Genomic DNA, 71,435 nt, shown 5'->3' with positions numbered 1-71,435 from the left:
TAAAGGGGCCACTGGGAAGAGCCATTGTCATGGTTACGGAGGTTAACAGAGCCTGTCAAAACTGCCTAGTTGCTCACAGTACTGCCTCTAGCTCACAGCCATTTCTGGTTCCCCTCCCTTCACCCATTTCCCATTCAAAGCTTCAAGTGAATGGGTCATCAGCATCCCCAGACCATTAACACGCTCTGGGGTTGCTAATGAGTGGATGAGTCCGCACAACGGTAAAGGCAGAGAGGTGCTAAGGACAGCTTCCGCAACACACCATTACAAAATGCTTCACAGCATCCCATCTGAACCTCCAATGACTGCCCCAAAGGTAGGCAGGAGCTATGATTTCTATTTTACCCGTGAGACAGAAAACTCAGCAAAGTAGAGTGACTTGCTTGGTGTATTCATCAAGACTCATTTTGCAAACAACAGAAACCCAAATAATTTTTGCTTAAGAAAAAAAAATGGAGATTTACTATTTCACAGAAACTGGGGGATCCAGGGCTCGATTAGGTGATTTCAGGATTAATCAGAATAAAGGGCTCAAATCACATCAGGGATCACTGTTTCATCATCTCTCAGCCATGGTTTTTCTCACTCTCTCCTGCTGTATGGCTTCTTCAGAGTGGCTGAGAAAGATGGTCACCAGCACCTCCATGATTACTAACCCCAGCAAGGGGGAAGAAATGTTTCTCTCTCCCAATGTCTGTGTATCATGGAAGGACTCTGATTCGTGCATGTGTCCATCAATCACTGTCACCAAGAGGATAGTACTCTACGATTACCCAGCCCACGAGTCCACCCTTGTGCCCAGGATCGTGGAGCCTCTAGCTGACAGTACTGACATGATCAAAGAATGTGGGAAGAGTCCACCAAAGGGTGTGTAGAACAACAAAAAACAAGAGAAGTTTACTACCGTTAGATGGCCAGGTTGTCCTACAATAAAGCTTCCCCAGGAGCTTGCTTTGCCAGCTCTCATCCTCCTTCTACATGCAAGAACTGTTAGTAAATACTGCAGCCCTAATAGCACTCCCTGAAACTGAGAGTAGCTCAGATATTTATTGTGTGACTGCTACGTGACAGACATTGAACTAAGCAGTGGGGACACAGCCGTGAATAAGACAGATGTTGTCCTGAACCTCGTGCAGCTTCGGTTTTGGACTCTGGTTGATCACAAAGATTAGTGATCAAGTCTGTCCCTTATAAGGTTAATAAAGGCCAACTCTCAGCTATACCTAATCTGTCTCTCTCTCTCTCTACCCACCCTCCCACCCCCACCCCGGCCCCAGGCTCTCTCCGTGACACCTGAACCACCTAAGAAGGAGTGGAACTGCCAGCAGACCATGGATTCTGTATTGGATGAGATTAAGGAGGGGAAATTTCACAACCCCATGTCCATTGCCCAAATCCTCCCTTCCCTAAAAGGCAAGACATACCTAGATGTGCCCCACGTGTCTTGCAGCCCTGGTAAGAACTCTTTAACATCTGTCTCTCCCTATAAAGTGGCAACTTATGCCAGGAATGATACGTGGACCAATTTTAAGTGGCATAAGGTCTTGTTATATACATGACTGCCACGTAGGCAGGGCCAGTTCCCAAGAGTTGTGTGTTAGCACACAGCCATGCTGTCCTGTCCTCAGAATTCTGCTCCCACATCCACTCCATTCAACACACATTTACTGAGCACCTACTATAGGTAAATCATTTTGTTGGATGCTTGTGGAGAGAGAAGATCCATGGTCCTAACAGTCAGGTAACATATGACGTCATTCATTCATTTGACAAATGCACCAAACACCAGGCAATATCTTATCATATGTGCTCTTTACAGAGTCAGGAGATGGTATGTAGACAAAAACTACAATATTTGGAAGAATGAACTAAGTATTAAACAGAAATAGAAGCCATATACAGTGCAAAAGCAAAGAAAGTATATGACCAATCATTGAGTTTGGGAACCTTAGGAGAAGAACAGAGTTGACGTTTCAGCCAAGACTTGGAGATATAAAAATGTGCTCACAGCACACCAAAGGGATGGGGTGGAAATCTGGCACGTTACCTTCTTATTTGAAATATCTTTATTTTATCCATTTACAAATATAATACAGAGATACTTAAAATTCAAACATGGCAGAAATATACATCTAGAAAGTAGAGTCCTGCAAAAAAATTTATCACCCCAGTGTCTTTGGTATAGATTCCTCCAACTCTTCTTTCTAATCAAATACTAACATAAAGTATGATTCATCTTATGTTGCGTGGACTTCCTGAGATAAGCAGAGATTAGTAAGCTCCTTGTCTATCTCAGTACAGAACCTATAGAGACCACAATTAAGCAACCTGACCACAATCATACCAAACATAGCCACATTCACTAACTCCTTAGGCTGTTTCCCAAAGATTTCCCAACTTGAACAAGGTGGCCATGGAGTCCTTCCTAGGATTCTGCACTAGGTGCCCAGGTATTTTGTTAAATGGTCTGAAACTTACTACCTTTGCTTCTAGATTCTTCGGGTTAACAAAAAACCCCAAGAGAACAGTGAGCACCATGTAAAATACATGACTTAGGGCTCACAACCCTCCCTTCAGTTGACAAATCCTTTTAACAAAATAAACGTTCGTTATTAAGCTAGCTGTCAGTTCTTCAGCTACGATCAGTTCTCTAGGATGGAAATGAGAGCTTCATAGGTCATACCAGTTCTTCAGAACAATCCACAAAGGACACAAAACCACTGTCATCTCTTGAAATGTGTTCTGGGATAAGCTGCCAATAACAGAGATTTTGTACCTATACTACAAACCCCATAATCTTTAACAAATTTGGCCTCTTTGCTCTTCCCAGGTCATGAGGTGCAACCAACTCTACCCAGCCATCCTAGCCGTGTTCCCACCTCAGCATCCAATATCACCGTCAAATACACCATAAATAACCAGCTGAGGGGTGTGGAGCTTCTCTTCAATGAGACCATCAATGTTAGTGTAAAAGGAGGATCAGTGCTACTTGTTGTCCTAGAGGAAGCACAGCGCAAAAACCCCACATTCAAGTGAGTGTTACAAGTGACATTCACCATTCCTCCCAAGCCCAACCTGAATTCCCATTCTCTCTCTTCTTCCTTCATTTTCTTGCTTTTTTCCCTTCTGATCATGTAACAGATCTTTATTTAACAGCCCCCTGAGGAGCCTGCGATCTAGTAACTAGGCAAGGCTCTCATAAAAATTAAATCTTTCAAGTCAATAGAAGATGAAGTTTTTAAAACAGGAATTCAAAGGAGAGAGAGCACAGTGTGGATTAGAAGAGTCAAGGAAGGCTGGTGGCTTTGGACCACATTCAAAGAATAGGTACCATACAGGAAGATATGGAAGGATGGTATTCTAGGAAGAGGGGGATGGTGAGGACAAAGCATTCGAGACAGGACTGAGCAAGGAATTTAGGGTCAATGAGTAGACCAGCTTGACTAGACAAGAGAAAACAGGACTGAATTAAATGAATGATGTCTGGAAGGATACACTGGGTGATATTGTAGAAAGCCTGAAATACCAGGCTAAGGAATTCGGACTTCATGTTGCAGAGAAGCATTGAAAGTTTTTGAGTAAGAAAAGTCATGTTGTAAAATGTTCATTGGTTTGGGGAATGAGTGACAAGGAGGAAAGCTAGGGCGTGACTACAGAAATGAAGCTGTAAACCGATGAGGACTTCATCTAGGAGAAATGTACTCGTACCAAGGAAGATGCCCCAGGGCTCATGAGTGACTGCATGTGGGGGTCAAGAGCAAGACGCTTCAAAACTATTGGTAGGAGTGTCAGGAAGAAAGAATGTCCTTCAGAGAAAAACCTAATTCCTTTAGATGATTAATTGTTGGCATTCAAAACAGAAACATTAGGAAGCTTTTGGAGGTATAAAGGAAGTCCTAGAAAAAGAGGAGGTCAGGACAAGAAAAAGAGATTGGGTAGTCATCTGATAGAGCTGATGGCTGAAGTTAGGGACAGTGTAGTAGGTGGCAGATACAATGCTTCCAATAAACCATGAGACAGATATAATTATTCCCATTTTACAGACAGAACCACGTAGGCCCAAAATGGTTAAGTAATATTCTGAAGATCACATAACATGCAAACTATAGGAATTGAGATCTGAACCCAGATTTGACTGACTCTTATGTTCTTTCTACTACCCAGTTGGGAAAGGGAAAAATATAGAAATAAATCACAAAGGAGAACATTAAACTTTGGGGAATGTTTATGGTTTGCAAAACGAGGGAACAGTAGAGAAATATGGAGAAGCCTAAGCTATGGGAGGAGGAGGGGGAAGATGCCAGGTCATGGAAAGGAAAAGAGGAGATACTTTCAAAGGAAAGATGGCCCAATCCAAATTCTGCAGAGAGCTGTCCAGGAGAAAGACTGACAAAGGCCAAGGAATAGACGAGTGACGTGGGATCTATTCTCCAGGGTTAGGATAAGTACACGTGTCTGCTGCCCACAGACCAGCTCCATCACTTCCCTAACTTCTGTAGAACAGGTCAAGATAAAGATCGCATTTCGAGAATACTTAATTTTCCAACAACCTGCTGAATGTACTTTACTTCTTCTCTAAGCTTAGCTTTAATTTTACCTGATTTAACTTTTCCTAACTATAAATGTAATAAATACACATAGGAGAAATTTTGAGGGGGGGAAGCATAAAGAAGAAAACAAAACATGTATGTCTATCTATCATATAATCACTGTTGATATTTTTTATAATTTTATAGGTATTTTCTCCATGCATATTACAAATAGTTGTGATCCATAATTAACGAGATAGATATTTCTGATACGATGTGTATCCCACATTTTCACTTAATATTATTGCATAAGCATTTTCCCATTTCACTGAAAAATACTGAAAAATATGATTTTCATAACTGCAAAAGAGTCAATCTTGGATATTCATTCCATCTCTCACCTAATTTTTTTGCCCATTGTTGGACATTTACATTTTAAAAATCTGCTTATTGATAGGTTTTTTAAAAATCTGTTCATTTTATTTTTATTTATTTCCAAGTGAAGTAATTTTATGTTCATTAGTCATTTGCATTTTCTCTTTGAAACATGATGTTTTTCTGATCTTTAAAGCATTTAGAAGGTCTCTGTCCCTTCATCTTAACTTCTTATTGCCTGACTTAAAGTGAGGTATTAATCGTATATGATTTTATTCTTCCAGATTTGAAACCATAATGACATCCTGGGGACTCATGGTCTCTTCTATTAACAATATCGCTGAAAATGCTAATCACAAGACGTATTGGCAGTTCCTGAGCGGCAAAACACCTTTAAATGAAGGTGAGAGAAGAAAAGGAACGTGGGCATTTTCTCCATCGTTTGAAGGCTAATTCTTTCATTTCCATATTTAATTTAATCGATAAATAATTGTGAGATTCTATGTATATACAATAATTGTACATATAGCTGTTACCTACGTATGTACATACGCAGATATATTACGAATATATATACAGTGTTGATAGATAGATAGATGGATAGTTAGAACAGATGGGTAGCTCTCTAAAATAGCTTTTGAAAATATCAAGAATCCTAACTCCACCCCGAGCCAGTGGGAAAATATCCAGTGAACAAGAAAAGTGGATTGACCAAATGTAGTAAGAGCTAAAGAAGGAAAAAGCAGATGTGAGAAAGATTTTTTTTTTTTTAAGTGTGTGATCTAAGAAGATGGCCAATTTGGGGTTAAAAAATTAAACACGTATATGTAAAGCAAAAGAACAGTGAATTCACAGCCAGTGGGAAATAAATGAGAGGGATAAGATAACATCTGTTAATGTAGTAATGCTATCTTATTTCATACATCAACTCTGTAGGCATTAGTGACTCTTTTTACAACAACAAAAAAACTAAGTCTCACAAACAAAAAAGGGACTTGCCCAAGGCATACATGTAGCATGTGATAGAGCAGATAATCAAGACCACAGCTTCACTCAAAATCCATTCTTCGCCTTCTTTTGTTGTAGTGTTGTTAAAAATCGCCAGAAAGAAGAATGTTTGTGTGGGGAAAGTGGGAAGAATAAAACTCAGACTTCAGCAAAACCTTAACAATCTTTAAAATGTTTGCACAAATACTAAAACATCCTGCAACTTAAAAAGAGTACTGGTCTATGGTTTTGTCGAAGGATGATGTTACCTAGTTAATCTGATGTTCATTGTCACCCTTCTTTGTCAAGATGCTTCATTATCCAAGATTACAATGAGAGAGACGTTTTTTCTAGAGCCTACCATGGATTTGACAAAAAAATCTGGCCAGGCAGAATTTGTGGAATTGCAGCGCAGCATTTAAGAAAGATCTTAGAGTCACATAAACCTTGGTTAGAATCCCTTTCTCTCTTTCTAGGTCTCTCTCTTTCCCCCCCCCCCCCCCCCACACCATCCAGCTTGCAGGATCTTAGTTCCCTGACCAGGGATCAAACCTGGGCCCAGCAGTAAAAGCTCTGAGTCCTAACCACTGCACCACCAGGGAATTCCTGAAGCCCCTTATTTTCTAGCTACACCAGGCAAATAATGAATCTTCTCTGAGGCACAGTGCCCACAGCTATAATATGGAAAGAGCAGTAACCATTTCTTAGGTTATTGTGAGGATTAGAAATAATGTGTTTGAAATGAGTAAATTCAGTGCCTTTTGCATGGTATTTGTTCAAACATGCTAATCACTATCGTTATTAATTCTCTTACCACCTTCATCTCAAGAATTGCCCTGGGAACTTAGATCAGTCTAATTCTCATGTCTGCCAGTTACTTTTCTTCTCTGGGGAAAAGCAAGTCCTCTGAGATCCAAAAAGATCTGGGCCTGGAATTGTCATGCTTTCTGATGCCTCGCTACTTCAGAGTGAATCATCGATTATGTCATCATCTGTGCTTCCTGCCCAGAAAGACGAGAATTCTCAACCCACCGCCCTTCCTCACTTCTTACAAAATCTTCTAAAAGGAACATGAGTTCCCGCCTTGAATGCTCTAAATTTGGCTTACATAAGCCCTTTTAATAGTAATTACTTTCTTGCATACTTATTATGTGTCAGATACTGTATGAGGCATTTGGCAATCATTATTTCTAATCCTGAAAATAATTCTTCAGCATAAATACTAGTAGTACAATAGTGTATATGAGGGAAGGAGGCTGGCACAATCTAAGGGGCTTGGCCAAAGACGTGCTCCACATGGCAACTGAGACCCTGGAAACAAGGACCCCTGAATCTCAGTTCCATGCTCCCTTCACACTAACCAACTCTATGGCCATTTTGTCTCTCTAACCAATTTAATGGGCTGGTCCTGTGGGAGGGTGGCGTGGTTATGGGCACCGTGGGCACCTCGTGTTGTTCTCTGCTTGTTTCCAGGAGTTGCTGACTACATACCCTTCAACTGCGAGCACATCACAGCCAACTTCACACAGTACTAAGGAGGAGAAGGACTGAGCTTCTATCAAACGTCCCCAGAGGACGGCTGGAATTTTTTTTTCACCTCATTTCAAATCTGTGCCAAAAAGTCGGTATTTACAATGCTACCATATTCCTGGTTAAAACATGGAAACCACAATGTAAAATAAATGATGCAAACTTCACTGGAGTTTCAACATCTGTGACCCATGAAAGCAAAAGTCCGGCTTCTCAAGACAATGACCCCCAGTCATCATTTAAACCTAGGGTGAGGGGGAAACGGGGGCGTCTGGCTGATATTCTGGAAGGTCATTCTGACCTTTTTGATTAATTAACCAACACACTCTTTTATTCTATAAAGGAAATGATGTATCTTTAAAATTTCTATTTTTATTTCTTATACCAAGTACTCCTTTTCAAATCACCTAGTGTAAACATATATCTGTACACACACATTCATCCATACATAAAGTGACCAAAATTATTTCATATGAAGCTTCCCAGATGGTTCAGAACTAGGTAAATCATGTTATCGATATATCACAGACTTCCATTTCCAATATTTGTTCTGCGTAAATCACATTTCAAATATATTTTATATAATTTATCTATGTATTTAATATATTAATATGAACATAATGTGTTTGATATTAATATAAAATTAACATATGTCTTATATATTAAATGTAGATATATAACTGTGTCCCATAAATAATACATATAATATTTTAGATATAATATATAGATCTATAATCTCACCTTGTCCTACATAGGTATATAAATACTGAAGGTACAGATCTTTGGGAGAAAAATTTAAGACAACCAACTGGTAAATTCTGCTTGTTGGAGTCAACACTGGAACAAACTTTCTAGAGAAGAATATGAACATTTGTGACAAAAGGCGTAAGATGTACACTTTGATCCCCAAAAGTCCTAATTCTGAAATTTATAGAAAGGGGGAAATCATAAGAGGACACAGATATATATAAGAATCTAAATGTCAGCTGGGACGATTAGAGAAAAAAACTTAGATATGCAGCCTCAATACAGTTCCTAAAACTGAAGCCCAGAAGTGGACAGACTTCACGGCCCCATCACAGGCCTCCCCTCCTGGCACCCCAGAGCAAGAACCTGCTCTCTGGTAACGATCTGGCTCCCAGGAGAAAGAGGCATGAACCACACAGGCCCAGATCCTCACACCCATCACGGCTATTAGGTAAGTCACTGTATGCCCGAAAAAGACCAGGACTGTTACAATGGTAGAAACCCTCAGGGAGTGGTGAATAAGTGCTCTCTCATAACATATCACAATGTTTGTAATATGGAAAACACGGAAACAATGTGTATGTCCCAAAACAGAGCAATGCATAGGTAAACCCTGGTGGGTCTGTACGATGGGATTCTTCTAAGTCACTAAAATTCATGTTGAAGATAAATACTTGATGACATGAAAAGACGTTCATGCATAGCCAAGTGAAGAAATCAGACTACACAACATCACAATATCATCCGCCCCAGGGTGTGACAGTGGTTATCTCCGCATGACAGAATGATTAGTGATTGATGTCTTTTTGTTTCTCTGGTTCCTAAGTTTTCTCCATTCAACACATAATAATTGAGCAATGGAAATGGGGGGAAATTATTTTAAACAAAGATGACTTTTCCTCCTTTAACAAAAAATTGGGCAACCAAAGGAAGGTGTGTGTGTGTGTGTGTGTGTGTATTCTGCACCCAGCGTTTGCTATAATGATAGAAATTGAAGGAAAAAGAGGGGCATGAAAGACTAGGGGGAATCTCAGGCTGGTTTCACGTATGGAAACCTCGTTTTAACTACCTACCTACTTATTAACTGTGTTCATCTGTATTGGCAGGGGTCGGGGACAGGGGAGTGAGGTTGACAATGGGTCTGCTATGAGAAGTTGCAATTCCGCTTTGAGGAAGCACCTTAATTAAATGTAGTCTGTGTGGGTTCCTTTTTGCGTAATCTGTAATGCCCCAGACTGCATTCCGTTGTTTCAGTGACTAAAATAAGTGCTTTTGTGACCTCTAGTGGTCATGGATGGTAAAGGCTAAGCCTCCTTTAGGGAGTGGTCAGTTATGCATAACCCCTTTTGTGAAGATGCAGGAGAAAGAGGAAGGAAGATTGCTACCAAATACTTTTCCCCTCTTTAAAAATAGTACGGAATTAACAAAGTGGATATAGAGGGAACATACCTCTACACGATAAAGGCAAGCCTACGGCCAACATCTTACTCAAGCATGAAAAGCTGAAAGCATTTCCTCCAAGATCAGGAACAAGACAAGGATGCTTATTCTTGCCACTTTTATTCAACATAGTATTGGAAGTTCTAGTCACAGCAGTCAGACAAAGAAAAAAGAAATAAAAGGAATCCAAATTGGAAAGGAATAAATAAAACTATCACTGTTTGCAGATGACATGATACTACACATAGAAAATTCGAGACATTACCAAATAACTAGAGCTAATAAATGAATTCAATAAAGTTGCAGGATACAAATTAATATAAAGAAATGTCATGTTTCTATCTACTAACAACAAACTATCAGAACAATTAAGAAAACAATTCCACTTATAATTGCATCAAAAAGGATAAAATAAGAATAAATCTAACCAAAGAGGGAAAATACTTGTACTCGGAAAAGTACAAGACACTGATCACAGAACTAGAACAAATTCTAAAATTTGTATGGAAACACAAAAGACCCTGAAGAGCCAAAGCAATTTGAGAAAGAAGAATAAAGTTGGAGGTATCACACTCCCTGATTTCAAACTACACTTCAAAGCTACAGTAATCTAAACAGTATGGTACTGGCACAAAAAATAGATCAAAGGAACAGAATAGTGGATCCAGAAATAAACCACACTTATATGGTCAATTAAGCTACAATGAAGGAGACAATAATATATGATGAGGAAAAGACAGTCCCTTTAATAAATGGTTTTGGGAAAACTGAACAGCTATGTGCAAAAGAATTAAACGAGACTACTTCCTCACACCATATACAAAAACTCAAAATGGATTAAAGTTGTAAATGTAAGACCTGAAACCATAAAACTCCTAGAAGGAAACAGAGGCAGTAAGCTCTTTGACATCAACCTTAGCAGTATTTTTCTGGATATGTCTCCTTAGGCAAGAGAAACAAAAGCAAAAATTTTTTAAATGGGACTACATCAAACTAGAAAGCTTTTGTACAGCAAAGGAAACTATCAATCAAGTGAAAAGGCAGCCTACCAAGTGTAAGAAGATATTTGCAAATGATGTATCTGATAAGAGATTAATATCCAAAATACACAAAGAACTCATACAACTCATCATGGGAAAAAAAAAAAAAAAACACCTGATTTTAAAGTGGGCAGAGGACCTGAATAGACTTTTTTTTTTCAAAGAAAACATACAGAAACCAACAGGTACATGAAAAGATGCTCAATATTGTTAATCAGCAAATCAAAACCACGATGAGATACCACCTCACACCTGTCAGAATGGCTATCATCAAAAAGACAACAAATAACAAGTGTTGGCAAGGATGTGGAGAAATTAGAACCCTCGTGTACTGTTGGTAGGATTGTAAATTGATGCAGCCACTATGAAAAACCGTATGGAGCCTCCTTTAAAAATTTAAATAGAACTGCCATACGATCCAGCAATTTCACTTCTGAGTATTGACCTGATGAAGATATAAGAAAATATAATTCAAAAAGATATAAACACTGCAATGTTTATTGTAGCACTATTTACAATAGCCAAGGTATGGAAGCAACCTAAGTGTCTATCAATAGAAATCTTACCATTTGTGACAATCTAGATGGATCTAGAGGGTATTGTGCTCAGTGAAATGAGTCAGACAAAGAAAGACAAGTATCGCATGATCTCACTTATATGTGGAATCTAAAATCAAACAAACAAACAAAACAAAAGAGAAAACAGATTCACAGATACAGAGAACAAACAGGTGATTGCCAGAAGGGGAGCAGTGAAATAGGTGAAGGGGGTTAAGAGGTACAAACCTCAGTTATATAATAAATAAGTTAAGGGAATATATAGCATAAGGAATGTGGTCAATAATATCGTAATAACATTTTATGGGTCCAGATGGTTACAAGACTTATCTCGTGGGGAACATTTCATAATGTATGCAAATGTCAAGTCATTATGTAGTACACCTGAAGCTAATATTGTATGTCAACTACATTTCAATTAAAACAAGTTTTAAAAGGTACAAATGAACTTATCTACAGAACAGAAACCGAGTCACAGATGTAGAAAACAAACTTACGGTTACCAGGGAGTAAGGGTGGGGAGGGATAAATGGGAAGACTGGGATTGACATATACACACTACTATATATAAAATAGATAACTAATATGGACTTGCTGTACAGCACAGGGAACTCTACTCAATACTCTGTAATGGCCTATATGGGAAAAGAATCTAAAAAAGAGTGGATACATGTATATGTATAACTGGTTAACTTTACCGTACACCTGAAACTAACACAACATTGCAAATCACCTATACTCCAATAAAAATTTTTTTAAAAACCAAAAATGTTCCAAAACAACTGACTACAATTAAATTTCACAAGTAAATGATTCTTGTTCCTTTGGGTCTGGGTTTGCCAATCAGCTTTCATACACTTGCCTGCTTCTGGAACCAAGTCCTTGACTTTGTTTGCAGGTACACTCTTTAGAGTTGTCTCAGCAATGCTGGCTTTAAGCTCTGAAACCTACGCTAATAAATCAATTTCCTGAAATACCATTAAATACATAACTAAATAAATAAATTTTTAATAAAAAATAAAATAAAAACAATATGCAACTGTACTTGCCTTTAACCAGCTATCTGAATGACTTGTAGCAAGTTCATGATTGAGGATAACATGCTGATGAGGAGGTAGAACTAAATACTTGACTCCTCTAGCCCCTCCCAGCTGAGAGCCTGTAGTTCTTTGAAATAGCAAAAGCCTTGAGTCTTGCTCAGAAGTGCAAATGATTCTGAGATTGAAATGAACACACACACACAAAAATATGAAGAACAAGAATTCTGGCCAAGGAAATAAAAATGGAAAGGGAGAGAAAATGGAACTTAACAAAAAGTTTTAAATTTTATCTTGAAGACCACACATGCAAAACGTGCCAAAATGTTTTTTGCAAAGTAAAGTGCAAAAATGGAGACCTTGACAAGACATATATAAAAATGTGTAATAAAGTAACAATGATTGAAACAGTGTGTCACTGGTTTCAGAACAGAGAGAACATGAGAAGGGAATAAAATGTCAAACAGAATCAAAAAAATTATGTGGGAATTTAGTACATTATAAACTCACATATTAAATGAGGATTTTCAACTTGGAAAGGAATTATGTCAGATCCCTACCTCTGGCCCTTATAAGCATATGATCAGAGTCAAAAACTCTTAAGAAAATTACTGTCAGATTTTACTGCTTAAAAAAAACATAATGGGGAATCCCCTGGCGGTCCAGTGGTCAGACTCCTCGCTTTCACTGCCAAGGGCCCAAGTTCAATCCCTGGTCAGGGAACTAAGATCCCGCAAGCTGCGCGGCACGGCCAAAAAAAAAAAAAAAAAAAAAAACATAATGGTCATGCCTCAAAAAAAAAAATTAAAGGACATACTGAAAAACGAAAACACAAATCAAAACATATACAACTGAAGAGGAGTTAATGTACTTATACATAACAAGCAGTTCTGAATCGAAAAAAAAATGAACAGTATGATTGAAAAGTACACAAGCAAGCAAATCACACATACAGTAAAACAAACAGACAAAAACATATGAAACCAAAGAGATGAGAAAAAGTTCAGCATTGCTAGTTATTCTTTAAAATTTTTACTGTTAGTTATTGCAAACTAAGGAACTTCCCTGGTGGTCCAGTGGTTAAGACTCCGTGCTTCCAATGCAGGGACTGCGGGTTCGATCCCTGGTCTGGGAGTTAAGATCCCACATGTTGTTTGGCCAAAAAGATAAAAAATAAAAACAAAAAAGCAAACTAAGTATAACCAGATGTAAGTTAGATCACTAAGTAGAACTCAGAGAAGGCTATCAGAAATCAACTTTAGTTTACCATTCTACTATTTATCCAAACCAACTCTGTAAGGCTGGGGTTTTTTTGCATTTTCTCATTACTCTCTGATATTAAAAAAAAATAGTTGTGTTGTCACTTCTAGCCACAGAAAACATACTGATTTCAGTAACTAAAATGTCCAAAACTGTGTAAAAATCAAAACTCTGAATTGCATTTGGAGGTAAAGCTGCTCCCCACTCCCAGCTCAGCCCAACTCCAGATAGAAAGTGGTGAAAACAAAAATGGAGGCAAGGGAAGAGGTCTCTATTTCCTCACTTCTGCACATTTACCAAGCACTTAAGATCTTTTATGCCCCTGACCCCTCACCTCTGACCCCTTTGGGATGGCTTACCATCATGGCACCTGTTATGAGTTGACTTGTATCCTCCTCTCCCCTGAAAAAAACATAAGTTGGAGTCCTAACCCCCAGCGCCTCAAAATGTGGCCTTATTTGGAGAAAGGATCTTTACTGAGGAAATCAAGTTACAGTGAGATAATTAAGGTGGGCCCTAATCCAATAAGACTAGCGTTCTTATAAAAAGGGGGAATTTGGACACATGACAGACAAACACAGAGGGAAAATGATATGAAGAGACACAGGGAGAAGACGGCCATCTACCAGCCAAGCAGAGATCCTTCCCCACATCCCTCAGAAGAAACCAACCCTGCTGACACCTTGATTTCACACTTCAAGACTCCAGAACTGAGGCAATAAAATTCTATTGTTTAAGCCACCCAGTCTGGGGTACTTTGTTACAGCACCCAACAGTACTGACTCGGGTCCGGGTATAGTTTAAAGTATACTCTTCCTCTTATGGTGCTTTATGGAGTCTTCAGAGGACACACACACACACACACACACACACACACACACACACACACACCCTAACCCTAACTGCTGAGGACATCTCAGTTCCCTTGATGCAGGCAAATTCATCTCTGCTACACGGTTGGCTGTTTGCATAGAATTCTTCTCACAGGCCCTGGACATCCATCATTACACCTCTTCCACCTTCTTTCTCCTTGTCTCTCCATGGGGTCCCGCTGGACAGGATATAAGAAAACCGTAAACCCACACACTGCACTGGGGTCCGCATCTGGTCAACAGTATATTCACACCTTTGACCTGCCATCAATAGTAATGTGGCTACTTCTCTCTACTCTGATGTCACAGGCTGCTTTGATCAGCCTCCAAACATAGACTTTCCCAAGCCTGTGTCAACACCAACCCCCTTCAAACTGCAGAGGCCTCATACCAAGCTCTCGGCGTGACCTTGAAGTGTCTCTCACTAGGCTTGATGGATCACCTCATCCCTAACCATCGGAGAGGGGAAGTGAAACTCACAGTATGTCAGCTCTGTCCAAAGAAATCTTTATTGTCATTGCCAGTTTCCACTTCCTTTCTTGATTTTTCCAGTGCTTTCTACAGGCTGAAGGAGAGTGGGTAGCTAAGAAGAGCAAAGCCACTTCCAACCAGCTCCTTTATAAGTCTAGCCTAGGAGGCCCAGCTCCTCACTTTGGAATACAGGGATTACCACATACCTTGGGCCCTCAGGCAAAACTAAGTCAGAAGCAATTCTGCTTTAAAACCCTGTTATAAACATAACACTGGATGTGGTTTTTCACCTTTCCTATTGGCAAAGCTCTAAAAGAACTTTCACATCCTTCCTCAGAAAGGGTGTATATAAACAGTCACGCTGATACATTGTTGGTGAAGGCCAGTTTCACGCAATTTGATGAGGTAAAATGATTTTAAATGAACATCCCTTTGATCCAGTGATTTTTCTTTGGAATTTGCTCAAAAGAAATACCAAAACAGTACCAAAATGGTATGTATAAGGATGTTTATTACAGCATGGTCTATAATAACAGACTTGTAAATAACTTGACGAAGCCACAATAGGGAATCATTTATTATGGTGAAAAAATGCATAGAATACCATGGATCTAGTCCGTAAACGCCAAGACAAAAGCATGAACAGTAGTTGGCATTGTTCCCTCTTCTTGGCCAAACGATTAGGACTAGATCCATTCTTCGTGCCTGTTGACTTACTCCCTGAGAAATGCTGGAAATAGCTCTCCTGTAAAACTCTATTAACTCCCCAAGTTGGGACTGACTCTAATTTAGCTGGAAAGCTCTGGAATATGTGTAGACACATTCATTTTTCTCATGGCAGTAAGGTGTGTATGTGTATGTGTGTGTGTGTGTGCCATTTAAGTCAACAACCGGACCTGGGACTGGGCTACAAGTTTCTGTTATCTCTGGATGTTTAAATAAGAAGGTTAAAAACTGAGGTGTTAGATAATTTTTATACAGGTGGGAAAAATATACATCCCAGTGAGTGCTGGCCTCTATAGTCCAGAAACAATGCCTTGTACCTATACTCTACTTTTTAAATTTTCAAAGTGCTCATAGAGCACTGATTCCCAAACTTGACTGGGCATTAGAATCACCCATGGGGCTAGTTCACAATAGGACTTCCTGAACCCCACCTTTAGAGATTCTTAGTAAGTGGGGACCAGATATTTACATTTTTAACAGAGGCCTCAGGAAAGTCCAAAGACCAACTTTTGGGAGATGTTAGCAAATGCATTCCAATAAAAGTAAGTTCATCAATGTTCTTAATCCTACTTTGCATCATACGAGCTGTGTAGCAAATCGTTTAATCCCTGAACCTCAGTCTCCTACAAATAACAGCCATAGAACTGTCAGAAGAGAAGAGTAAACAAAGAGCTGTGAAAAATCGAAGGGAAAAACGATTTTCTGTGATCAGGGAAGACCTCAGGTCCATCCTTCGATTTTTCACAACCCTTTATTTAAACTTCTCATATCTCAACGTTAGCTATTTGTATTCTCATCATATCATCCCTACATAAATATAAGTTCATAAAGGATCACCGATTTTTCATATTTGTATCCTCCATTGTACTTACCACAACTCTTACAAAGAAAAATAGACATTACGGTACTCCTTAAATGTAGAATTGTGAGTTAATTTTTAGTTCTTTTAAAATAAGCAATGAGGCAGAAATTTTAGGGCACCAGAAGCCTTAGAGACCAATCAAAGAGTGATTGTACTGCAGCTTTATTCTCCATCCAAACAATCTTATACAATATTCAGTTTGAGATTTTTAAATACCGGAGTACATTTGAATCTCCCACTTTCGGTGGAAGGGAGAGGGGAGCACAGAAGAGCTGCCCAGAATCGGACACGGGCTGAGGGGGCGGGGGCAGTTTAACCTTTTAAAACCGCTCTTGGGACAGAAATGATTGGCTGTAATAAAATTCACTAACTCTTTTGATACAGATTCAGTGTGCAAATAATCAAGAAGTACATAAAACTGTGGACAGGGAGAGTTCTTCCAGTAGCTTTGCGAGATTACAGGTTTTATTTGTTGCCATTTACGATATTAATCCTTGGAGAAAGACCACGCACAGATTTAGCATGATTTAAATACAATAGACATCAGCCTCAATTGGTAATCCCGTCGGTATCCTAGAAGCTTGGAAAAAGACACTCTCTTTCTAAATATTAAAAAGCATCATGCCCATAAAAATGATTTGCCCAACATTCTCCCAGAATAATTATACCTTTTTTCATTTTAACTTGATAGCGACTCATATTGTCCGTTCACTGGGGTCTGTGGAGTCACACCGACTGTGCTCAAATACTGATTGTACTGTTTTCCTGCTGTGTGACCCTAGGAAAGTTAAATCCTTTGACCTTCGAGCTGGAATCTGCAAAGTGGGGGTAATGACTTACTTATCGCATGGATTCGTTGGGAGGACTAGACGCAAGGATGAGGTACTCACCGCCCGACACAGTGCAAGAGCCCAGTAAATGTTAAGACAGTGATGGGTCCTTCGCCTTTTTCTAACGTCTTGCGGGAGAGAAGGGGGCTAGAGACGCGGCGTAACGTAGTGAATTGTAAGGAACCAACTTGCCATATAAACCCAGGCTTTCTCAGCATGGTACTTCGGGGAGAGAAGCCCCCGCCCCGCCGCCCTCATCTCCGGAGAGACCCCAGAAAGAACGCGGGGGGGGCCCCGCACACACCAGGCCGGAACCCAGGTTCCGAGGCTCCAGTTTCTTCCGCTTCCACCCGCCCTCACTGCAGGGGGGACCGGCGCGAACGCAACTTCCGGCCCGACCAGGTGGGAGCCGGAGCCGGTTCCGGCGTGTCTCGAGAGTGCCGCGTTCCGTGCCCGCGTCGAAGTGTTCGCTGCGGTCGCCGTGGGGGAGCCCGACGCGACCGCACGCGCGTGACCATGTGGCGGCTGCTGGCTCGCGCCCGCGCGCCCGTCCTGCGGGCGCCTTTGTTAGGTCAGAAGTCCCCCCTGATCCCTCCAGGCCTTGCCTCTCTCCATACCCCTCCCCCGCATCGGGTGTCTCGCACAGTCGCAAGACTGCGCACGGTTGCGGAAGCACGGGGAAGGGGCTGCCCTTTGCTGCCGCCCCTCCCGCCGTAAGATTCGTGCAAAAGGGTCAACAGCGTTCGTGCAACCTGGGGATCGGTGCCCAGAGTCCCCGGCTTGTCCTTTGGGGGCGGGGGGCAGTGCCTGTGAGCCCTTTTAGTGGAACCCACGTCCCAAACCCACGGGACACCTCTGTCAGGAGCATATTTGGCCCAGAGTGTACCAAGCCCTGGCCTTCGTCGTTTAACTTGATCTGTCTTTGTAGATTCTTGGGCAGCGCCGCCCGCCAGCGCTGGCCTAAAGACGCTGCTCCCGGTGCCCACTTTTGAAGGTGAGAGCTTATCCGTTTTCCTGTTTGTAAGCCTTTGCTGTGATGGAAGCCAGCAGAGGATAGGTAAAGAGCAGGCGTGTTCTTGTGCCCCCTATCCCCATTCACCCATTCAGTAATTATGTATTGAAGACATACTGTATGCCAGGCAGTGTTCTAAACGCTAGAGAGAAGTCGAAGAACAAGAGACTCAAAAAGGCTCCTGCTTTTAGGGAGCCAACCTGTCATGGGATATCTCCCATATGGCCTACCACTGGTGCGTGGCCCACAGCTGCCCACTCAGCTAAACCTGACTGGCCTCAACTGAGACTTTTGATGTTTTCTCCAAATGAGGTTACACATGTGCAGTCAGTAACAATATTACGTGAAAAGCATTAATTTGTTAATATAAACAATTAAGGTAAGCCACAATTTGGTATCTCTAACTTACCTTTTTTTTTTTTTAATATATTGGAAATCTCAAAAAAAATGAAAGCGGCCTTGACCTCTGAGGGCCTTATCTTCTACACATAATTGTGAAACTACTACATGCACTGGAGTACATATGGCCGTGGAGGCAAGAGAAAGCATTACTAAGTTTCTGTGTAGCTACATATAGAAATGGCAGGGGGCAGTTTCTGTAGCCCTTAAAGTCTCCTGTTTTATATTGGACTCCATCACAGAGCCATGCTTGTTTTACTATAGAAATACTTTAGATGACTTACAAGTTAATTTTTTTTTTCCATATTGTCAAAACGTCAGACATGATAAAGACGTAGCATGTCTGGCCCGTCACCCAGCAACCACATTGTAGTACGGGCCTCAGCATGAAAAGCCCCTGTATATATAAAGGAAAGAGCACTGACCAAAGGAGTACTAGGTTGTAAGTTTCCCAACCAGAATGTGGCAGAGCAGGAGAACTTAGGTATTTTGATGTACAATATAGTATCCTTTCCACTGCCTCTTTTCAGAGAGGCAGTGTGGTATTTTTTCTTAAGTGACATAGTGTCTAGCTTTTCTGTTTTGACTGGATGACCCGAACCAAATTATAAAATGTCACTAGGCCTGAAGTTCCTCTTCTATAAAATGGATGAAAAATACCACCCGCCGAATGTTCTGTTTCTTGATGTAGATGTTATGTGGGTATGTCTGTGTGTTCACTTTGTGGTAATTCACATTTTTTTATGCGGCCCTTTGATACTCGTGTGTTAAACTTTTAAAGGTTTAAAGATATTAAAAAGGAAGCCCTAAAAGATACCAAGGCTATCAAGTTGTTTTAAAGATTAAATGAGATAATGCATGTAAAGCATTCAGCTCAATTCCAGCACTTAGTAAACATTCACACACACACACACACACAAATGTTACCTAGTGTTATTTTGTGACACTCTCATATCTTTGTACCTTCTCTAACAGTCCCTTTTTCAGTGTTAGGTACAGAGTAGGCATTTTAAAAAAGCATTTTGGTTTGAAGGTTAAAACTCTGCTCTCTTAAAAGGTTCAAAAACATTTGCATCAGCCACTGTCGTAATCAGAAGATTCCAGTGTCCGTGAAAAGCATCCACAAGATAAACCTCACACACTTTTGGAATTGTTGTTGAGTGGTAACTTTAAGACTCTGACCTGATTGTTATAAATCTTTCTAGGAAGAAAATGAATCCTTTGAGATGTGTGGTTTGACTTACTCTTGGTTGTCTGTGCTCCTTTTAGATGTTTCCATTCCTGAAAAGCCCAAGCTTAGGTTTGTTGAAAGGGTACCACTTGTGCCAAAAGTGAGAAGAGAGCCTAAAAACCTGAGTGACATAAGGGGACCTTCCACTGAAGCCACTGAGTTCACTGAAGGCAGTTTTGCGATCTTGGTGAGTCCAGCGTCAAGCGGCTATAGGACGGAAGCCAGGGATTAAAATAGACTCCTTGAGTTCATTCTCGTCTCTTCCTCCCCAGGTTTTACTAGAACTGCCACTAGTTGCTCTTTAAACTGATGAGCAGGACCCAGTAAGCATTAAGTCATAATGTTTTTGTTTTACGTAGAGTGAAAATAATGGAAAAGCAGAAGGAAGAGGGTACCTAATTTACCCCATAGTTAGACCATGAGATTTTCTCAAGCCTCTGGTCAAAATAAAACTATCCATGTTTTAGTACATGGGACAGATGTTTCCTTACTCATCAAGTAGCTTCCGTGAAGACTTGATGTCAGTACCCACACAAATGGCTATGGACAAGGATTTAGTTCCCATCAGGCAGCCAGAGTGACGTTTTAACGTCCGATTCCCACAGCCTGCATGATCAGCCCCTGCCAGCCTCTCAGAACGCAGTCTGTTCCCCATTCCTCTCTCTACTCCGGCCACACTGTCTTCTGCCCAGACTCACCAAGCCACTTGCTGCGCCAGAGCCTTCGCATGTGCCATTCCTAACACTCATCTGTTTCCCCTTGGCTGGTTCGTTCCATTCTGGCCTCAGCTATAAAGGTCACCTCCTCCAAGAGGTCTTCCCTGGCTATCCATTGAAGCGGGTCCACCCTTGTTCCCGTTTATTAGTGTACCCTAGGCTTTTCCTCCATGGTACTTACTAGAACTTATATTTGAAGCCACAGTTACCATAAAAGAAGAGACACGATAGATCCCACGAAGGCTATCTAAATCCCCATGTTTCTGATTCTTCCATTTCCTTTTAGGCACTGGGTGGCGGTTACCTCCATTGGGGGCATTTTGAAATGATGCGCCTGACAATCAACCGCTCTATGGACGCCAAGAACATGTTCGCCTTATGGCGAGTACCAGCCCCTTCCAAGCCCATCACCCGCAAGAGTATGGGACAGCGCATGGGGGGCGGCAAAGGCGCCATCGACCACTACGTGACCCCTGTGAAGGCTGGCCGCCTCATAGTAGAGATGGGCGGGCGTTGCGAATTCCAAGAGGTACGGGGTTTCCTCAACCAGGTTGCCCACAAGTTGCCCTTCCCCGCGAAGGCCGTGAGCCGTGAGACTCTAGAGAAGATGTGGAAAGATCAAGAAGAACGAGAACGGAACAACCAAAACCCCTGGACCTTTGAGCGCATTGTCACCGCCAACATGCTGGGTTACGGAAAGTGCTGGAGCCCCTACGACCTGACCCATAAGGGGCGATACTGGGGCAAGTTCTACATGCCTGAGCGTGTGTAGTGAGGATTGTAAGCAGGAAACGGACACAGGCTGTTTATTCCCCTCAGCCAGTCCTTCAAGTCTTTGGGTAGCTCTGATGTCATGACCACGGAGCAGCATATGAGTAGATGCTTCTGAAAAGCTTGTGCGTCACCTGTCAGGTTTTTTAAGTGCATTATATTTATATTAAATAAAGTTTGCGCATCACCTCACGATGACGTAACTTCTCACTGGTCACCAATTCCCTCAAGTGCTTAAGAACCAGGCCTGACTGACTGTTAGGAGCTCTGATTCTCCCCGGCTATAAGATAAATGTCTTCAAGGCTGAAGCAAACGTTTGCATCTCCCACCTCTGATTCAAGTCAGACTTAATGTCTGTACTGCCTTTTCTATATACACACTTAAGGAGCTAGTTTCTATGACATTTACTAGTTACAGACCTTTTAATGTTTTTGGAAAAGCAAAGAAAACAACAGTACATAGGTTAATTGATTCAACGTATTTATTTATGCCCAGCTACCCATCTTCTCTCAATCTTAGAAGGGGGGATGTTGGACAATACGGCAACAGACACACCCTTGCCTTTTACCAAAAGGAACTGATAGAAACAAAACCTGAATTGTGTGGTCTTTCCTAGGCCTGAAACCCTCTGGGGATGGGGGGTATTTGCCTCTATATCTGTGTCCCTACAGGTCCTAGCACAGTGCAGGGTGCCACACAGCACTCAAATCTTACTGTTGAATGAACAAGGGCCCTGGGTGATTCAAACCCCATGGTTCCAGCTCCCCGTTTGCCTTTAACAAAATTCATCTATTTCTTCAGAGCTAGCCAGCAATGGTTTCTATCCTGTATTCAAACGAAAGGAAATACAGATTGATAGGAAACATATTAAACCATTTGCTTTGAAAGTGGGCAGAAAACAGCACACTGACTAAAATGTCCATTTTTTAAATCCCACTTTCTTAAAAAGTAAGACCTCCGGCAAAGAAAATAATTTACCTTCAAAAGTACAAATTTAAGCAGTTGTGTGGTCCTTGAGAATTGTATACTGTGATTTCTAACATATTTTTAGTGAACCTCTTGTACTATAACTAACCACTAAATTACACTAGAACACACCTGAACCTTGTGGAACAGTTTCTTGTACACAAGTTGCCGGCCAGCAAAGCCAGTTTCAGCTGGCAACGTGAATCAGTGAGAAGGGGTGTGAGTGACAGCCTCGTTTTTCTGACCTAACTTTGTCACCTCTTCTTTGTCAGGGTTCACAGAGCATGGTATTTGTGACTGTTGGGTGTTCAATCACAGCATAACGTGTTTCTTTTGGGGTCCCCGTTTAATTACTGAACCACAATCCTGGGGCCAGCCGTCTCTGCAAAGTAAGAGGCCGTTGACAGAACTCTTATCACCACCTCCCGTAAAAAAAGGACTTTAAAGGGTATGTTGTGAAAGTGGGGCCTGCTGTGCTTCTGCGTGGGTGGATCGACCATTCCCAGGCATTTCTACACAGCGTGTGACACAGACCATTTCCCACTGATGCCTTAAAGCGTTTAAGAGGCAAGCCCAAGGACTCGGCCATAGCAGAGATCAGAGCTTAATTTCAGATAAAGTCAACAGATTCTGGAGCAGCTATAAGCGGCAGGCATTGTGCTAAGCACTGGGGACACAGCAGCGAGGGAGACGTGCCTGGGGCCTATCGCTAGACAATCACCCCGGAGAACGTTGGACCCTGAAGAAGGAAGGAGACAGAGGGTCGGTCAAAGGTGAGACCTAGAACTGGAAGAGCAGAAGTAACAAGTGCCCTGGTCCTGACTGACTCCCGGCAGTTAAAATCAGATCCTGATGAGCGGGTGTGCTTCAGCCATAACGTCAGCGTGGGCTCTGGCTCCAAGTTTATTTCCTAAACAGGTAGCTATGCTTTCTGCTCTACCCTGCAGTCTCCTCCTTTAACCATCCTCCCAACCTGCTACACAGTGCTGTACTCCCTGTTCCTTCACCCCTGCCTGCCACCCAAGTCCATATTTTTGTAAATCTCCTTTTGCGTAACTTCTAACTGGTAGGTGGTTGAGGTCCTATGTCCTAAGAGGTTTCATAATGGAAAGAAGAGCTTTGGAGGAATCTGCGGCGGAGCAGGGATGGCACCACAGAGGTGGAAGGAGAATTGAAAATGCCAGGTGAGGATCCATCTGTGAGGACTGAAGGGGATAACAAAAACGGAGGGAAAAAAATCATAGATTATACAGCAAAACGTGTGGGGCTAGGATCACCAAGCCTGTCTACAGGGGTAAGGGACTACTCGCAAGGCTGCAAAAACCTGTCCTAACCTCATAAGGGGAAAATTTTATTGATATTTACTTTGGGCTCCCTGTGTGGCCCTCTTCCAAAGAGTTCAGGGTGCTTTTAATGCAATAACGAATTCTTTCTCCTCTGCCGTTCCCACATGCCAATGCCCAGATTTCACTACAGGAAATCAACACCCTCACGCAAAGCATTCTGAACAAAACACTCTGCTACCAGACCTGCGTACGGGACAGACTGCCACCTTCTGTCTCCCCATCTACCTATTCCCTACCAACTCCCTCTTCACACATTTTTCTTGGTTTTCTCCAACCTTCATTCCAGCCCCCAGTCCCACACAGATTAAGGCACCTGGTGACAACCAAAGCCCTCAGGATACAAGCGTCTTGAGCGAAAACAGGCCTGACCCTCCCCACAGATGGCTCACCTGTTTTGTGTTTTTTTCAGGCAAATATGCCCCCAATAGTAGAAGCTAAGATGATCGCAAGGATGACACAGCAGATCATGATCATGACCTTCTTCTGCTCATCCAGACAAGAAAAGAAAAGCACGTGAGAAACAGTGTCACTGCAGAGAGGGTTCCAGAGGAAGGGAGACGAGGGTGGGTCTGGGCATGGAAGCAGATGTGAAGGTAAAGGGAGATGGATCTGGCTTCTAGAACCCAGGGTACTAAGGGAAATGTTACTTCTCGGCGAGAGATGCAAACATCAGATCAACAGCAAGCTCAGAGGATGTTTCGTATGTTGTTCTGCCTTCCAGCTGCCAGCATATCAGATTTACGCCACTTCCCCCTAGAGCCAGATACTCTCAGTGAGTCAGCTGAAGTCTTTTGCAGGGCGGGGGTGGGGGTGGGGGGGGGGGGTGGGGATTCCCTTGAAATCTAGGACTCAAAGACAGTTACGCTGCACTCTGTGAGAGTTAAACCATTTTCAAAAATTAGAACTTTTGATCCATCTGATGTAGCACATGGTTAAAAAAAATGTTAACCCCTTTCCGAAACCTAAACAAAAGTCACCACATGGTGGCAGCCACCAAGTGTTTTACAGGGACATCGAGCCAGAACTGTTTCACAATCAAATAAATTCATTTATTTTTAAATTAGCAATAAAATAATCAAGTTTACATTTTAAAAAAAGTACAAAGAAAGAACAAAAATCCCTTCATTTGTGTTCTGAACTATAAGCCCAGGCCTCAATCCCAGGAGAGCAAAGATCTATCTGTGATTGAAGCTTGTCTGCCCTCGTTGCCGGAGCCAGGCCTGTTGGACATCACAGCCATAGGCAAGAGGGCGGCCCCTTGGCTCTGTCCAAGTGCTGGGCAATGATCAGGAGTAATCATTCCTTTGCAGAGGAAGCCAATGGACCATGCCTGGGTTAGGGTGCCCGCCCTGTCCTAGAAGGCATTGAAGTCAAAGGTGAAATAGCAATCCGGGAGGCTGGCAGAGACCAGCAGGGGATCTAAGGGGCTCACACTGGCTCAGCACGGTCACTACACTTAAACATTTCCCGGCTTTTCTTTGCTCCATGACAAGTGGGGGCGACAAAGCATCTATGAAGCTCATTAATCTGGGAGCAGGAACAGCTGCTGAGTAGACCCGGGCCTCCCCGAGCTGACTCCGCCCTGGAGACAGGACGTCCCAAAGGTCACATGAACGGTACCAGATTGCTGTGGGACGTTCTCAGGACAAGCCTGGCCCAGGCAGCAAGTGGGGAGAGGTGTCGAGCTCGTCCCACCTTCTGTCTGCTAAAAACCTAATGGGGATCAAGTTAGTCCTTGCCCCAACCATCTGTGATTCTCTGAGCGCTTGTGCAGAAAACAGCAGGTTTCCCGATGATGTGGGAAGATCACATTTCTACTGTGATTCATTTGCAGGTAAGCAAATGTGTCTTACCTAATTTTTAGCCTAGCTCAAGTTATTTTTTTGAGGTTATAATAACCTCATTTCCAGTTTCCTACTTCCTGAGAGACACATACATATATGTACATACATCTCACACACACGATTATAAAAATACACTTGGAACACGTGAAATGACTGAATACTCATACTCGCCCCAGCCTGAAACATTCCCAGAGCCTGAGACTCAAGCACCTCATCCCTGGCCTAATTTTAGTGCCTGGTTATTCTGGGCCTCAAGGCAACGGCTTCACAAAGCATCATTCTAACAGTAAACAGCCAGTTCCCAAGACTGAGACACGGAAACAGTTACTCCATATACCCCAGCCTCTACAGACGGTAACCGCAGACGACTGCCTCGTGGCAGCGCCTCCTTGAGTCAACATGCGGGAGTACAACATAGACAGAGATCGAGTTGGCCATGGAGCGGAACACACTAAGAGCTTAATTTGAGGCTGAATTTCAAACAAGAAGTCAGCTTCCAAGACCAGAACGACCTCTGCCAGTCCCTCCTACTTTCAGGACAGGGAGGACGAGCCACGAGGACTGGGATCCTGCCAGGTAGAAGACGCAGGTCCAAGCCTTACTGTTGCCCAACTTGGAAGAATCCCCTTGCTTTGTTAAAGATATCCCCACCCCGCCCCCCCAAAAACACACTGCGATTTTGGGGAGAAGAACACTCCATGAGGTAGAAAATACAGCACCTTGGGGAGGTCTCAGGTAGGTTCTCCAAGGTGCGGGGCATAATTTGACACATCAGAGGGGAGAAGGAGAAGCTGGGGCAGTTCCTACGGTCCAGAAGGTGCTTCACAGTTGGTGGGGCAGGAGAAGGTTCTCAGGGCTGCATCAGTAGTTTAGATTTCTTCTGGGCTAGATTGTTTGCTGGGTCAGGTCCAAGGGTGGTTACAAGAAAACAAGGGAACAGGTCCCACTCTCTCTCAGGAAGGCCATTCACACTCCGTTCCCATCTGAAGACAAGGGCGGCCACACCAGGCTGGGGTGAAATGGGCTCTACAAGAGGCAGGGGGAGGAGGAGCTGGTCAGCGCCCAGGGTGGCAGTGGAGAACAACAGTAAGACTCGGCCACAAGCCACACACCTAGAAGGTGGAGAGGAGAGATCAGAAACAGCTGCAGAGAGAGAACAATGGAAAACTCAGCACAAACCCACGACAGGGCCTGGAATTAAATACCCCCCCGTTCAAGAAACAAAAAGCCCTGTTACAAGAGGCAAAGAAATAGGAAAATCCCTGGGCCTTTTACAGCCCTTCCCAGGGGCTGTCGCGCCACCGTGGAAGGACTTATGGGAAGAGAGGCACCATCACTGGTGGAGAACACCTGTTCTGTCTGTGGGGCTCCCATCAACACCTTTCGAATACAAGTTTCAGAAGCTTGCTGGCACTAGAATCACCTTCTCCTTCATCCATCCCCCACTAACCTTAGAAGGCAGAAAGGCACAGTGAAAAAAGATGCAGAAAAGTTCAGGCGTCACACCTGCTCTGCCTTGCAAGCTGTGTAGGCTTTGGACAAGTTCCTAGTTTCACTGAGCTTCACAAAGCTTCCCCAATGAACATGGGGTGATGATGTTATCCTAGAGCACAACTGGGGGGCATAAACATATTCAGAAAAATAATACTTAAGAGGTCACGGAAGTCTTCACAGTGCCGATAACTAGATGATTCTTGTCATGCTACTGCTGTACACATGAAAACCTGATTCAGTGGTCAGCTCTATTCTTTTTACCACATTTTAAAGAAATTAATATCCTGAATTTTAAAGTTGCTATTGGGACTTTGCTGGTGATCCAGTGGTTAAGAATCCTTGCCTTCCGGGCTTCCCTGGTGGCACAGTGGTTGAGAGTCCGTCTGCCGATGCAGGGGACACGGGTTCGTGCCCCAGTCCGGGAAGATCCCACATGCCGCAGAGCAGCTGGGCCCGTGAGCCATGGCCGCTGAGCCTCCACGTCCGGAGCCTGTGCTCCGCAATGGGAGAGGCCACGACAGTGAGAGGCCCACGTACAGCAAAAAAAAAAAAAGAATCCGCCTTCCAATGCAGGGGACGTGGGTTCAATCCTTGGTCAGGGAACTAAGATCCCACATGCCACAGGGCAACTAAGCCCACACACTCTAGAGCCCACGCGCCGCAACTACTGAGCCCGCGCACAACTAGAGAGCCCGCACGCCACAACGGAAGTTCCCACGTACCACAACAAAGACCCCACATGCCACAACTAAGACCTGACACAGCCAAATAAATATTTTTTTTAAGTTGCTATCCTCTAAGGTTCTCTAGACTTTGTAGATGATGATAAATGGCCACCTTGTTTTACAAAGAGAAGCTAGGTCCACTATTAGTTGTGTGTTCAAACATGCCCCTGTTACCTAACTTCTCTAAGCCTGAGCATCTTCATCTGTAAAATAGGGATGATAATAGCACCTGTCTCATGCAGGTGACGTGAGGACTCAGTGATGCATGTGTAAGGTGTTTAGTACATTGTCTGATACAACCCAGCCCTCAAAAATGGTAGCTACTCTTATCATTCGAGAGCCAACCAGTCAACCACAAACAAAACCCTGCAGACCCAAATCCCGATTCAAAGCTTCATTTACACTGAAAGGGATACGGAAGGCAAAGCCCAAGATACCTGAAAGCCAATAATAACTCACAAGACAAACCCCAGATCGCAGACATAGACTGCACCCAACTGAGGAGGAGCAGGCTTGCTGGGGAAGGGAGTGAAAATAAGGGGCGGACAAGGGCGGGGGACAGAGCCACAGAATAGGGACGAACGGAGACCCAACCCTGCATGCAGCCAGGACCCGAGAATAGCAAGTTACATAGATGAAAGAACGCACAGGTACTGAAGTCTTAGAGCGCTCGGTGTGTTCGAGGACAACCACAGGGGGAAGAAGCAGAATTTAAATCCCAGGCTCATTTCTCAAGAGGGAGCCAATCCAGAGTCCCCGAGTACCTTCCATTTACTTACATTTCAGGGCAGCAGCCTCCCGGGCCGCCCTTACTTCAGCCCAACGGAAAGTCCAATAACCAACGCTAAAATGCCCAGCAATACAACCACTACCACAATGATAATTATCAATTTCTGGAGAGAGGGATAAGAGAAATAAAAACAAGTCATTATTACAAACAACCAGAAAGCCATAGTAAGTCATCCAAAACCCAACCCCTCTGCCTCTACATAGGAAGCATCTTATCAATCCAAATAAATGAAATAAAAAGCCAACATCTCTACATAAAGACACTCTATTAGGATATTTTGTTTCTTAAATTACTTCTGCACTAGCAATGTCAGCAGATGGAAATAGGGAGTTTCCATCAGCTCTCAGCTCACACGGCAGCCTTCATATGTGCACAGATATAAGGACAACCATAATGGGGTCTCCAAGCAGCAACAGGCCAAGATATAAGTGACTCATTTGTTCCTTTTCAAGAAGGAGTATAAAGACATTTTTGACATAGTCCTAATTACAAACGTCTGTCCATCTCTCCCCCAAAGTACATTCCCACCTGTCAAACCCAGTACAGTGACTGGGGATCAGAAAGTATGGTTACGGTCCTGTTGCAAACCAGCCTGGATTCATCATGTAAAATAACTTCCCAGCTCCCTAGATACCCGCCCAAGCAATAGGTAAAGTTGGAAGAAAACGAAAGACTTGAAGAACAAAAATATCAGAGCCCAAGAGAAACAGAAAAGAGCAGGCTACAAAGCAAAAACCACCAGAGCTAGCCACCACAGTCACTAGGCAGAGAAGCTTAGAAGTCCTCAGGTGACAGGGGCACCAGAACTAGAGGTGGGGGGCGGGCAGTGGAGACAGGATGGAAAGAGCTTGATTGAAAGCTGAATTTGAATCCTGGTTCCTATGCTTCCTAGGTGGCCTGAAGCCAATTACTTAACCTCTGATTCTCAACTGTTTTCATCTATAAAGGAGAGATAACAGGTGCTCCCAAGATACAAGATAATGCTCACATAGCCATCAGCACACCACTGGGGTTCATGACAGAGAAAAGGAGACCAAGTGGGGCAGGGCTTGGGCTACCAGCGTGGAAGGCAATGAAGGGAGGTTTCTGAGGAGCACGAGTCAAGTGTAACGGCTGAAGGGATCCCGAGCTCTGTCCAGGGCATTGGCAGGAACAACCTGGGCGGTGATGCCGAGCTGCCTGCAAATGGGGGTTCTCGGGTAGAGAGCACGTGAGCCAGATCCATGCGAGGGCACCCCTGGGAAGGAAGGGCAGCTATTCTCTAGGGGAAGCTGAGGTAGGCTTTTGGATGAGGCCAAGACAGAGGGAAGGCACGGGCTCGAGGACACGGGTGGGGGCGACCAGAGGGAGGAGAAGCCGGTCGGTCCAGCTGGGACTAAGGGCTCACCCTCCGAGCTTCACTCTGATACTTGACAGCCTTTTTGGTATCTGCCACGGCCCGCTCCACGAAGCCCACTGACTGGTCCATGTTGTTCTCAATACGATCAATCGTGGCTCCCTTTCCGCGGACGCAAGAGGTGGGTCCAGCAGAAAGAGGGATGGGGAGAGGGAGGAGAGAAAGAGCGAGAGACGGCGCGCACGGTGGACTCTCTTCTCCGAAGGCAGCGGGAGAGGCTCACCTTCCGGGCCTGACCCTGGTACTTCACGGCTCTTTTTGTTTCCTCCCGAGCCTTCTCCACGTGGTCCACCGTGTGCATGACATTCAACTCTATGTTATCTAACATCTCACCCTGCAAAGGACAGACGCTAGTCACACCCAGGAAAGCCACCCCAGGACAGTCCTAGCTCACATGAGAAAGGGGTTCTCTTTCTTTTCAGCACCAAGGAGAGCATCTGGAAACTTTAACATGCAGCCTTCTGTGGGGCAAACTTGTACAACTTCCCCGTGATTACCTATGGTTCCCCAGGCCTTGGTGGCTGTCACTCATTCCAGAAACATTCACTCAGTTACTTCTCTGTGACAAGCACTGCACTGGGCACCTGGAGCACACTGTCTAGATGCCTGGGATATTCTGAAGGATCCCGCCACTTTTTTTTTTTTAAGTATGTGAAGAGAGAAGCCAAGATATTGGGTTGGCCAAAGAGTTCGTTTGGGTTTTTCTATAACATCTCACGGAAAAACCCAAACCAACTTTTTGGCCAGCCCAATACATCTATCTCATGTTCGTAGGGCATCGCCAGGATGCTGGCTTCTTCCTGGTCATTCAGACCTGAACCAAGTTCATTCGGCCTGAACCGAGTTCAGTCACTACTATAGAAGAGTGCCCAGCACACATCAGGGGCTCAATAAATAGCTGAGGTGGGAACAGTTGCTTTCTCTAAGGTACTCCCAGGTCCCGTAAGTGACAGACATTGGTTTTACCTGAGTTATCTGGTAAGAGACAGCAGTCTCTTAATAAGATTCCCAGCCTTTGCCCGGCTATTACTTCCTGACCAGAAGTTTGGTCTCTCCAGTTGAGTTCTGTGCATCTTAGGATGGGAATTCCCTTCACCCACCTAGTCCTTCCTCAACCCAACCCATGGCGTTATGGCAGTCCTCTACACAGAGAACAGAACTTACCATCACTTGAATCTCAACCAGTTCCTCGGCAAGGCAGTGTGGGGAGAAAACAGAAGGGTAGGGATGGAGGGGCAGGAGAAATGGTCTCAAAGGCCGCAAAGGGGGTGGAAGAAAGGCCCCCGAGCCCAGAGCAGGGAACTGATGTCAAAACCAGCCGAGTGTGCTCGGGCTTCAGTTAGGTTTCCTTCTACAAAGGGAGCAGTTTTCAATCCTCTCCAGGTGGCAGAGCCACTGGGAGTTCATGGTAATAGTGGCACCAAACCATGACACAGTGGCGAATTTAACTGCATCGTAAGAACCGGGAGACGTGTGACTATGTAACACTGACACCATATGCTGGGGACAGAGCCATCCACCCCTGAGCAAGCTTACCCGGGACAAAACAGACTCTCAAGCTAAGCACTGTGAGAGTTCCCAGTTTTTCTGTAAATACTACTTCGCTGTCCCTTCAATCCTTCTGTTGTCTGCTCCTGTTCCTTAGCAAAAACTGTCAACGTTTTTGGAAAAACACACATACAGAAGATAAAACAAAAATGGAAAAATACAAAAACCTCTGTGAAACCTAACTTTTCACCATAAACTGGGGAAAAGGCCCCATGTTTTCAGTGTCACCAGTGAAACAGTTCCTATCAGGAGATTGTTTTAAGGCATCACCATTAAGAGCCCATATCTCTAATTTAAAAAAGACAACGGTCCTGAGGCTGGAGGGAACCAGGTACTTGACAGAGCACATCAAACCCCGTATTAATTAGAAATGACCTCCAGGCCGAAGTAACAGGCATGAACGATGAGGCTGCGATTGCCCAAAATGTCAGCATCTACTACGCAGTTTCCCAATGATTCTCCCACCCCACCCGGCTTTCCAGGAGTCCTGTCTCGCCCTTCTCGGGAAGCCCCGGGCTTCCTCTCCTCCCTGCCCACGCGGCACCCACTGTTACCTGGTTCTCCACCAGCATGGCGATATCCACGAACATGTCGTGAAGCTCCTTGATGCTGCTCTCCAGCCTCACGATGTCCTTGTGCCGTCCCTCGATCTCACTGAGGGCTTGCTTGGAAATCTGAGAGTCGATGATCTAGGCCAGGCCGCACAGAGACCGACCATCTGCCATCATGCCCGCCGCAGCCTCACCACACCCCTGCGGGGCTCCCGCCGCCCCGCCGCCCCGCCCCTCCGCAGCCCAGCCCGCCCCCACCATCGCTCACCCCCGAGGTGAAGATGGCAGGGTTCCCACTCTCCAGCATCTCCTCCAGCTCCCCATCTGTTGTCTTCCTGCCGGCTTACAACAAAAGGAGGAGAGCATCAAACATAAGATCAACGCTCACCATTTCAAAAGTTCCCTGAAAGGGCTTCCCTGGTGGCGCAGTGGTTGAGAGTCACCTGCCGATGCAGGGGACGCGGGTTCGTGCCCCGGTCCCGGGAAGATCCCACATTGCCGCGGAGCGGCTGGGCCCGTGAGCCATGGCCGCTGAGCCTGCGCGTCCGGAGCCTGGTGCTCCACGACAGGAGAGGCCACTACGGTGAGAGGCCCGCGTACCGCAAAAAAAAAAAAAAAGTTCCCTGAAAATGGGAATACAGTAAGTTCACTCTAAAGACCATGGCCTTACAAGCCTCCTGACTCTCCTTTCTCTGGATTTCTCCCCTAATCCAATCCGTCCTCAACATTATCAACAGTTACCTTCCTGAAGCCCATGTCTGATGACATTCCTTTCCAGCTCAGAATGTCTCCTGGCCCCCTTCACTCCACCATGGAGTCCAAGGTCCTCAGGACAAGGGGCCAGTTCCTGGGTGAGCCCTCCCTCCATCCGCCTTAACCTCACCCTGCTCCACCCAAATGCGCCCTGTTCCCAGGCCCTGGACGGCCTCTCCCTCCTGAACACGCGTGCTTTGTTCTGCCTGCACCCTTGTTCATTCAGTTCCTGCGCTCAAAAGCACTTTCCGCCCGTGGGGCCCTGCAGTCCGGTTTCTGATTCCTAAAGGGCGTGGCTGTAGTAACTTCTTTATTCCTCATGGCAACTAGCACCATTCTCTGCTGTCAAACAGGCAGCAAAAGATGTCATGAGCCCCAAGGAGTGCAGCTGTGCAGCAAGTGCTTCCCTCCATGGACACAGAAACGCTGGCTCCCACGGCAGTCAATGACTCGGGCCTGGTAACTCCGAGCCATCTTTCAGCCTAAGACGCAACATCCAGGATGCGCCAGTGCTGTGAGGCCTGTCCCCAGCTTGGGCACAAAAGAGAAGGCAGAAGCCACCAGCAGGGCTACTGCTCCCTCTCCCTGGGAGAGGGGAGGACACGACTGCGAACGGGCAAGCACGTGGCAGGAAGGGTGAAGGGGCACAGGCCAAAACTTCAGACACGCACTGATCTCGAGCTGCCGCTGGATTCGCCCTTTGCTGCGTTCACGGAAGTCCACCTGGGTCCTCGTTGTATTTGGTCATCACCTCCACAAACTTCCGGGAGAGGACAGAGTGCTGTGGGAGCAAGGTCAAATGCTGTGAGCCCCCAGGAGGCGAGGGAGGGGAAGGTCCACACTCTTATAGAACCCCAGCCCCTACGCAGCCAGCCCCAGCAGCACTGGTCCTGGAACCAGAAGACCAGGGACAACTCGTGGTGGGAATGTAAACGGGTACAGTCACTGGAAAACAGTATGGAGGTTCTCAAAGACCTAAAACAGAACTACCATATGACCCAACAATTCCACTCCTGGGTGTATATGAAAAAAAACCCAAAACATTAATTTGCAAAGATACATGCACCCCAATGTTCACAGCAGCATTATTTACAATTGCCAAGCAACCTAAGTGTCTATCAACAGATGAATGGATAAAGAAAATGTGGTATAGATATCTACAATGGAATACTACTCAGACATAAAAAAAAAAAAAAGAATGAAAGTTTGCCATTTGCAGCAACATGGATGGACTTGGGAGGCATAAGTGAAATAAGACAAAGACAAATACTGTATGATATCACTTATATGTGGAATCTAAAAAATACAGCAAACTAGTGAATATAACACAAAAGCAACAGGTTCACAGATAACGAGAAGGAGCTAGTGGTTCCCAGTGGGGCAGGGAGGGCAAACCAGGGGGTGAGGGAGCGAAAGGTGCAAACTACTGGGTGTAAGACAGGCTCAGGGATGTACTGTACAACACGGGGAATACAGCCAACATTTGGTCAGCACTGTAAATGGAAAGTAACCTTTCAAAATTGTATAAAAATGAAAACAGAACAAAACAAAGACCAGGTACAAGACTCAGTTTTTTGGTTTCCTAACTTTACACCATTGGAAAAGTCGGCTGACCTTTCCAAAGCATGTTTTCAGTATCTATTAACCTGTCTTGCTGAACTCCTATAGTAATTGTGAGGCCAAAGGAGATACCCTGTGAATCTCAGAGGCCCTGTTTTCTAAAGCTGCCGGACTCCCTCCTACAACCAAAGATCCTTGGGTTGTTACTCAAACTGACCTCCCCAACTTTTCTTGCTTGTAACTCAGTGCCTTCAAGTCAATGGCCCTGGTGCCTAAACTCAAATCTTTATCATTTTTTTTCCTTACTCACCTCTCAGCATCAAGCCCTACTGGTTTTTCCTTTGCAAAATCACCAATATCTATGCTTTTTCCAAACCAACTACCACCAGGCAAATTCAGACCCAAATCATTGCAAAACCCAACTAGAGACCCACCTGCCTCTTGCCTCTTTCCCACTCTGATCCAGTTTTCAACTGGTTCCCATATTATCTGCAACCCAAAGTCAATGCATACAGGCTACTCAGTCAGCTCCAAACTCCCTGGACTGCAGCCAAAGGCCTCTGGAATACGGTGCTATGTTCTCTACCAAAATCTCAGCGTCCACTATCCCATGACAAACGTTTTACTCTAGACAGGCTGCTCTCTTCACGTCTGCCCCTCACACCCACCCCCACCCCCGCTGCTACCAACCCACCCAGGCACCCACACACACCACTCCTGCCCCCATGCCTCTAAGGAGAACCTCTCCCCGAGCCTGTCCATGTTGGCATCTTGCCCACCAAGGCCCAGCCTCCTCTGGCCACCCCACATTTTCCCGAGATCGTCTGATGCTGGGAGCACGTGCATTTGATCCGGTCTTCATACACGTTCTCCTGTGGGTCTTATGTCATAGTTTCCTTGTGCTACTTGAGCACTGTGCCAGTTCAACAACAAGGATCATATCTTTGATGACCACCAAACACCCTGACTCCAAACTGGACAACTAATGACCAACAGTCTTCAGAGAGAAGACTTCAGTTTCCTCACCTGAAAACCAAAGAGGCTCACTAAACCCTCAGCAGTGCTCTGGGAGCCTCAGGCACCTCCTTAGAGGACGGTGTGAGAGGGGCCACCAGCTGGACTCGGCCCTGTCCCCCACTTCAACCTGAGCAGCTCCCCTCCATCAGTTCCTCAAATTGAGTTCCAAACAGTGGTTGTTGGTTGTTTTTTGTTTTAAAGGCTCCACAGCTAGAAAAGGGAACCCTCCTACACTGTTGGTGGGAATGTAAATTGGTGCAGCCACTATGGAGAATAGTATGAAGGTTCCTTAAAAAACTAAAAATAGGGTTACCATATGATCCAGCAATCCCACTCCTCAGCATATATCTGGAAAAGACAAAAACTCTAATTCGAAAAGATACATGCACCCCAACATTCATAGCAGCACTATTTACAATAGCCCAAGACATGGAAGCAACCTAAATGTCCATCAACAGAAGAATGGATAAAGAAGATGTGGTACATATATACAATGGAATACTACTCAGCCATAAAAAAGAATGACATAATGCCATTTGCAGCAACATGGATGGACCTAGAGATTATCATACTAAGTGAAGTAAGTCAGACAGAGAAAGACAAACGTATCACTTATATGTGGAACCTAAAAAATAATACAAATGAATTTATTTACAAAACAGAAGCACAGACATGACTCACAGACGTAGAAAACAAACTTATGCTTACCAAAGGGGGAAGGGGGGAGAATAAATGAGGAATATGGGATTAACAGATATACACTACTATATATAAAATAGATAAACAACAAGGATTTACTGTATCACACAGGGAACTATGTTCGATATCTTATAATAACCTATAATGCAAAAGAATCTGAAAAAGAAGCATATATATATATATATATATATATATATATATATGCAAAACCGAATCACTTTGCTGTACACCTAAAACCAACACAGTATTGTAAATCAACTATACTTCAATAAAGATTTTAAAAAGGGACTTCTCTGGTGGCACAGCGGTTAAGAATCCGCCTACCAATGCAGGGGACATGGGTTCAAGCCCTGATCCAGGAAGATCCCACATGCCGTGGAGCCACTAAGCCCGTGAGCCACAACTACTGGAGCCTGCACACCTAGAGCCCGTGCTCCACAACAAGAGAAGCCACTGCGATGAGAAGCCCGTGCACCGCAACGAAGAGTAGCCCCCGCTCGCCACAACTAGAGAAAGCCCGCACACAGCAACAAAGACCCAATGCAGCCAAAAATAAATAAATTTATGTAAAAAAAAATTTTTTTTAATTAAAAAGACTCCACAGCTAAGAAAAAAAAATTAAAAGATTGGACTAGATGGCTGTTAGGCCAGGGAAAATCTCACCTGGGATTTCCGAATCCGAAGGTCTGCTGACGACCGGACCTCGTCTTCTTCAATATGCCTCTCCATGCCTGCATGGGAGAGGAGGTTATTCTAGCAACGCATCTGCTGCTCTCCTCCAAGAAACACACTGCACAGTGCGGCCTCCTCTCTCTTTCTCACACACCCGGCCCAGGAGACGTAACAGCAGGTAGGTCCAGTCTCAAAAGGTCAGCTCACACCTGAGCCACGGGACACGCGTTCCATGACCTTTACTACTGCCGGGTCTTCTTCCTTGGATACCTCTCGGCACAGTGGTTAACAGCATGAGTCTCTGTCACTAAGAGACTCGGACTCAAATCCTTGCCACTTAGTAGCCATGTAACTTTGGAAAAGCCACTTAACCTCTGTTAGTGTTCCTGTCCTCCCGTCTGTAAAACGGAATAAACAGCAGTGCCCCCCTAGCAGCACCGACGTGAAAATTAAATGACAATGCACACAGAGGCCTTGGCACATGATCACAGCTATGACTGGAAGCTGCCACTAACGACTTCCACCTCCACCCGCATGAAAACAGGCAGTACAGTCCGTCTGGGGGGAAGAAATGATAATTAGGCTGAGCGATGCTGCTCGCACTCCCAGACCAACAGCATGCACTTGTCAGCAAGCACAGTACGGCAGGAATGCAGGTGATAGCCGTGGAACTAAGGAACCTTCTGCGCCCCCAGAGGAACTGAACCTACGACAGTGGCTTCACTGAACAATGCCCTAAATTGAGGGGCGGGCACGGGGGTGACGGGAGGGTGATACGTGGCCCCCAAGAAATGTCTCCAGACTCTATAATCCATCTGGCATCCATACATCACTAACATCACTGTTCAAATGTACGTAGGTGCTGGGGAAGGAAATGGGACCAGGAAGAGAAAAGTCGAGGGACTAAAACTAAGGGACCAAGTCACCCAAATACCCAGTAGCTGAAAGCACACTTTCATTCCCATCTCCGAACTTCAACTCTGCACTCTCTCAACCACAGTCATGACTTGAGAGCAGGTAAACTGTCTGGGGCTCTAATAGGTCATTCCAGGCACAGTGCCCAGACCACAAGCAAAGACGGCAAGGGTGGTGTCCCTCCCGCCAGAAAGAGTTCCAGTCCAGGAGAGCTGGACCCCGGACGTGAGACAGATGGTGAGAGTGCCGCCGGCTCCCTTTGTTCCTTTCTTACTCTTCAGTTTGTTCCGGACGTTGTTGGCCCTTTTCTTGATCTCAGTCGTGAGCTGCTCCAGGTCATCCTTGGTTTCTGGATAAACAAATGCAGGCAGAGTCAGTTAGAAGAGACTGAGAGCTTAGTCAGCTACAACAATCAACAGAGGAGGTGGGGAGATTTCTCAGGTGCCCACTGCCCAGAGCAGTATGTATCCTGGTGGGCTCTCAAGACATCTGTCATTAGAATCACAGAAAGCTTATTTTTAAAAGGCATTTTTTTCCTGGCATCCTACTCCAGAACTACAGAATAAAAACACCTCGTGGAAAAATAGGGGGGTACTGGGGAAGCATTTCAGGCAGAGGAAATAGCACAGGGGCAGTGGTGGGTGGGACAGAGATGAGGTAGGTCGGCAGCTGTAAGAGCCGTTGCCAGTCATGAGAGGGACTAGCTGGGAAGGAGAGGAGAGTTTGGCTAAATGGGTTGGACCATGAAGAGAAGAGGTAACAGCAGCAGAGCAGTGACCAGGAGAGGGTAGAGGAGGAGGGGAGATGACACGGCACATATGTTAGTGTAAGGTAATACACCCCCTCCCCTGCTGCTCACAGAGGGAGGAAACCAAGGCCCAGCCCCAGTGGCCAAGGGTCACTGTTGGGTGATTCAGCCCTGAGTCAACACTCACTTGGCTCTGGAATGGGTGCAGACAGAATGATACTGTAGAGCTTCTTAGCTTCCTCCACGTGCTCTGAGATCTTGTCAATGTTGAGTCGAGTTTCCTCGATCTATAATTAGAAAGATGATAGCCTTTGTCATCAAGAGAAGAATGTAGCCATGACTTAGATGAAAACAGAGCTCCCTGCCCACCTTCTGGGTTTGTGGAAGAAGGTGGCGACAGGAAATGTCTTCTGAGGACCAGTGAGCCCAGTGAGTACCCCTTCCATAGCCAGAGAAACGAACGTAAACAGAGCAGTCATTGAAGACCCGTCCTCATTGCTCCCTGAGAGGAGTACGTTTACTCACCTTGGATGGGAAGATCCCGGCCAGAGTCAAGAAGGGCCAGGACAACTCATGAGGAATAATCAGAGTGAAGGGTCAAGAAACCTTACCAGGCAGATCCCCAGCTCCTCCAAAAGTGGAACAGCAGAAAGTGAGGACAGGAGAGAGGGAAAAAGGAAAGAAAAAGAGGGAAACGGAGAGAACAAACCTGGAGAGTGAGAAACACAGAGAGAAGAATGAGAGGAAGAGAAAGACAGAAACAGAGATGAAGAAGAGAGAAAGAGAGAGAGACACGAAGCAATGACCATCTCAGGAGATGCTGAGCTTCTCTCGGACATGTGTTCTGGGGGAACGCCTCTTACTAGCTGATCGCCTTAGACAATCAAGACCCAGGAGCTCAAGCCGTGGACCATTTCTGCCCATTTCTGAGGTTCCTAACTGCGTGAGGTGTGTATCAGAAAGTACTTCTAGCCGCGCCTCATTCCCAGACGGAACACCGTCCCAGGACGCTGCTGCTTGAACATTTAAGCTCAGCCTCGGCTCCTCTTCAAAGGCACTGGCTGTCCCGGCGCCACGGCCTCTGCTGCGGTGCCAGTGCGTATGCGGGGAGCAGCGCATGCCGACGAGACCTCAAACCCACCCCATCGACCTGCCTCGCTTCCACAATGAGGGGCACGTCAACACGGCCACAGCCAACAAACAGAAATCTTGTAAAATGCCAAAGAGTAGGATCTTAACACCTGAGATACAACGAAAACACAACTCAGTATGCAGCTTCCAGCAGCCCTTCCTTCTGGTGAATAACTCACTTGAAGAGAAAAAAAAAAAAACAACCCTGATCACAGCTCTCCAAATTACAAAGAAATAAAACTTGAGTTCTCTACCCCTCAAATTGGTAATTTTGACAATGGAGCGGGGATTTGACCCTCTACAAATATGGGTTGGCCAAAAAGTTCCTTTGGGTTTTTCCCATAAGACGTTACAGAAAACCTGAACGAACTTTTGGGCCGACCCAATATATTGGCTTTGATGCATCATAGTTTGAGAATGGAATTACTTGCTTAAAGATACAGAATAAACAAAACAAAACAAACAAACAGAAGAACCAAAAAGAAAGATACAGAATACCTTTTCAGTCTAATAATATCATCAGAGTGTAAATACAAATACAAGTAGCTACCCAAACATTTGTGAAGCATTTTCACAGCTGGCAAAACAATCCATAGCACTGCATTCAGACCATTATTGAAATGAGGAAACTAAGTTTAAAGAGGTCATAGGTCACAGGGTTGGTGGTAGGGACAGCACTCAAATAGTGCTCTCCAGAGTCCGACTGGGGTGCTTTTTCCATTAGAGCTAAGACAATGTTTCCGGCTTCTTCGTACTGCTTCACTTTTAGCAGCATCCCAAGCCTACCCAGTTCTCAAAAAGGCCTGTGTTGTCACCTGTGAACGCTGGTGGCTCTAGGGGTGTAACCACCTCAGACTCAGGGCCTCGGGGGATCCAAAAATTGCCACCTTACCCTTCCCTCTCTCTTCATCTCTCCCAGAGCACTGACTCCTCTTCCAACTCCTAAAGTGTCAGCGCATCACACCACGTTTCCATGTCCATCACGTGACTGTCACGCCAGAGCTATTACATTGTATAAAACAGGACTGAGGGGCTTCCCTGGTGGTGCAGTGGTTGAGAGTCCGCGTGCCGATGCAGGGGACACGGGTTCGTGCCCCGGTCTGGGAAGATCCCACATGCCGCGGAGCGGCTGGGCCCGTGAGCCATGGCCGCTGAGCCTGCGCGTCCGGAGCCTGTGCTCCGCAACGGGAGAGGCCACAGCAGTGAGAGGCCCGCGTACCGCAAAAAAAAAAAAAGAAGAAAACAGGACTGAGAAAAAAGACTTTCTAGAATAACATGTCCTCGCCATTTTAAAATGAATTTTAACAACGGAACGAATCACCCTCTTTTAAGAAGCCAGAGGCCTAAGGTTTTGCATGTTCAACAGACTGAATGTCTTAGAAAATAGCTCCTGGAATATTATTTCATCAAGTGAAGAGCATCCCGCCCCAAAGCTGGGTCAGTGGTAGGGAGATGAGGTAGGAAGTTTTTAGGATGAGACTGTTGGACCCCAAGCTTAGAGTCACTCCAGGCACTTGGAGACCAGATGGTAAATGGGCCTCCGGGCTCCGTCCTCAACCTGCCCGCAGAACTTTCCAGACCTGGGGCCTCCACCCCCGCCTCCAGTCATCCTCCACCCACGGCAGCTGCTCTCTTCCCTCTGTCCTCAACCACCTCACCATCTGGAGGTATTTCAGGGCCTCTGATTTAGTAATCTAGTAACTTAGTTCACCAAACCACCTCAGAATCCCTTCAGGACTTCAGGATGGGCAACTGGCCGATCACAGAGCTTTTTTTTTTTAAACTATGTGTCTCTGTTTTTTCTTGGAAGTGTTAGTTTTTCTCGAAGGTGACTTTCAGAGTATTTCATGGTAGCAGGTAGACATGCAATTAATTTCCTTTTGTGCATTTGCCAGACAACCAAAGATCAGGGCGGCGGGGACAGGGCTGGCTGGAAATCTGCCAGGGCCGCATCTAAAAGTTCAAGTGCTATTTGTCTGTGTGTTTGTTTGGGGTTGTTTTAAATAGACTGACATTACCCTACGCAATAATATATTTAAGAACTAAACCCGATTTAACATACACCTGTCCCAGAAACAAGGCCCTTCACTGGATGTCTGTGAAGTCACTGTCGCTCTCTCCTTTTTATGCATGAGAGCACTGAGGCTCAAAGAAACTGAGGAAGCCTATCAAGGCCATAACTGCAGAAAGAGGCAAAACCGAGGTTTGAACCAAGGCAACTGTTAAATCCAAACCCTGTCTCCTGAACCAGGTGAAGGTGCAAGAATCACCTACGGGAAGCTCTCTATCTCCTCTCCCAGGTCCGTGTACATTCAGCCTGTGTCAGGTGAATGTGTGTGATCCACTCACCAGTTCTGTGAGACTGGCTCAATTACCTTTGACTCACATCACGTGCCTTACTTCTTTGTTCTCCAACCAAGGCTCCCTGTAGAGAGCTTTTTACACAAGGAGAGCTCAAGCAACTCAGTCAAGCTGCTGACTGAGGGAACCAATCTGCAAGTTTTTGTTTTTTTTATCGCCATGCTAAATTTGCAGCTAATACATCCCCAATGCCCACTTATTTTTGGTTACTTTTTAAAATGTATTTTTCAACGATTTGTCAGTAATGGGGCAATCTAGATAGCACAGTTTAAGAAAATAAGTTAGAATCATACCAGGTTCACATTCTGGCTCCGCCCCTTAGCAGTTTTCTGACCTTGGACAAGCCACTTACCCTCTCTGAGCCCCAGTTCTCTCATCCGTGAAACGAGGATTATCATATTTCCCACTTCCTAGAGTTTGTGTGGGCATTAAATGAGATAAGATATGTCAAAGGCTTAACACAAAGTACACGCTCAATAAACGTCACATGGTGATAAAGACAAAAATAGTCAGCAACTATTGCACATCTATTGTGTGCAGGTACTAGGCTGAGCCTTTACGAGCAATGTCTCCTTTAATCCTCACAGCAGTGCTAATTTTAACAACACGTCCTGTGATGTCAGTAGCCACCCAAGGAAATCCAGTAAGGACAGCAAGTCAACCACGCTTCACACTGGGTGTCTGCCTCATGGAACCAACTGTAATTACCACAGTATATAGGCTGCCCTCTGTATCCTCAAGTTCTGCATCCATGGATTCAACCAACCCCAGATCGAAAATACTCAGGGGAAAAAAAAAAAAAAAAAATTCCAGAAAGTTCGAAAAAGCAAAACTCAAATTTACCACACCAGCAACTATTTACATAGCACTTACATTGTATTAGGTATCATAAGTAACCTAGAGATGATTTAAAGTATACAGGTGTGTGCAGATTATATGCAAATACTATGCTATTTTATATGAGACTTGAGCGTCCACAGACTTGGTATCCACGGGGGTCCTGGAACCAATTCCCCCCACCCCCGCAGACCCCGAGGAAGGACCGTACTAATCACCATCTTCCAAGTATAAGGAGGGAGTTATTTTCAAGGCACGGATGGCCTCTTCCCTCTGGACCTAATTAGCCAGTGGAATCTAATCCAATGCAATGTAATGTGATGTAATCTAATCTAAAAGCAAAGAAAGTACTGCTTTGGAGACTGGCAGATGCCGTGGGGTAAGGCTTTGTCTCTTCTACCTAAAATGTCTCTGCCTCCCCTAAATTCCCAGGTGCCTGGTACCTCTTAAGTTAGGCATTAAATCTTACATATGTATTTACTGAAAACTTATTATATGTCACCTTTTGAAGGTGACAAAAGTAATGGGGTTGTAAGGGTCAAATAAATGACTCCCGCTTCGCACAATTCATATACCTTTACTTTTCTCCCCAAATAGCAAAATCCCAAACAGGCCTTGTATTAGAAGTTCTCGGTGAAGTCCTCCTTGACTTGTTTGCTTCTTTCTTTGGAAAACGAACACTGACGAGGGACAGAGAAAGGTCTCAGTCAGCCAAGCAACAGAAGGCAAGTCCCTCAAGGGGTTTTAGCAAGACTTGAGTGTAGTATGTCAACTCTCCTTTTACGAATGAAAAGAAACATGATCTCAGAGCTATACTGACCAGTGAAAAGTCGTAGTCTTGGACAATCACCTCGAATCAATTAAGTGTATCTGGGCTTTGCATCACTCAGAGTAGGGTCAGGAAAATAAAAACCTATCTAGTTACTTTAGCCGAAGTAATCGGGTAGGTTGGGTAGTTTTCCTCCCTCATGAAAGGACTTGGGAGCTTTTCTAGCTGCCCACCGGAAAATACAGGGAATTCTTGACACAGAGATGCGAGAGCGGAGAAGCCAAACAGAGGACGGTGAGGCACTCTGGAAATGAGCAACAGCTGGCTGGAGGGACGAAGAAGGAAGGCAGGGTCACCAGGGCCCCTCTGATGGGAGCCAGGCGACGGTGGAGTCAACCGGCAGAACAGGACCACGGAGGAGCGTCTATGGAGGGAAAGTTGAGGCCGTGGAGGAGATACGTCTGGGAGGAAAACCGAAGCTTCATCCCCCGATCTTGACTCTTCTGCAGTGCCTCCCCTGGGTCAAATACACCAAAAGCCAGTTGGCAAGGGAACCCGGGCAATGAGTACCTTGCAGTACAGAGCAGAGAACAGGGAGGGCAGGGAACGGACAGGAGGGTAAACAGGCAAATGACCGGCAAGGGCTTCCTGCCTGCCTATGGAAAGAGCCCAGAGACGCAGGACCTACCAGCTCACCTAGTCATCCAAAGATGCTACCTCAAGAACGAGCTGGAGAGTATTTAACCTGCTAGATTCAACTTAATGCCTAGATTTCCAAGTTACATCCACTTTGAGGATCTTCGTTTTAACAAAGATCACAAGACTGTTCACCTCTCACGTCCGCTAACCAGCCACTGCTCCACCCGTCTCGTTCCCCACAGATGCCTGGATCCCCATCACCATGCCAAGCACATGGTATCCCTCAGTAGAAGTTTGTTCAATGGATACACCACTGCCGAATTGCCTCATACACCTTCCTTAAGCACATCCAAGAAAGAAAACTTTATAATAGCATTTTCTGAAATCTATTCATTCATTTTGCTAACCGAAGGTACATGTCACAAAGGGTTCTATGAAAAACCTAAGTGTTGAGATAGGTAAGTTAACCAGGTTTCTTTATTATAGGACTTCTTAGAATCTTTAATAAGTTCATGTGCATTTTCAATCTCCATGGGAGGAAAAGAGTATGAAGTGTTTCTCAAACATGTTTGATCACAGAAATCTTTCTGCATCTCATACTGCCAATCCAAATAGCCATCCCCACCTGCCCCTGCCCTTTCTTGTTAACAGAACTCTGATTTTGTTTGGGCAGCAATGTTGCCAGCCCCAGACGATGAATCATGATCGGTTCTATGGCAATCCTGACAAGCCTGCCCCTTTGCTAAGTTCTCACTTTCCTGGTCTCCATTCTAGAAAAGAGCGGCCATGACCATGTGATCCACTGCTGGCCAAAGAGCCCCAGGGGAAGTCAGTGTGGAGGATTTGGGTAGTTTTCCTCCCCGATCAAAGGATTTCTGAACCTTTCTAGCTGCCTGCTCTCTCACTGCCTGCGATGCTGGTGTAGGACGATGGCATATGGAGCTGTGGCTCTGGCGGTTTTAAAACATGGCACAAATTCTTCAATCTCCTCATTGAGAGGTGGTACCTATGTACTGCTCTCTTGAATCTGGCGGGCTTGTGACTGCTTCGACAACAGAGTACGATACAAGCGATGGGCTGTATGACTTGCACAGCTACAATGCTTGTCTTGGAGCCCTAAGCCTCCTCCACCAAACCGATGACCCTGAGCTGGTAATGCTGAGCCCGTGCCACGGAAAGAGGTCAAGTACAGGTGCTCCTTTGACTCACCCTACTTCAGGCACCAGACGCTTGAATTAAGAAGTCTCTGAGGGGCTTCCCTGGTGGCGCAGTGATTGAGAGTCTGCCTGCCGATGCAGGGGCCACGGGTTCGTGCCCCGATCCGGGAAGATCCCACATGCCGTGGAACGGCTGGGCCCGTGAGCCATGGCCGCTGAGCCTGCGCGTCCGGAGCCTATGCTCCGCAAAAAAAAGCAAAAAAAAAAAAGTCTCTGAGATTCCAGGGACTTCCCTGGTGGTCCAGTGGCTAAGACTCTGTGCTCCCAGTGCGGGGGGCCAGGGTGCGATCCCTGGTCAGGGAACTAGGTCCCACATGCCACAACCAAGAGTTGGCATGTTGCAACTAAGAGTCTGCAACCTGCAACTAAAAGATCCCACGTGCTACAACTAAGACCCAGCACAGCCAAACAAATAAATAGGTAAACAAATATTAAAAAAAAAAAAAAGTCTCTGAGATTCCAGACTCTGGTTATTCAAGGCCCCAGAAACTGTGCAGCAAAAATAACCCACCTCCGGGAGCTCCCTGGTGGTCTGGTGGTTAAGAGATTCGGCACTTTCGCTGCTGGGGCCCGTGTTCAATCTCTGGATGGGGAACTGAGAGATCCCACAAGTCGTGAGGGCACAGCCCCTGCCCCCCACCCCCTAAAAAAAACAAAGCACCTTCACTGGGCCCTGCCTGAATCCCTAATCCACAGAATCCCTCAGGATGCTTCACCCCACTAACTGGTGAGGTGATTTGTTACACAGCAGGCCGACTCCATCTCTCAATCTTTCCGTCTCAGGCAGGCTCTGTTTCCTCTAAAGCTCTGCACTCTCCGCCAACTGAACAAAGAGACCAAGGAAAATACAGACAACTGCAAATTAGACAAAACATCGGAGGTTTATCATTTACTAGACCCTGGCTTTTTAACAGCCAAGGAGGCCTAAACATCCAAGGGTCAACTCTTTTCTATAATAACCGGGAGGCTGGAGAAACCACTTGAGTTTTACAGGGCAAAGCACATTTTGAAAACATCCTGATCTTGCGACTTCATCCGTACCTTGCAAATGCCTCTCTGACCAAGCTGTGATTCACACCATCAGTCCTCAGCGAATAACCAGGGGTGACCTACCTGCTGAAAGCAGTCCAAAAGGTACCTTTTATCACAAGAGTGCATCCCCAGGAAATCTACACAGTTATCAATGTATCCTGCAGGATGTACTGGGTGTATTCCTTTGACACATATAGAGGGAAACCTTTTCATTTCCCCAAATCCCTATTATCTGGAATGCACTTTAACCCACCTTCAAGGATATTTCCAGACCACATTCTCTAAAGTAAACTGTGTGGTCTATTTATTCACAAATACACTGGGGAACCGAATGCTGATGAGAACTAAAATTTACTGAAGACATACTTATGTAGGTCAGGCACCGTGCGGGTACATCCGTATACTTTCTCATTTTATTTATTTATTTATTTTTTTTTTGGTACACGGGCCTCTCCTGTTAAGGAGCACAGGCTCCGGAGGCGCAGGCTCAGCGGCCATGGCTCACGGGCCCAGCCGCTCTGCGGCATGTGGGATCCTCCCGGACCGGGGCACGAACCCGTGTCCCCTGCGATGGCAAGCGGCCTCTCAACCACTGTGCCACCAGGGAAGCCCTCTCATTTTATTTTTATAACAACCAGCAGGTAATACTGCTAGGCCTGTTTTAGAGGAAACTGGGGTTTAGAGCAGTTAAACAACTTTTCCAAAGCTATACCACTGTAATGGGCAGAGCTGAAATTTAGACTGGGATCCGTGGGGTGCCAGAGCCTGCACAACCTCTTTCCATGATGGGCTCCCTCCTGCCCCTGCCCCACGCCAATACTGATCCTCCCTGTGCTCTATCTACATGAGTACAGAGGAAGGTAACATTTCCCTAAGCCCTCTCTAAGCACTTTCTGAGTGCTGGCTCCTTTCATCCCCAACAGATCTGTCTGGTGAATATTTTCCTCCCCATTTCACAGTTAAACCCACAGAGACTTAGAGAAAAGTTAAGGCGTGTGCCCAAGATCACACAGTTGGTGGCAGGTAGGGAACTATGTCCAAAAAATCAGGCTCTTCCCACCCCACCACGCGGTCCCCTTCTCCATCCTAAATATGAAAGGGCTTTTTTATTTCCCAAATGATAGAAAAGCATTTAACTAAGAGAAAGCAATAAAAAAAGCAGCAGGCCTCGAGACCTTGTTAAGTCGCCCCAGATAACTACCATCCATCTGGCACGGTTCTGTTCAGATGACGCTTTCCAGATGTACAATCTTCATGTGATCTCATGTGATCCTCACAACAGCCTTGAAAGGTTAAGTACTGCCATTCCCAGTTTCCAGAGCAGGAATCAAAACCCAGCTGGGTTAAGGAACCTGACCAAGGTTAACTGCTATTAAAGGCCTGAGGATAGACTCTGACCAGGTCTTGGAGGCCAAGGCCCACCATCTTCCCACCTCACAAGGAGTACTGCCTCTCGGGGCCCCTCTTACGGGTTCAGAAAAGAGGTAGGACACCGCTAATGGAGAAGAATCCTTATCCTAGGAAAGAAGTTAATGTAACTGGTTCTCTAAGGCAAGATCAGAGGAATGAGCTACAATGATGTCATGCATCTCCTTAAGTCCACCCCCAGCACTGAACAGAAAGACCTTTTCCTTCCACAGTCCACACCTAGAACAATACTGGACTCACAAAACTCAAGCATTGTTTGATCTATGACTCCTCCACCAAAGAGATGGACCCACCCATGGAGAGGGTGGGGATCTGTGCAGTATTCACAGCCAACTTCCCAATCAGGTCAGCACACACTCAAGCTCGCTCTGTAACCTGCTTGTGACTCTCACAGATGAACTGGCATAAGCCATCAAGTCCCGCTCCGCTCCACTTAGAAAAGAACTAGAGGGCGGCTTTTCCACACTCACAATCCGGATGACAGGAAGCACCCACACCTCCCCTGCAAAAAGAATATGACGCCTTTTTATATATGCAATAAAAAGCCTAAATAAAGAAACCATAATATGGTGGCAGAAACTTCAGTGCCGGAACTTCTTGTGGCTCGGTTTGGTTTTATTGAAACACATGTACGTCAGATGCTACATGGAATGTTTAGAAACACTAACCCATTTAATCCTCCTAAGAGCCCTATGGGGAATTACATTATCAATCCCAATGTACAGATAAGGAAACCAAGCCTGTTAAGGAAACGTTCACAAGATCAACAGCTGTCAGAAGCAGGGCTGAGGTTTGAACCCACATTTCCCTGGCTTCAAAGACTGTGTTTTTGTCCATGATACACAACGCACCCCAACCCCCCACCCAAGCTTCCTATCACTCACTGTCCACCACAGCACCTTCCAACAGGACCCTCTACATCAAAGACTACGTGAATCTGTACACACAGGACACCCATGTTTGCCTCTGCTGAATTTCGAAAAACATAAACTGGTGGTTTCTTGGTTTCTCACTTATCACCAGAAAAGTCAAAGGGATTGAATTTTTGGAAACAACAATTCTGATCTACCCGAATCACAGGCCTAACAATGTAATGAAATGCAATTTTTTTTTTTTCCCCACACTTGTGGCTGGGCCCCCAGGGTTGGTTCTGTATTTAAACTATGTAATTCAGGCAAGAAAGGATATCATTAAAATGTTGTCATGTAGCGTAAGACTTTAAAAGCATTTCTTTAATATATATAATTTACCTTCTCCTGACTTTCTCGGTAAGATTAAAAATCCTGCCAAGTACTGAAGAAACTCTCCGTGTAACTTCTTGGTGTGTCCATTCCACCCCAGCAAAAGACTGACTTTCCTCTGCTACCCTTGAAAGATCTGGGGCTTTTTATTCTTTACTAAGGAAGTTGTGTTTCCTTATGTCCATTCAGAAAAAAAATACCGGAAGGGCACCTACCTCAGAAAAGAACTCATCCATGAAAGCTGTGTTGTCAATAGCAATCTCGACCTCATCGGCATCGTCATCCTGTGTCAGCTGCTTCTGTGAGAGACAAAAAGGAGGGTGAAATAACGAACAGCACTGAATGCTCCCTAAAGACCAGGAGCTATATCTGTAGTGAACATTTTACATACATAATCTCCTTTAAAACTCAGAACAGCTCTGTGATGTATCAAACTCTGATGTCACACTGTCTAAGTTTAAATCCTAGCTCCATACTTACTGATATTTTTACAGGGGGATGAGGGTAAGAAGGGAGCAAGTTACTAAACTCGCTGTGCCTAGGTTTCCTTATCTGTAAAGTGCTAATAAGAACACCACTTACGTCATAGGTTCGTTTACAAAATAAATGAGCTAATGAATATAAAACACTTTGGCACAGTGCCTGGCATACTGTCACTACTCAATAAATATTATGTTTTGGTGGTGGTGGTATTGGTGATGTTACTCTAACTCACTCCAGTTGGAGAACGTAAAACAGAGAGGTTATGTAACTTGGCCGAAGTCACACAGCTAAAATGTTGGAGACAGGCAGATTCTAGCCCATCCTTTGGATTTGGACCATATGTTCCTAAATTCTTCTCCACAACGTTCAGATGCGTGACCTACCCTACCGGGGATCTGTATTAAGACAGTCCCACTTCCTCCAAAGCACTAGCTTCAAATCATCACAGAAGGAGCATACACTTTCCTGTTTTCAGAAACCACCTACTGCAAAGGAAACAGCGCTGTGTGCTGTTCCCTGTCAGAGCTCATGTTTATGGGGAAAAGGAAGCTCTCTCGGCAGCCCCCGGCAACCCCCGGGGACCCCGGCTTTCATAATCTCATTCAGCTACCTCTACAAAAGCACAAAATGGCTATCTAAAGGAAGTGCTTCCATTCCCACCCAGCTAACGGGCCTCGGCGGCTTCTGCATTCTTCCCAGATGCTCCTCCCAGACGACGGCCGCATTGCACACAGCCCACCTCTAAGCAAGGAAGACCTGGTTCTCGGGAGTGGAGGTGGGGAGGGGGTGAACCCCTCGACACCTGCTTCTCCACACCCTTCAGCGGCCTTTGGCCTCCTAAGCCAAGACATGTCACTCTCAACATGGGAACTCCACTAGCAAGGAAAGCCACCGGGGGCCTCTTTCCTTCCCCTGCTACCATCCCCCAGACCTGCTACAGCAGATGGAGCTACCGGGAATTCCCACGGAAATTTGGGACTCTCCAGCCATCTGGGGAGCCTCTTCTGACTGGATCCTCTGTAATCTCATTCTCTGGCTTGTCTGCAACCATCAGCAACCCAAGCTTAATAGCCACATTCAAAGGAACTGAATTTGAGGACATTGCTACAGCCCCCAACAATCACCTTCCTAAAACTTAGGACTGATCCCGTCCTTTTGCCACTTAAAGTCGTTCAGTGATAGTTCTCAGGATTGAAAGTCCCAGGATTGCAAGTCCCAAAGCCTAACAGAGCATACGGGGCCCTTTAAGATCCAGTCCCGCCCACGTTTCTCCCTCTACGATGCATCTCTGGACCAGGCGCTTGGAAACTCCTAGCACTTCCTGGACACACCATTCTTTCACATTGCTGAACTGTCACACAAGGACTTCTTCCTGAAATGCGTTTGTCCAGCTGGCAAAATTTTATTGAGCCTTTAAAACTCAGTCTCGAACAAACTCCTCCCTGATCTGACACTCCCCGACCCCCCATGCAAACTTGAAAACCTCCCTGAGCTCCCAGTGCATTTTGTGCAAACCCTCCACAGCATCGATCTCAGCCCTCTATTAATTATCCCTTCACTTATCTACCCTTCCCCACTGACTGTAAACTCCTGGAGGGTCAGGGTTGCCTTATGTATCCACTGGAGAAGATACTTTGAGTGTGTGCCTGCCCAGAACACCTCCCTTTGTGAAGATAACCCCGACCTTCCCCACATGATTCTGGGAAGGTTAACAATCACCATCCAAGCTCCCTGAGGATTTTGAATTGTGAAGTGAACAGAGCCGAGTCAACCTATAGCAGCACCCAACAGAGATACCTGCTTGGTTCCCAGGGCTACCCTTGTTTCCGTCCTCCCTAACCCACCCCTTGGCTTAGAGCTAGTTCTATAGATCTTCCCCAGCATTCTTTCAATGAGTCCAATAGTATTCTTGTAATGCTGTTTTTTATTCATTTAGCCAGAACCGGCTTCTGTCACTTGTAATTAAAATTACTTGTACTTGGGAATTCCCTGGCGGTCCAGTGGTTAGGACTCTGCTCTTTCACTGCTGAGGGCCTGGGTTTGATCCCTGCTCGGGGAACTAAGATCCCACAAGCCATGGGGAGTGGCCAAAAAAAATAAATAAGTAAAATAAAATTACTTGTACTTGTCATTAATTAACTTATTCCGCATGTATACTGAGCACTTACCATACGCTATATATGTAACGGAAACTTAATCAATTCTAGTTGAATAAATAACCCCTACCAGAGACCGGCAGCCTGGATCCACCCAGCAGTTTCTAAAGTGTGAGATAAAACGCTCCTTTTATCAACTATCATCAATACTTGGGCCTCTCAGCAGCCTCCAGAGAGCTCCATCTCCCAAAAAGGATCTCGGAGATCCTCACTAGAAAATAGGAACCTGGTCTCCCTCCAGGAAGGTGAGTTAACAACCATTTGTTGAGTTTCCTCTCTTTGGAGGTCTTGTAGAGACCCCCACTGAGGGGATATATCCCATGTATGTGTGTGTATAGACACACATGAGGGTGTCAACTCAGTTTTCTTCAAATAGGTACACGTGCTATGGAAATGGGATGAGGCTGCTGTCATGGGATGGACTAAGGGAAGGTTTTGGAAGCTGGGAACACCTGTGTCCTGAACTAGCCCTCCATCATAACATGCACTTTTGAGACCCCTGGAATTTGTACAGGGATTCCCCACCCAAGACGGCCACATGTTGGCTTTGAACAGGCTCTAACAGGGCAGCCTGGGCCACCTCCAGTGAGAGGACATGTGAACTGGGAAAAAAGAAGTCTTGGGTCACCCACAACCGAGGTCCAAAACCTGTTATTACCAATAACTGGCTGTGAGACCTCTGTCAAGTCCCTCACTGACCTGAGTTTACCTGTAAATGGTAATAACACCATACACTCTATGACTTTTACGAGGCTTGGAAGAGTTCATACGTGGAAAGCTTCTAGCACAACACAGGGCAAACAGCAGTGCCTAATAAGTGTCAGTTTCCCCATCACCTAGTTGTAAAGACGTGATGTCTAAAAGCGTGTGTTCTCCTTCGCGGAAAGTGCTCACACAAAGGCTTAGTCAAGAAGATCGATTCTGCAGCATCAGGACCACCAGGGTTCTACAACTGGCTTCACTTCGTGCTAGTCATTGAGCCTTAAATACTGGCCTCAACATCTCTGAGCTTCAATTTCCTTATCTACAAAACAGGAACAAAAGTGTCCACCAGGGCTTTTGTGAGGATTAAGTAAGATAATAATTTTAAGTTCCTTACACAACGAATAGCACGTGATAACATCTCAATAAAACAACCATACATGAGATCCAGCAAAGTCATCTTCTCTATAGCTTTAATCTGGATCTAAGTACCCGTAAACAGGAAAGAAAAAAAAAAGAGATATAGAACTTTTAGAGCTGAATGCAACCCTACAGATTTCGATCATCAAATTCTCTCACTTAAGAGATGGGTAAACCAAGGCCCAAGACCAAATAATGAGCTACTGGAACAGCCAGGAATAGAACCCAGATTTCTTGATTCCCATCTTCCCGTGCAGAGTTTTTCCCACTGTAGCGTGCTGCCTCCAAAATATAAAATAACAACGGCAACAAAAGCAACAGAGTTCAGTCCAGATCAGAAAATTCCAGAAAGAGGCCATCACCCCAGGTGATCTGAGTCGCGTGACGCTGGAACCAGGCTTCTCCGGAAGGGGATGTACCAGATCCCAGGGCAAGGGTCCTTCCCTTCTGACACATCCGTGCTCTTACAGACCGAGAGGCCTCAGGGACCCCAAGGGCAAGGAGAGCACGTGATGCACTTTATCTTCAGCCCACATGACTGGGCACAGCCAAGAAGAGAACTTTGGCATCTTTATCAAAGCATCAAGGCATGTGATAATAGGACCGTCAGAGTAGCTGCAACGCCAGCTGCAGTAAAGAACGTACATGAGAACCACAAGCCCCACCAGCCACTTCCTCTCCCCCGACCTCCTGCTGCCTCTCCTGCCAAGAGATGGAAGATACCACCAATGACTCAGGCAGCACTGAGCTCGAATCTGGGCTCCAACTCCCGCCCCCCACCCCTCACATGCACCCCAAATCTCAGTGAGGACAGCCAGGGCTATGACTCTCTCTCTGGACACAGTGGAAAGAGTTCAGGGGCCCAGGACTCAACCTGCAATTCCTCTCACTCAACCTCACTGCCTTTCTCTCAAGGGCCTTCTCTGTCATCCTTAGTCTGTTCAACTGTGGGTCCCTCTTCATCAGCTCCTTTAATAAAAATAGTTACCACCTGCAGAGCCCCTAGGAGGCGCTAGGTGGCCGCCACACACTGGTTGCTTCACTTACGCTGTGTCAATGAACCCCTCCTAAATTCTGTCATTGAGAACCTGCAGGGCAGAGAAGTTCTCATTTATTCACAGCCTCCCAGCTACTGATGTGCAGAGTCGCGGCTCACGCTTTGGTTGTTGGTCCTGAGCCCTTGTTAATTCCACTGCACCCCACTCACAGCAGCCCAGCCCTGCAGAAAGTGGGGCTGAGAGAAAGGCGCTGGGGGCCTTGGGGACAGCACTTGTCTCCACTAAGCCTTGGTTTTCTCACCAAGTAAGGAGCTTAGCTTTCCAATGAGGCTTTGTGGAACCCCAGGAGACCTCCGGGGTGCCTCAGAAACCACGCCGGGAGGGACCTGCCTGGTGGCACAGTAGTTAAGAATCTGCCTGCCAATGGAGGGGACAAGGGTTCGAGCCCTGGTCCGGGAAGATCCCACACGCCAACAGCGCAACTAAGCCGTGCGCCACAACTACTGAGGCTGCACTCTTAGCCCGCGAGCCACAACTACTGGAGCCCACGTGCTGCAACTACTGAAGCCCGTGCACCTACAGCCTGCGTGCAACTACAATGAGAATCCCGTGCACCGCAATGAAGAGTAGCCCCTGCTCGCCGCAACTAGAGAAAGCCCGCGCACAGCAAAGAAGACCCAATGCAGCCAAAAATAAATAAATAAATGTATAAAAAAGAAGAAGAAAAAGAAACCACCGGGGGAAGTCAAGCAGGTTGGCCCGCACCCCCTCTTCAATCCGCATAGCTTCATTTTCATCTGCTTTTTACACTGAGGTTGAATATAAGATTTCATTTTCAGAACGAGGCCTCTTACCAAGAGAAAAAGGAAAGAAGGGAGGAAGGGAGGAAGGGAGGAAGGGAGGAAGGGAGGAAGGGAGGAAGGGAGGGAGGGAGGGAGGGAGGGAGGAAAATAGGAAGGGAGAAAGGAGGAAGCAAGCTTAGCTAGCTGGAAAACCACCAAAGTAAATGAATGGATGCCTTCTAAAGAAAAGGGAAAGAAGAGGGGGTCCCCTCTCTCCTTTACAAGTTAAAACACAGCGGCAACGTACGTTTAAATCATCAGCAATTCCCTAAAGCTCATTACAAATCAGATCGGCAAGATAGAAGGAACAAAGAAAGAGACAAAAAAAAAATGCCATCCCAAATGAAGAGGTCACCATTTACTGGCTCTCCGATGCCCTCCCTGCCTCAGGTGTCAGACCCCAGAAAGACGAGAGGGTCCCGGACAAAAGGGGAGACCCAGGAGCCCTCAGGAAAGTTTTGGGGCAAAGGAAATAATAACAGAAAGGATGGGACCAGCAGTCTGGACTAGGAAGGAGCATCTGGTCCTGACTTCCCCTTGTGGGGTATTAAAGGACGGTGGCCGGTGGGAACAGGTGAGCACAGATTCCCGCACCTCCTTCTCTGAACATGTAAATAGCTCTTTGCTTGGGGCTATAAACTCTTCTTTATAAACCCAGATCTTCACCCAATAAATCCGATTCAAAGAGACAAGGACGCGTGATTTTTCTTGTCCCTGCAGCCTACTTCACCCACCAGCCTCCTTCCAGGATGAGGGCCTGTGTATTCCCAAAGACAAATACCACCACGTCCAAGGATTCCAAACACAAACTCATGCCCTTGCACCCTCGGCCCAACATCGGGTTTTTCCAGTCTCTCTTCTCTAATTAAAAGAGCCAGGGGCTTCCCTGGTGGCGCAGTGGTTGAGAGTCCTCCTGCCGATGCAGGGGGCGCGGGTTCGTGCCCCGGTCCGGGAAGATCCCACGTGCCGCGGAGCGGCTGGGCCCATGAGCTATGGCCGCTGAGCCTGCGCGTCCGGAGCCTGTGCTCCGCAACGGGAGAGGCCACAGCAGTGAGAGGCCCGCGTACCGCAAAAAAAAAAAAAAAAAAAGGCCCAGAAATTCTGAGGAAGTGTCAGCTCTGAATAGGCACTCAGTGTTCTCTGTCCCCCATTTGAGAGTCAGAGGGACTTTCTCCTATGCCCCTTCTCCCTCCTACACTGTGGTCTCTTCCAGCAAAACCCTCCCAGAGGGAACGCTTCCCCTTTCCACCGACTGCCTCTTCCCTAACACCTGCGATAGAGGAAATCAAGCGGTAACGGTACCCTGGGTGAGCCTCGCACTTTACTTTATCAAGATGATGTTCTGGGTGAACAGTCTGAGGCAAGAACTGGCCCCATTTGGAGATGAAGACACTGAGGAGTAAACCCAAGGCCAGTGAGTCGCTGGACAACTGAACAAGAGGCAAAGTCCCTGATGGCCCTGCTCCATGCGTTCTGCCATAACAATGATACCACCAGATAATATGTGTATTTTGTTGCAGGCACTCTTGTGGTTTCACACATATTATTTAATTCTCACGGCAACCTTATGAGGGACAAATAGGACGTTCCCCATTGACAGCTGAGACAACTACTTAATTAGATTAAATAACTTGTCCCAGGTGATTCAGCTAATAAGTGGCAGAGTTAGGATTCAAAAGCAGGTGTGTGGGAGCCCAGAGCCCCAGTTCTTACCCTCTACACTCTATCTGAAGATGCCCTTCCCATGCTGGATCAGAAACACGCCCTCACTTATTTCAGGGGATGCTGCAATGTCAGTACAACTAAATTGATCTAATCTATATGCATGAATGAAAAAGACAGCAGTGCATATAATCCCATGAATGTGCAGGTATGTGGAGCTATATCTGACTGCCTGAGTTGAAAACCCAGCTCTGCCACGTAAGTACCTGTGTGACCTTAAACAAGTGACTTAACCTCTCTGAGCCTCGGTTTCCTTGTTTGTAGCATGAATAATCTGCTCATAGAACTGTCGTGAGGATTAAATTAGTGAACGCATGTGAAGTGTTTAGAGCAATGCTGGGTACATATTAAACTCCCAAGACCATGCCATGCAGACAGTTTTCTCTAAAAAGTGTTTCTGCAAAAGTTGCGACTCTAATGCCAATTCTCAGAAGGTGGCAGCAGGACCCTTAGAACAAGCTAAGCTGTAGTTCATTTATTTGAATGAAGTCATTTCTCTACTATACGGATTTAAAGAAATAAACCTCCTCCTGAATTTTGCTTTTGCAACGTTCTCACATATTTTGACCTTTACTACTCTCATTATCATTCATTTCTAAATACTTTGTCATTTCCATTTTGGTTTCTTTTGAACCCAACTGTTATTTTATTTTTTATTTTTTTTTTGTGGTACGCGGGCCTCTCACTGCTGTGGCCTCTCCCTTCTGCGGAGCACAGGCTCCGGACACGCAGGCTCAGCGGCCATGGCTCACGGCCCCAGCCGTTCCGCGGCATGTGGGATCTTCCCGGACCGGGGCACGAACCCGCGTCCCCTGCATCGGCAGGCGGTCTCTCAACCACTGCGCCACCAGGGAAGCCCCCAAGTGTTATTTTAAAAGGTGGTTTTAAATTTCCAAAGTGGGTAAACCTGGGGAGGACCGTGATTGTATTGTTAATTTCTAATTTTATTATATCAACATCAGGGAGCATGGCCTATATGACTTAACATTTTGTGGAATTTGACATTTTATTTATGTCTTAATACATGGTATTTTTTAATCTTCTATGTGTGCTTGAAAAGATCTTGCATTCCATTTGTTGGATACAAAAATCATCAAAGTTTCATCCCCACATGCCGTGTTAATTCCTCTGCTTTTGTTTCTCAGGACCTGAGCTAGGTCTAGAGAAGGAGCAGGGAAAAGGGATGGAAGTTCATCTAAAGAGAGGAAGGAGGAAAAACAAAACAAAAATGCCCTGCGGGCAGATGTTGTCTATACTGATGAGTAATCTGTGGCTAGGGAGGTTAATTCATCCAGAATCACAGGGCTAGTAAGGAACAAAGCCAGGGCTGGAACCCTGCTTGGTCCAACCCAGTGTTCACAGAGGGTTTTTTTTTTTTTTTTTTTTTTTTTTGCAGTACGCAGGCCTCTCACTGTTGTGGCCTCTCCCGTTGCGGAGCTGTGCTCCAGATGCGCAGGCTCAGCGGCCATGGCTCACGGGCCCAGCCGCTCCGCGGCATGTGGGATCTTCCCGGACCGGGGCACGAACCCGTGTCCCCTGCATCGGCAGGCGGACTCTCAACCACTGCACCACCAGGGAAGCCCCACAGTGGGTTATTTTAAAGAAGGATCGTGGGCTCTCATAACCAACCACCTCGCCTACTACATTCTCCTTCTCACTCACTACAAGGTCCCGTCCACAATAACAGATCCATCTGTCCATCTACTCAGCCAACAGTATTTATTGAACATCTATCATTTCCCAAGCAATAGTACAGAACGCTGGAGAAACACAGACCAAACTCAGCACCCCCTGCCCTTCGGGACCTCATGGTCTCAAATGGGAGGCAGACAGGCACACAGGTCATTGCAATGCCATGTGGTAAATGATGACAGCACTTAGCACAAGGAATTGTACACCCAGGAGAAGATGGAGCACACCACGTCACCTGAATTCAAGGCGGAGCCCAGGGAAGGGGGAGGTATTAGAAAATGGATGCAAAGGTGACTTCTCGGGGAAATTTTGAAGGTTGCATGGATTTACGCAAAGGATACCTACAGGAAGTCCATCTGGGGTGAGAAGACCACACCTTTTCCTGCTTTCCCTCTCACCCCAGGGGCATTCAAGGAGATTCAAAGGTTACCCTCTTCTGCTTCCTCCCCTACCGTAGCCTTCTCCACTTTTTCCTGACTTCCGCCCCCTCCTCCCACCCACCACTGCCCCCTCAGCACCCCACAGTATCCAGTTGCCAAGGATACAAGAAGGAGAAAGGAGCTCAGTGTCTTCTCTAGTCCATCCTCAGCCTCTGCCCCACAGGCCCCTCGCCCTAATGATCCTCCTAGAGCTTCACTAGTAGTTATAATACCTAACAGTTACTGAGCACCACCTGGGATGAGGGTTCTAAGATATGTGCCTTATATTTATTTACCAAGGCATTTAATCTCTACAAGAATCTTCTGGGGGGCTTCCCTGGTGGCACAGTGGTTGACAGTCCGCCTGCCGATGCCGGGGACACGGGTTCGTGCCCCGGCTTGGGAGGATCCCGCAGGCCGCAGAGCGGCTGGGCCCGTGAACCATGGCCGCTGAGCCCGTGCATCCGGAGCCTGTGCTCCGCAACGGCCCGCGTACCACAAAAAAAAAAAAAAAAAAAGAATCTTCTGGGGACCCTCCCCACCTTACAGCTGAGAAAACTATAAAGCATAAGGATGCAAGCAACCTCCCCAAGACCATGCAGACAGCGAGTGCCAGAGCCGGGAGGAGAGCCCAGGCAGTTTGCTGCAGAGCCCTTGGTCTCCACCACCATGGAGGGATGCCTCTTAACAGCAAACCCCACCCCCAGCTGTAGCCTGCAGCGCCCCCCCCTCCACCACCACCCCCCCCCCCGGCGCAAACATCCAAAGCACTAAAACACAGATGCTGTACCAGAGAGGTCGTGAAAAATGAGGAAAGACTGAGAAACTGTCACAGCTCAGAGGACGCTGAAGAAACATGACAGCTCAATGAAATGCATTATCTTGGGTGGGATCCTAGATCAGAAAAAGGGACATCCATGGGAAAACAAGTGGAATCTAAATAAAGTCTAGAGTTTAGTGAATAGCAATGTACCAAGGTCAGTCTCTCAGTTTCGACAAAGGTACCATCATAACTTGAGATATTAACAATGGAGGAAACCCAGGAGACAGGAACTCTCTGTACTATCCTTGTAACCTTTCTGTAAATCTAAAATTAGTCTAGAATAAAACGTTTATTTCTAAAAAAAGCAATAGTCTAGAATAAAACGTTTATTTCTAAAAAAAGCAATCTTGCTGCTGTACCGCAGTTGCCCTGACCCAGGCAGCTAAACATACCCAGATAGTATATGTTCTACTAATCTCTTTGGGTGGGGGCTGAACCTTACTCACGTCTCCAGATGGAGACAGGAGAATGTTGCCATGGACACGGCCCAAGGCCAGAAAACAGGCTGACCTAACAGGGGAGACAGTGATGAGGGGAGGAAGCTACAAAGGGGCCTAATGTAAAAGGCTGGAGGTAAGGCCCCTCGGGACTACAGAATCTCCCAGCAAGTTCATTTGTAGAATATCCCCGTTCATCCACTGGACAGCAAGGTTTACAGCTTTCTGAGCTGTGGGCTGGGAAATGAAAACACAGGGGGAATGAGGTGTGTCTCTGAGAGAGGAGGATTTAACATAACATTACGTGGCTGCTTTTACGTATCGACAAAAATAAAGATTTGTGGAAGCCCAGGGAAGGCCTGGTGAATGCCAGATCTGGAAGCGTCCTTGCAGCGATGACACTGGAACTGAGCCTTGAGGGACATATAAGATTTTCCAGGGGAAGAACGAGATTGCTAGATTTTCACCGTGGTATCCACATCTTCTCCTTCACGGTCTTGCTGAAAAGGGGCAACCCTCCGTGAGGTGTTGGGCTGGGGTACAGCTAGGAGCCTTGGAACTCATCCATCCTCATCGCGGAGGACAGAACAATGACCTCTGGCTTCGTTAGCAAATTCATGGGTTCCCTGAGTAAACGCCGCACTTCAAGCAGGTAAAGTTGCACCAACCCAGAGAGGACGGAAAGTCCTAGTGATGAATCCGGGGTGTGTAAGGGCCAAGGTGCTGTTGATCAGTCAGTCAATGGACAAGTGTTTACTAGGGGACTACCATGCAGAGTGCTGGCCCTAGGACCCCAGAAGAACGTCCCATCAGCCACCGCATCAAGGGCATACAGTGTAGTTGGGGAGATGATTATATACAGTGTAGGGTGATATAAATAAGCAAGACAGACTTGTTCAATTCTTGATCTCACCACTTCCCAGCTGGGGACTCTCAATCCAGGCTGAGCCTCAATTCCCTTAGTTGTAAACTGGCAATAATATATAACACCATCTTGCCTTGTGGAGTTCAGAGGATTAGAGACAAGGTGTGTAAGCCACCGAACACAAGTCCTTTCCGACAGTAAGTAGCAGCTCAATAAATGACCATTGTTACTGCAGTTGATACGGTGACACCAACAAGTAATAGAGCCATCGATCTTAAAGACAATGGGACCTAGAAGGCAAAAGAGTCCAACCCATAAAGAGCAGATGGAAGGTGGCTTCAAGCCCACTTCATGGTAAGAAAAAACCCCGCTGACTTAACAGAAGTGTCAAAGCAACATGCAGCCCATGAGGGCTGCCGGCATGGAGGGGGCATATTCTAGGCTGCGTTTAGGGAGCATTACCTGTAAAGTGAGTTTTGGAAGATGGGCAGGAATTTTGAAGGAGCCTTGAAGGGAGAGAAAACAACATGAACAATTGTTTCTTCCCAGGCTCTCGCCAGCCCCCCCATCCCCGGCCTCCCCACTCCCCTCCCAGGAATAAAAATAACACTAATCCCCAGCTCTCAGCCAAGCATTTTCTCTCTGGCTTCTGGCTGATGGGTCTGTAATCCCTACTCAATCCCTATCACTCTCATCTCAGCCCTGCTCATGGCAGAACAGCTCTCCCAGGGGATGAATCCTGCCAGGGAGACGGAGAAAGTGAGGAAGGAACCACGGACCAGTTAGCAATCTTATCACCAAAGGATGGAATCTCAATGGAGAGAGTCTCCAGGCAGGGTGTTACAACCTGGCCGTGATCCAAAGCACCTGGCACGTAGTAGGGGCTCATTAAATAGTCTTGGAAGGAATTAAGCTCTAAAGGGGACGTACAGCTCCATGTCTCTGATGGTTATACTATAACCGTGCTCCTGAGGAACTCAAATGGGGGAACTTCAAATGGAGAAGGAGGCCCAGGACAAGCCATTTAAGATGCAGTAAGACACAAGACAGAACAGAAAGAGTGAAAAGGTCAGTCTGGTCTTTAGGGCCTCAGGTGGTTGATTTCATTAGCGTGTCCTTATTGGCGCTGGCTGTGGAGGAACCAGCAAACCCCAAGATGTTTCCAGGTCTCTACAGATCAACCTCCGCAGGGATCCAAAGTCCTTGCCCTCCATTCCATACATCACAGCTTCTCTATGAGCATTATCTACCTCTGAAGTTGGGGGTTCTCTTTTCATGGAATATACCCCTTTGTTTTCCCTATATGACCATGTATTCTTTCAGACCAGGACTTTGTATAAGAACTCTGCCTAGAATTCCCTGGCGGTCCAGTGGTTAGGACTCGGTGCTTTCACTGCCGCGGCCCGGGTTCGCTCCGTGGTCAGGGAGCTAAGATCCCACAAGCCGTGCGGCGTGGCCAAAAAAATTAAATGACTCTGCCTAACAGGATGGCCAGCAGGAGACTAGGCACGCAGAGGTCAAAAAGCACCGATCATGCTGTCTGTGTGAAGCACTCGCCAACGGGAGAACGGGTGAGAAAATCCAGGATCCTTGCCTTTCTTCTTAGGAGACTCCCCATGCCTGAAGGAATTAGATTTCAGCCTTAACATGAACTTGAACAGGAGCCTCGCTTCTTCTGGGAAGAGCCCCCAGGTCCCAGTGCCCTGTTCCCAGGGGCTGGCCAATAGGGTCTTCCTGCGGCTGCTTCTGTCCCAAGGATGGGACACTGTGTCTGTTTCTTGTGTGTCTCCCTAGCTGACTGTGACCTCCCTAAGGCCCAGGAGTATGTGTTCACTACCATCCCCCCGGCACCTATCAGAAGGCTTAGGACATAGTAGGCGCTCGTATTTTTTGCTTGGGTTTTTTTTTTTTTTTTTTGGCTGCGTTGGGTCTTTGTTGCTGCGCACCGGCTTTCTCCAGTTGCAGCGAGTGGGGGTCACTCCTTGTTGCGGTGCACAGGCTTCTCATTGCGGTGGCTTCTCTTGTTGCAGAGCACGGGCTCTAGGCGCACGGGCTTCAGTAGTTGTGGCACGCGGGCTCAGTAGTTGTGGCTCGCGGGCTCAGTAGTTGTGGCACAGGGGCTTAGTTGCTCCGCAGCATGTGGGATCTTCCCGGACCAGGGCTCAAACCCGTGTCCCCTGCACTGGCGGGCGGATTCTTAACCACTGCGCCACCAGGGAAGCCCCTCCGTAAACATTTGCTGAATGAAAAGAGGGCCAGGCAAGAGGTTCCTACATGGGAATTGTCTAGACTCAGCGGATCCAAAGTTCAGCTGGTGAGAAATCAGGAAGAAATGCCTTATGAGACAGGCTGAGTGTAGAGGCACCGCACATTCCTGGCAAGCCTGTCTGATGTCCCTGAAAGGGCAGGCTGCTGGGATGGCCAGCCAGGAGGAGCCATGCAAGAGATAAGATAAGTCAAGGCTTGTGACTGTAGCCTCAGGAAGGGGTGCCCTTCTGTGTGGATGCTGCTCCCAGCAGGTCAAGTTTGGGGAACCCGAATTTACTGTGGTGGGTGATTATCACGGATTATCTCGTTTCACCCTCAGTGACCCTATAGGGAGGGTACGATGACCCACTTTAGAGGAGTAACTCTAAGACCTCCGCCCTATGGACTTCAGAGCCTCCCAGTGCTTGGGACAGGCTCACAATGAAGCATCTCTAGAAACACACATCCTCAGAGTTGATGGAGGCCTTGAATCTCATGTGCTTCCCCTCCCCTCCAAGAACACTCAGATTCCTGCAACATGTAACATCCCAACAAGCTTCTTGCCTCCCTCCCATGTCCTGCCATCCCAGCCCATCCTCAGGCAGCTCTGACTACCAAAAATGCTTCCTACAGAGCCCTCATGTCTGCCCATCAGCCTCGCCTCTTCACTCTCCACGTCTTCTCCTATCTACCCGGAGCAGAGCTGATCCCCTGCACGTGACAGCTCTCCAGCTATCTGGAGGCAGTTAATGCCTCGCCTCCCCCAGAGTTTAGAAAAAGCCCCACAGCAGAGATTGCACCAGGCTCAGGGTAAAATTGGTTTCATGCAGTTAGCAAACGTTGATAAAAGGAATCGAGAGACAAGATGGTTATCTTGTTGCTGGGGTGGGGGTGGGGGCGGGGGTGTCTCTCTCCCAGGCGAAGGAGGGGCTGGTTAGCAGAGGTGGGCCAGAAGCCAAAAGCCATCTAAACCTTAACAACAAACAGTCTTCAAGAAAAACGTTAATATTGCCAGAAGGGGCTTCTGAGATCAACCAAACTCCTTGCTTTCCAAAGGGGGATTGGAGGAGCAGAGAGGTAAAGTGACACCAAGGAACACAGCTCTTAAAGGGCAAAGCCACAATTGGAATCCTTTGAACCCACAGCCAGGGCCTCTAGCACAGTGTTACCACCCATCCCCCTGCTCCACAAGGCTGGAACAGCACCTGTGATGTCAGAACAGCACTGCCATCATAACGGCGCCGTCTACAATCTCACTTCCACCACATCCCCAAGAGGGAAAGGGAGAAACACAGCATTAGCTCCATTTTATAGAAGGTAACAGTGAGGATTGGAAAAGCAAAGGGACTTGCTTGGGTTCCTCGGCAAAGTGAATTTATACTTGGAACTCAAAGCTCAGTTAAGGCTCTGTGCTGTTTGTTGGCAATGGCCGTTGAAAGGGCCGTGGGAGGGACTTCCCTGGCGGTGCAGTGATTAGGACTCCACGCTCTCACTGCCGAGAGCACAGGTTCCATCCCTGGTCGGGGAACAAGACCCCACAAGCTGGACATGGAATGGACTTCCTAACGTAAGGAAGGGCGCCACCTCCGCCTGCTGTCCAGTTCTGCATTGCTTTGGGACTGCCTGCTGCGCGCTCCAGGAAGATCTCTAAAACCACACTCTTCTTCCCTTTCTGCCGCCCCAGTCAGCGTGCTCCAGGGCAAGAGGGGTCAGCAGCCTGGGTTCCTCCCCCCGCTGAGCCCTCACCAGCTCTGTGACCTGGGGCATCCCTCCTTCCCAGTCTGAGCTCTAGTTTCCTCACCTTTAAAAACAGAGGCAATCAATTCTGCCCTGACAGTACACGGGATGTTATGAGGCTCAGATGACAATGAGCAAGTAGGAGGCTGGGAGGCTCACTCCCACCATCGGTGGCTGCCCCTTGGCCTCCGTCACTTCCCCATCACCCCGGCCTCCTCCGCAGCCCTACGACCTAGAGCAGGTGAGAGGGTCAAAAAGGTCTCAGCCAAGACAACGGAGGAGAAAGAAAAATAACTGTGACATCAGCCCAGAAGCCCCTCACACTTGTACGACGCTTTATTTTTCCGAAGAGCTTTCGCAGTGATGAGCTAAGATTTACCGTTGCTTAGTCCTGTATGTGCCAGGCGCCGTACAGAGGGCTCTGCACACTCTCTTGGGTTTAGTCCTCACAACTACCCATTTGAAATATGACATAACTTCGGCTCCAGGGTTAAGTACGGGATGGCTGGTAAGTAGTGGAGCCAGGAGGCAAACCCAGTTCTATCCAGTCCCCTGCTCCCCAGCCTTCAATGTGCTCATGGTCACCCGGGGAGACTTATGAATAATCAACTTCTGATTCCATAGGTCCAGACTGAGGCCTAAGCTTCTGCGCTTCTGACAAGCTCCCAAGTAGATGGACTACCTTCTATCACGGGCTACATTTTAAATTCCGTTAAGACAGAGCCTGAGTCACCCAATCCCCGGGGCTTAGCACTGGGCCTGCCCCACAGAATACACTCAATAATTATTTGTTCAATGAATCAATGAATGTTGGACTTAACCCATGCTTTAACACTTCTCTATACTAAGCCCCATTATATCATTTGATCTCATAACAAATCTCTAAGGCATATCAATCTCCCTTTGACAGATAAGGAAACAGGCTCAAAAGAGTACGTAGCCTAAGGTCTTACATCTTTTGTGCAGCAGAGCCGGAAACGATCTACCATCAGATCCTTGGCCCTGACCACAGCTGTCCCAAGGATGGGGGTGGGCGTGGGAGGGAGGAATTAATAATTACAGACAGCTGGGTGGTGAAGAGCTGCCCCCCCCACCCATCCAGGCACGTGACCAGCTCACAGCTCGGGAGGTCACCCACTAGAGCTGCTCTCCGGGGGCGAGGGCAGTTGTCTTAGCGTCCCCCAGGAGAGGAACGAGGAGGAGCGTGGGAGGAGGCGGGTCCTGGGCACAGTGCCAGGCAGCATTGGGCAGGTGGTGAGTGACCCTTGACCTCACAGAGAGCCCCGCTGGACCCAAGCACCCACCACCTCCCGCGGATCCCACCTCTAGACTGATGCTGTCCAGCTTGGGGTGGGGGGCGGAGACTAGAGGCAACCAGGGAAATTGCAGCCTAGGGATGAATCACCGGCACATGACCCCAGAGAGGAGGGGTGGGTGCGTCTGGGGCTTGGGGAGGACAGGCCTTGTGCCCGCCCCGCACTCCCCCCGCCCAGCCTCGATGTGGGGGAGCGAGGGAAGACCCTCTCCCGCGCAGCTCCACCCCCGCAGCCCCCGGCCCGCCCGGTTCCCGGGTGCGGCGGGACTCACGGCCTTCAGCTGCTCCAGCCGGTCCTTCATCCTGGTGCCCAGGCGCCCGGAGGCAGGTGAGCGCGTCCCAGGTGAGCGGCCGGAAGTAGCGGCCGGGCCCGGCCAGGACGGAGGAGCAGGCGGAGGCGGGCGGCGGCCGCGGGCGAGAAGGAGCGTCCGAGGCCACAGGAGGTTCCGCCGCGCCGCCCTCTCCGGCCCAGCCGGCGCCGCGTACTCCAAATCCGGCTCCCAGGCCGGCGCCGGCGCGCAGCGCTGATCCGCCCGGCGGACCCGCCCCTTACCTGGGCCGCGCCCCGCGCTCCTCCTTAAAGGGCCAGTGCCCCGCCGCCGCCCGGCCACCCTCCACGCCTCTCACTCCACCTCCCGTAGCTCCGGGTCCCCCGATGGAGCAGCAATGGGAGATCCCGCCGCGAGTGGGTCTGTCTGACCTCAATTCCAGCCTTTCCATTCAACAGCCATTCACTACCTGTGCCGGGCTCTGTGCTAGGATCCAGTCCTCAACAGACTGATTCATTGCTAGGCGGCGCCAACATCCCGTACACGAGGAACTCTAAGACAACGTGATTCGTGCCATAACAGGTGGGAGAGAGAGAGCAATTAATTCTGCCTGGAGGAAGGGCATTCTAAGTAAAGGAACGCTCACGGTCCGGGGGACTGCGTGCTGGAGCTGAAAGAGTGTGTTCCTCGTGGAAATAACTGGAGGTGAGGCGGGGTGGGGAAGGCTGGGACGAAGAATTTGGATTTTATGATGTTGGCAGTGGGGATCCTTAAGAGAAATGCAAGCAGTTCAATGATGAAATCAGAACACCTGCCACTAACAAAGTGTATACCTTTGGCAAGTTATTGTTTCTCTAGGGGACTCCGTTTCTGTATCTATAAATCAGAGATATTACCCACTTCCCAGTTTGCTGTGGGGCCTTGTTGACAGAGGAGGAATGACTGATTCGTCACCCGTGGAGCAGAGCTGTAAGAGGAGGATGTGTGAATTGGAAAGCTTAAGCTTTCCTACCTGATCCCCTAGGTGAGTAGTACCTGATCCCACTTTCTGAAAAGTAGGCGGTTTCTTCGCACTGCCCCTCCGTCTTTCTCCCCTCCCCGGCCCCACACCTCCACCCTCTCTTCCCTCTTCCCTATTTATCTTCCTTCTTGGGAACAGATGACATATCCAGCAGATATGGAGTGGAGCTCAATAAATAGGACTGACAGGCCTAAGATTCAATCCTCAAATCAGGGAAAGAATCTGAGCTATGCATCCAGATTAAAGGGCTGTAGGACTTCCCTGGTGGTGCAGTGGTTAAGAATCCGCCTGCCAGTGCAGGGGACACGGGTTCGAGCCCTGGTCCGGGAAGATCCCATATGCCACGGAGCAGCTAAGCCCGTGCGCCACAACTACTGAGCCTGCGCTCTAGAGCCCTCGCGCTACAGCTACTTAAGACCACAACGAGGGAAGCAGCCACCGCAATGAGAAGCCCGTGCACCACAACGAAGAGCAGCCCCCAACCACCGCAACTCGAGAAAGCCCGCGCGCGCAGCAACGAAGACCCAACGCAGCCAAAATTAAATAAATAAATATTTTTTAAAAGGGCTGTAAATATTTTCGTAATTCTAACAGAACTTTGCCCTGTTCTGCAATCTTAGCGCTTGCTCCGCGCTGACTTCATCCCCTCCCATGAAGATGTGGTCTGTAATCCTCGCTCTAGTCCTGCACACTTCCTTCTACCCCAGGCGCTCGCTAGGTGAATTAATTGCCAGTCTTTGGTAAAGGGAAGGCTTCTGCGCCCCCTGGTGGTCAGAAATGGAAACGGTAAGCTAATCAGAAATCGCACTCCACCTCCTTTCCTTAACAAATTTTTGTTAATGGGTATAGCTAAGTTTCCGCGCTTCAGGAAAAGAGAGTCTTCTGAGGAGACAGATATGTGAACAACTCTTTACATTAGACGTCTGAAAAGGACCACAGGAAATGATCAAGGATGGCCATTGAGCCTCTGCCTGAAGGCATTTTAATTTTTTCAGTTTTTTCAAACACTCAAGCATCTTCTCTGGTGGAACAGTTCCAACTGTTGTTTAGAAGTGTTTTGTTATATGAAACAAAAATTCTCCTTCCTATAACTTCCACCACTGTTTCTTGCTCTTCGCCTTTGTCCAAACATTTAAGAAATTTAATCTGTGTTTCACAAGACAGGCTTTCCATGAAGGGACAGTAGCTATGGGGCCACAGAATGCTGACACATAGCCAAGAGGACTGAGTTCTAGACACAGTTTCTGCCACAAAACAGCTGTCACTTGACATCGCACAATCTATTCTCTCATCTGTGTGGTAAGGAGGCTGATCAAAACTAGTGATTCTCGAACTTTTCAAGATCAAGAACATCATACGTTCTTTATTTTCATTTGTGGATATCTTGTTTTGAATGATTCCGTATCCCTTAGAAAATACATTTACTAGGTAATCAGAATTTGGTTTCCTCAAACTCATAGATACAGGGAACAGATGATTGCCAGAGATGGGGGGCGGGGAGCAAAATGGGTGAAGGGAGTCGAAAGGTACAAACTTCAAATTATAAAAAAAAGTAAGTCCCGGGGATGTAATGTACAGCATGGTGACTATAGTTAATAATACTGTATTGTATATTTGGAGTTGCTAACAGAATAGATCCTAAAAGTTCTTATCAAGGGTCCTCTCTGCTATTGTCAAACTTGTTTTTATAAACTCCTATTTTGTATTTTATTTTGGTATATCAGTCTTGAGTACTTTATTGTCAGGTCTTCATTGGTAACCCCCTTCCCTATGACAGTACAGTGTGTACTCAGTTTTGGAGCATGGAAAATACATGTACTTGTTTTGTACCTGTAGTTTGGATATATAATTGACATCTTTGTGCTTTGGTCTTTCCAAAATTTTAAGGCTGTAACGAGGAGTCACATTTACAACCATCAATATATTCTCTACAGTTCTCTACAATGAATATGCTCCCTTCATTAAATTATGATGCTGGGGAAAAAAAGTTCTTATCAAAACAAAGTTGTGGGCTTCCCTGGTGGCGCAGTGGTTGAGGGGACACGGGTTCGTGGCCCAGTCTGGGAAGATCCCACATGCCGCAGAGCGGCTGGGCCCGTGAGCCATGGCCGCTGAGCCTGCGCATCCGGAGCCTGTGCTCCACAACGGGAGAGGCCACAGCAGTGAGAGGCCCGCGTATCGCAAAAAACAACAACAAAAAAAACCAAAAAAAAACCCCAAAGTTGTAACTATGTGAGGTGATGGATATACTGTGGTGATCATTTTGGGATTAACATACACACACTACTATATAGAAGATAGATAACCAACAAGGACCTACTGTATAGCACAGGGAACTCTATATTCAGTGGTAACCTATATGGGAAAAGAATCTGAAAAGGAATTGGCATCTGTATATGTATAACTGAATTACTTTGCTGTACACCTGAAACTAACACATTATAAATCAACTATACATGAATACTTTTTTTAAAAAAATCATTACGTGGGCTTCCCTGGTGGCGCAGTGGTTGAGGGTCTGCCTGCCGATGCAGGGGACGCGCCGGTCCGGGAAGATCCCGCATGCTGCGGAGTGGCTGGGCCCGTGAGCCATGGCCGCTGAGCCTGTGCGTCCAGAGCCTGTGCTCCGCAACGGGAGAGGCCACAACAGTGAGAGGGCCGCGTACCGCACACACACAAAAAAATCATTACATTGCATACCTTAAACTAATGCAATGTTATATGTCAATATATATTTCAATAAAACTAGGAAACAAAAAAGAAATTTGGTTTCCCAGGAGAGGATGTTTCCATGAAGGGGAAAAAAAAAAAATGACTTTTTGGTTAGCCTATGTGGCCATAACAGAAATGACCATTTGATTTTCCTTAACCTTTTTACACATTGAAAACAGCATAAAGAGCGCTCTTAACTGCACGTGGAGTCCAGGAACCCAGGGAGGGAAGCATCAGTAGAGTTCTCTTCTTATGACTTTCTATTCGAAGGGAGTTGTCACAGACTTCAAGCCTTTTTTAAAAAACTCCTGTTAGGTATGAACCCTATTTTGTTCATTTTCTATTAATATTTGCTCTTCCTTGACAGGCAGAAGTCTGGATTGCAGCAGCTAGTTGTGTAAAATAAACTGAAGAAAGTCAAGTTACTGAGGGACAAGGGACCTGGGTGAGGAGAGGCCATGGGCTGGTGAGGAAGACTGACATTGAGCCCAAGTGGACTGTAAGGTCTCCACGTACAGACAGTGACTTAAGGCTCCAGGCTTAGTAGGATCCCCCTCCTCTCTGATGTATTTTTATTTTTCTGCTCTACCAGGGTGCTTAGTTTCCCACCATGTCTAGTGTGTAGCTGTTTCCCCACTAAACAAATATAGCAAGATTAAATCAAGTGTTTGCATTTTGGCTATAGAGAAGTCAGCCAACACTTAATTTCACCTTTACAAACAAACCAAATAGAGGATCCTGGGGTTTGGGGCTCCGCTTCCCTCTCTCTCCCTTTCCTCTAAGCCTGTTTCTTTCCCACTGGAAAATAAACACTGAGCCTTACCCCCCCTTGACCCTCAGGGCCTGCTGAGGAACAGGTGAGACCACCTTCTGGCTATTGTACCTGGAGGCAGTGTCCCCAGGGTGCAGTGTTCAATAGAAAGAGATAAAGGAGCTAGAAAATTGAAGGGGAAGGTCCTTTCTGTTCCCCACAGCAATTCTTCCCCACTGCAGGGAGGATGGAGAATACACTTCCTGACTTGTAGTTTTCACCCCCTTACAGTTTGTATTAGTTATCTATCGCCGCATAACAAATTGCCCTAAAACAGCTTGAAACAACATTACCCTCTGGTTTCTGTGATTCAGGAATCCAGGTGCAGTTTCGCTGGGTGCCCCTGCCTCACTGCAGTTAAGGTGTTGGCTGGAGGCTGCGTCTCATCTCATGGCTTGACTGGGAAAGGATCTGCTTCCGAAGTCACTCACATGGTTGCCAGCAGGATTCAGTTCTTCAAGGGCTGTACTTCACCCCGTGGGTCTCTTCATAGGGCAGCTCACAACATGGCAGCTGAATTCCATCAGCCCAAGCAGGTGAGAGGGATAGAGAAAGAGAGAGAAAAGCCAAAGTGTTTTTGTAACCTAGTCTCGGCTGTGACATCACTTTTGCCATACTGTATCGATTAAAAGAGAAGCCCTAGGTTCAGCCCACACTCAAGGCCAGGAGATTACACAAGGGGGTGAAGACCG

At 46.4% G+C, this 71,435-nt stretch overlaps 3 protein-coding genes and 1 long non-coding RNA gene across 5 annotated transcripts in view; 3 read left to right on the top strand and 1 right to left on the bottom strand.

The window, feature by feature from the left end:
• The window catches only part of CBLIF (cobalamin binding intrinsic factor), a 14,822-nt gene extending 7,235 nt beyond the window's left edge, over window positions 1-7,587 (top strand). The window contains exons 6-9 of the mRNA XM_032640516.1: window positions 1,278-1,455; window positions 2,831-3,032; window positions 5,189-5,307; window positions 7,365-7,587. Of these exons, the coding sequence (XP_032496407.1) occupies window positions 1,278-1,455; window positions 2,831-3,032; window positions 5,189-5,307; window positions 7,365-7,426 (561 nt within the window). The 3' untranslated portion in view covers window positions 7,427-7,587. The remainder of the gene's footprint in view (window positions 1-1,277; window positions 1,456-2,830; window positions 3,033-5,188; window positions 5,308-7,364) is intronic.
• A 10,064-nt stretch (window positions 7,588-17,651) lies between these two features.
• MRPL16 (mitochondrial ribosomal protein L16) lies at window positions 17,652-21,585 on the top strand. The gene is made up of 4 exons (XM_032639018.1): window positions 17,652-17,834; window positions 18,192-18,257; window positions 19,944-20,092; window positions 20,908-21,585. Exons 1-4 carry the CDS (start codon window positions 17,780-17,782, stop codon window positions 21,391-21,393), a joined length of 756 nt encoding a protein of 251 aa, XP_032494909.1. The 5' UTR covers window positions 17,652-17,779; the 3' UTR covers window positions 21,394-21,585.
• Window positions 21,586-24,730: 3,145 nt separating this feature from the next.
• Window positions 24,731-66,561, bottom strand: STX3 (syntaxin 3). Its single transcript, XM_032639016.1, is given in 12 exon segments — window positions 24,731-26,661; window positions 28,548-28,661; window positions 30,178-30,288; window positions 32,057-32,191; window positions 32,322-32,395; window positions 33,478-33,535; window positions 33,537-33,587; window positions 36,746-36,813; window positions 37,944-38,018; window positions 38,605-38,704; window positions 49,288-49,371; window positions 66,203-66,561. Coding segments are annotated over 11 exon segments (870 nt in total). The 5' UTR covers window positions 66,233-66,561; the 3' UTR covers window positions 24,731-26,661; window positions 28,548-28,577.
• On the top strand, window positions 66,206-69,264 carry LOC116757451. 2 transcript variants are annotated; one of them, XR_004350975.1, is made up of 4 exons: window positions 66,206-66,258; window positions 66,642-66,904; window positions 67,107-67,223; window positions 67,359-69,264. It is a non-coding gene; the product is annotated as an uncharacterized LOC116757451 (long non-coding RNA). The 2 variants fall into 2 exon arrangements; XR_004350974.1 differs by having other exon boundaries at window positions 67,107-69,264.
• The last annotated feature ends 2,171 nt before the right edge of the window (window positions 69,265-71,435 follow it).

Source organism: Phocoena sinus, chromosome 8, assembly GCF_008692025.1.
Source record: "Phocoena sinus isolate mPhoSin1 chromosome 8, mPhoSin1.pri, whole genome shotgun sequence".
NCBI lineage: Eukaryota > Metazoa > Chordata > Mammalia > Artiodactyla > Phocoenidae > Phocoena > Phocoena sinus.
Note: the sequence above shows the minus strand (reverse complement) of the source record. Positions and strands in the feature narration are given on the sequence as shown.

Coding starts and splice junctions, on each gene's coding strand:
- MRPL16 (XM_032639018.1), top strand. CDS start 17,780: ATGTGGCGGCTGCTGGCTCGCGCCCGCGCGCCCGTCCTGCGGGCGCCT. Junction 18,258..19,943: donor CCCGGTGCCCACTTTTGAAG/GTGAGAGCTTAT, acceptor TGCTCCTTTTAG/ATGTTTCCATTCCTGAAAAG. Junction 20,093..20,907: donor AAGGCAGTTTTGCGATCTTG/GTGAGTCCAGCG, acceptor ATTTCCTTTTAG/GCACTGGGTGGCGGTTACCT.